Source organism: Apium graveolens, chromosome 9 (genome assembly GCF_009905375.1).
Source record: "Apium graveolens cultivar Ventura chromosome 9, ASM990537v1, whole genome shotgun sequence".
Taxonomy (NCBI): domain Eukaryota; kingdom Viridiplantae; phylum Streptophyta; class Magnoliopsida; order Apiales; family Apiaceae; genus Apium; species Apium graveolens.
In genome coordinates, this window is record NC_133655.1 from 62,879,740 (window position 1) to 62,951,828 (window position 72,089).

Sequence of the window (72,089 nt, forward strand, 5' to 3'; positions counted from 1 at the left end):
CAACTAAAATTTCTGCCTCATTTCAATCGCTGCTTATGTGAAAATGCTTTTCTTAAGTCCTGGTGAGAAAGAAAAAAAATTCACCATTTTTCCATAAGTCATTGCCTTAGTCTTTAGATGTGAACATTGTCACGACTGACTCTCGATCATACTTAGGATGTCTCTTATCTTGGGTCCTTCTTATTTTCACCAATCCCGACCCTCATTGGGTCGATCTATACTTTCTTATGGTTCAACACGTGCCCCACCTAGAATTATTATAATTACGTCATATTTGCTTCATCAAAAATTTCTATTCTTGAGAACTTTGAATATTACCTTTCTCCTTGTAAAACCTCTAAGGCTATCCTTAATCCTTCATCAGGTACACCCTAGGCACAGGTCATATCAAGATACCATTTACTAATACCAGAATCATTATCTATATACTTCTGAAAAATTTCTCCACTGATCCTTAAAGGTTGTTGTTACCTTAATCCTTTCCAATTCATACTGTCAAAACTCATACTCTCCCTATTAAGGGTGAAATTCCAACCTTTATGCATTCCCCTAGGATTCAGTTTAAGTTACCGAGGTTATATCCTTAATTCCACCTTTAAAAAGGTACATGCATCCTTCCCTGGATAAATCAAGTCATATATCCTTGATAGATTATCTTATTTAATCATTCCCATCTCGATAGTCTATACCAAATTTCACAATAACATCCTTATTCAAAATGAGGTCAATCAATATGGCCTCCAAAAGATAACAACGGTTATCCGCTTTTCTTGCCTGATTTAGTAATGATAACAGGGATGTTCTAGAAGATATTGGTCGTGTTCAACATGAACTTTTTAGTTCTAACTACTCATTTACCTCTTTATTTATCTCAACAGTCATCTTAATGTTGGGATATCTTTTATACCTGGCGTCTCCTTTTCTAGGTATCAAGTCACATGTCTTACATACACTTCACATTCTTGAAGGTCACTTCCTTCATCCAATTTCCTAATTTCTTGCTTTCATGTCTCCTCAGTCCATCTGTGTTTCCTTATTAATCCATCGATCTATCTCAAAGTTTCATCGAATACTCTCAACTTAAAGGGGGTACAAAATATATATCTCTTATGCCTTCAACCATCAAATTTAACTCATGGTGAATTACCCTCATCCTGATGATTACATACTTTTCTATTTTTATTGCTACGAGTCTTTAGGGTTTCCTCATACCCAACTCTCTTACCATACCTCAAACTCTATTGCCTTTATATTCCTTTCCACTTCAGTTTCTTTTTATTTTCCTTTCTCTTACAATCATTTCATGAACCAACTAAACATTTACTTCAAACATCAAGTCATTCTGGGATTCGTGTCCTCGGGATGAATCTTGCCAACTTTTATAATTTAGATTCATAACTCATCATACTCATCCACCTTTGTTCTGGCTCTAAAGCTTTTACACTATCTCTATAACCTTGGGAAGTACTTTCCTGAAAACAATTGACTGAACTTTAATCGGTTTATTATAACCTCTAGCCCCGTGTCTTTCTTCGCCTTTCACCAGCGGGTGGCCTCTCTCTTAGGAAGGTAAGTGACAAAAATAGTCTTTTGCGCTTCATCAATCATTTAGAATATAAAATCAGTCCTCTATTTCCTTTGACTAGGCTCTTGCCTCGGCTAGGTCAGCTTGTTCCTTGGAACTCTGAGAGCTTAGTGACTTAAAGGTCCTGAAAGAATTTCCCACCGCATTGTTTCCTCAGGGTGGTGTTTTGGAATAAAAGTATAATTTTTGTTTAGGCAGGTCCATGAATTGTCCCGTAGGAGTACCATCCCGGTTCTCCCTATCTTGCTCGACTTCTGTTTTCTCAGTATGAAATGTTTCATCCTTCTCCCGTAATCAGGGTTATCTTATACATTAAAATCCTTGTTTTCCATTATATTATGGGTTCTTTCTTTCTTGATGGTGACCTCCCTGACTATCACATTCAGGGTTTGCCCTAAATCTTATTCCTCGAACAATGGCTTTCATCTAAGATCTCGTCCTTAAGCTCTTGAATGTTTGGAACCAAAATTCTGTATGATTACCTCATTATTGCCTTATCATCTTTCTCGATATTAACCTCTTCTCCAGTCATTGGCTATCTGCCTTTATTCATCACTTTTTCTTGGTACAATATGTTCTAACCACCTCCTCTGGCGCATGTTGAGCTCTTTCTGCGTGAAAATGCACTAGAGCACTTATGGCTTGTGTAAATCTCGCACTTCTCTACATACAAGTTGTGCATCCAATCTTTAGGGCAAAAATATTGCCATGAGCCCAAGCTCATGGGTGGGGATATTGAATTTTATATTCCCTTAATTGTCTTGACGCATACGCAATTACCTTGCGGTGCTGTATAAGAAGCACCTTAATTCCTTATGCGAAGCGTCACTACAAATCACAAAATCTCCTTTTCCATCCGGCAATGCCAACATAGGGGCCGTCACCAACCTTTGCTTCAGTTCTTAAAAGCTGTTCTCGCATTTCTCTGTCCATTCGAACTTCTCAGTCTTACGAGTAAGCCACGTTAAAGGGGCTACTATCTTTACAAACTTGAACGAACCTCCGATAGTGACCGATCAATCCTACCTCCGGTAGTCGCTCTAACCATGGTTATCAATTCCTCAGTGGTCCTTTATTCATTCTTGTCAGGATCCTCCACGGGATCCTCCTCAGCAACAATCCCTTCTAGGAAAACATCCTCAACCGCTACATCCTCAATATGAACATCATCCAGTCCCTCGTTAGGATGCTCTATTGGATCCACAATCTGATCCCCAATATATAGAAAAACATCATCATATTATTGCTCTTGAACTTCAGGGTTCGGAGTCCCACTACCATATACGATAACGAACTACGCTTTTATCATGATATTTATAAGGGTTCCCATAAGGGTTTTAACTGTCAGTACTACGTTAGGTAGTCTAACTATGAACTTGGAAAGAGTTCTTATTATCTTAGTGAACTTCTTATCTTAACGTCGCATCATCTCTGAGGTTTATAACGCTTAGCTTTGATACCATTTTTGTAACACCCCCAAATCTGGGGTCGGGGATCCGGGTTATCACGAGTTCCATTTCCCTTAATAATACTTAATCTTAATAATCAACCAACTACTGCGTACTGTGACCCCACAATATACACACACACCACAAGTTATAGTCTCAGAGATGAATATCCAAAAATAACACAAGTCATTTTATTCCACAATTATAAACCATTACACCTTAAAAGGGTTTCTGAATCATTTAAATATTCCTTGAGATTACTACAATTCATATAGATACATAAGTCTGGTGCATCAAAAGTTGGAAGCCTAGCCTATTGGTGATTCCTACCTCAGCTACAGCGGCATCAACGCTTCCAGAAAACTGCGGAACGTTTCATATCCGCTCGCGAATTGGGAGCTTGGTCTTGTTCATCTTGTCTATCTGTTGTTGTGTGATGAAAGAAGAAAGCAAGGGTGAGCAACAAGCCCACGAAATAATATGTATAATAATTTAAAATATATGAGTATTCGCATAGTACTCATGAAAGTCTTGGTCAAGTAAAAATGAACCAAGTTTAATCTCTTAATGCGACCAAGTCGCAAAATATTTAGTATACATGTATATATACTTTTCAAAATCTTTGAAATCCTCTTCCATGTATAATATACACAGAGTTCCAGTTTATAACTGTATAAAAATATCGTTACAAGGTGATCTTATATATCTAACCTTGTCTCAACGTTTTTCTGAAAATCTTTATCATGCATAAGATAATCATTAACCAGATATAAGTTGAAAAGGTGAAGTTACGAGATACTCCAATATACTTATATCTTTTCTGAATACTACTTGAACTACCACCGTTCAAGGTATAATCAATTTCAAAATTTCATCACATAGATGAGACTACAAGATAAGATTTGAATAGATTCAATCTTTGAAATATCATTCAAAAGAAATGAAGTTACGAGATACTTCATTAAGTCCCGATATATATATATATACACCTATATATATCTCTCATACTTTCCTTGGAAACCTCTGTTATGAAAAGTATAAACAAAGTTATAATATCCAATGAATTTGGAAAGAAGAAAACTTTGGCATAAACCTGATATCTTGCTGATCAGGCAAAGATACCAATAAGTAATCTTTTCTACTAGTAGATGGACGAATTCCCCACTGGTCATCACCCTGGACGCATTAGGACCTATGCTGGACTACCACTCAGCCACTTATGCATTGATGGACTCCCACTGAGCCACTTACACTTTCATGGACGCCCATTGAGCCCATGTTGCTTATGCCGACTCAAATAGATGGACTTACTTCCCGAACTTGGGCAAGTAATCAAAATGTTTTCTCAAAACAGCAACCTCGTTGCAAATATAAAATACACCACAGAGCCGGATCCCTCAGGTTTTGAGCGAGTATTTAAATCCCCTTCGAAAGGAAGATCTTAAATCTAAAAATGAGTTTTGGGATCCGCTCTAACTTTTAAAAATCATTTTGAAGACTCGAAAACATTTTAAAGAATGTTTAGAGTAACGCTGATTTAATAAAATAAATCAGTCCCGATATGTTGGAGAAAATATCTGAATATTATTACTTAAATAATATTCCCATAAAGGATAATCTTTATAAAAATAATTGAAGTAGAAGTTTTACAACTCATACTTGAAATGAATAATAAATAACCAAATATATAGTTATCCGAAAGTACAATCTTTATTTGAATAATCGAAAATAAGTTTGACTATCGAAACATTATTCTTTATTAAAATAAAGAATATTATTTAATAAAATAAGCGGAGTCATAAGTCCTCGAATGAATATTCAAAATAATTTTCATTAAATAAAGTAAGCGGAGTCATAAGTCCTCGAATGAATATCCAATAAACCTTATTCGATTAATAGTTTTGAAAACTATATCAATATATATATATATATAAATATATATATTATACTCGAGAACATCGACTCTCGGTTTAGAAAATATTCACCTTTGGGTCCCCTATACTAAGGGTATACGCAACTACTGCTTATCTCTAGCATAGGTATTATGCAACTTATAAGCATTTGAATCAATAATTAGATATCAAGATTACGAAACAGACATGCATATATACCATATCAGCATGCTCCAATATATCACAAAATTTGCTAACAACAATCATCCACTTATCACAAGAAAATGTATATACATATATTTACATCACAACAACAGTATAACGGGTAGAAAACTTGCCTGAGTGTTCCCGGATAGAATTAAGCTTAGAGTGGGTCCGATAAACTATGAACAACAACATAAGTCGGAATGAAACCACGGTCGCTTAATAAACTAGACTTTAACCAATTGAACCCTAACATTCGCTTATGGTCACTCCTACGCTTAACGAATCACATAAGTCGTTCGAGTACCCTCGGCTCCACCATTTTTAATAAATTAACCATTAAGAATTTTAAGGCGATTCTTTCATGAGTACTCTATCAACTGCCTAATCCACTTTACATAATTGTTTCATACTCCAGTTAGTCATTTAAGGGCCTTAACCAAGGTTTTAAAGTAAGGCGAGGGGTAATGGTTCGTTCGCGAAACGCCGTTACTTAAAACGGTCGTTTCTCCTAAACCGTACATCGGATTCAAGCGAACCACATATCAAAACAAAGCTCGTAACATGAACTATCTAAATATGGCAATGGTCAGAATCTAGCAGTGAGTTCACGGGTCCTGAAGTTAAGAACAAAAACAGTCCAAGGTAAATCGGGCCTTACGACGGCTATGTTTATGCGATTACCAAATTTTAAACTACTCCAATCAATCCACAAATAAACCCAAAATTAACATTACAACCAAACTCCATCCAAACTTCACTACATCAGTCCCAACATCTCAAGATTTTCCAATTTATACTACCCCCAAACATGAACTAAAAGCTATACTTAAGTTCATTAACCAATAATCCAAGATTTACAACTCAAACTCATTACAAATCCAACCAAACTCTAAATATACAAGAATCAAGCTTCCCATGAACTATATCAATCATAAAAAGCTCTAAATATTCAATAATAAGGCTAGGGCAAGAGATTATACATTTCTTGGTGAGTAGAAGTAACTAAGGAGCTTGAAACAACCTTTGAAAATCCTTACAAAAGCTATATCTAAACAAAAACACAAAATCAAAAGTTTGAAGTTCTTGAAAACATTATTCACTCTCTTCTTCAATGATTTATTGAAAGAGATTGTGAAGGAAATGGAAGCTTATATTCCTAGGATAGTTATATCTAAGTATAAGGGACCTTAGATAATTACCTTGCAAATTATCAAAGCTTGGATCTTGGAAATTGATTTCTTGTTCTTGCTTGGAATGAAGAAGCCGAGAGCTTCTTGGTTATTTAGCAAAGTCAACCTTCAAAATGTGTTATGATTTTCCTTGGCTTGGTTGATATACTTTTGTTGTTAATTACTTTTTACCATGGTGAAAAATGTGTGGCTCACAATCAACCAACCAATCCTTCCCACTTTGTCATGCTTACATCACCCTACTTATGTCATCCATTTGCCACATGTCTTTTCCTTGTGGTGTGATGACATCATCATCCACTAACCTCTTTAATTAACCCCTAATTACTTGGCTAATGTGTAACGCCTCCAAATCCGGGGTCAGGAGATTTGGTCGTCACTATGAAACCTCAATCCAAATTAACCCATTTAATCAATAAACAAATGCCAGCAGAAGATATTTATTATTTATGACCCCAAACTAATCCAAGATCTTTTAAGGTTACAGTTCTAGAAATAAGATATCCAAATTCCACAAATAAATTTTCTCTTTCTTTTAAAACTCTTTTCAATAATTTCCAAACTCAAAGCTAAACCCCCTAGTATAACTTCGAAGAGAAGTATACTAGGCCCAAATATAAAATAACACAATTATAATATGATATAATATAAACAACTTTATACAACAGGACTTACACTAGCCCGCAAACCCTGGACCAACCACCTTTCAAAAGCTTCTTCTTTGCTTCCTCGAATTTCGCAGCTAAACAGCACAAGCTAATCCTCACTGGAGGTTAAATTTAAAAATAGGCAAGTATGAGCGGAAGAAATGCTCAGCAAGATCATCATAGTATATATAGGGTCGTTTTGATATAAAACCGACATCTGCAATAACGCAGAACATTTAAAATCAGAACTGCTGAATCATAAAATTTTAGTTGAGGAACCCCGGAATTGATTCCTTAATTGTATTCAAAACCAATCTGATATTTTTGAGCGAAATGCTTCAGCAATACTTTGAATCTTGATGAGAATAAAACTCGTAAAACTGTGTTTACGGAAATATCGTAAACAACAATATCATGAAACAATGATTATGGATTGAATCATAAACTTTACTCTAAACCGAACTCTTGAAATTAATACTTATTTTGCTATCATATCAAATTAGATATTAATATGAACTTTGATGCTCACAATACCCATACTGAAGTCAACATCAATCATCTATACTAATACCACCTTTGATATTTAACAACAACGTAAGTATAAGTATAAATCAGAATCTGAATCAAAACTGCTTTTTACCATTATTCCAAAACAGAAACAGTTGGTAAATCATTTATTCTATGATTATCAAAACAATAAAGAAATTTAGATATCAATTTAGATTGGAACCAATTATATTTCATGTTGTTCCCGATGATCAGTCGCGAAACAACATCGGTATCCCGCAGCCATATCGTAAGTATAGGTACTACCCGTATCCCGAAGACATACGGTACCTATAGGGCGCCAGAAAAAGCATAACTAGCCTTGAAAGATATTACAACTGGACCGATATCTCGATCACCTACGCTGTTACCAGTAACCAGTAACCATTCCAATCTTAAAACCCTTTTTATTGAAAAAGGAGCTGAATCAATCGACATCCTAAATAATTTTATTCCCCCATTCACTTGGGCAGGAATTCTCGTAACAAAATCATCTTTCTCAAAATCCAAAACATTTATAAATCCGATAATTGGATAACTAAAATCACTTGACTATTCTGAACATAGAATAGCAGATGAGTATTTGCATAAACAGAATTATTTAATTCAGCGATATGTAAAACGTTTATCTATTCCGAACTGAGAATAGGGAAAGCAATACTTGCATAATGAGATTTAAAATAAATATCACTTGAACAATAAGTGATCATAGGGATACTTGCATAATATGATTCGAAATAAACGTCACTTGAACGATAAGTCAAGTCAGGGGTACTTGCCTTTTAGATTTAGCAGTTAGTCACACTCGCAAAGACGCATCTATTTTGACATTCTGCCTCAAAATATCACCATCCTTCCTTTCAACACTTTACTGATGTGCTGCCCCTGCGATTGCTAGAAGCCAGCTACCCAATACCATTCCATCTTACTCTTTATCCAACGTCTTGTCACGATCAACTCGAGAGATCCGCATCTATAATTAAAATATAGAACTTTAATTGTCTAATCGATAATCACTCAACGAACTGCGCGTCAAAATCCTATTGTCTACCCATACGATAACCCGCACATAAAGAAGACAGTCAAACATAAGACATTTGACTCACATATGCACGTAATTCACATAACACGTTAACACATAACTCACGTATCACGTAATTCATATCACATATGACTCGGTTCGCCAAAACATTCGACTCGGTATGTTTAAAACTGAAATTGGATCAAAAATATGATTTTTCAGTCAATAACCGACTCAGAATGACTCGTAAATCAAATGACCCTTTTTGAAACAAAAGAGTTTGGGTCTCGAAAGTATTTTTAAAGAAAGCAAAATATTTTTCTGAGTCTATACGCGTTCGTTTCGTAATAAATGGATGAAAAGTTTATTTAATACGAATAAAATAAGAATAAATCATTTAGTAATACTTATCGAGCTTTAATAATACTTTAAAGCTCGAAACTATTTTTCGGAATTTTAAATCATAAGAAATAATTAACTCTAATTAAATAATCAATTAAAATTCATTAACTAAATAATTTGGATTTATTTTCGAATAATAATAATAAAAATAATAATCTTCAAAACTAAAAATAATATTTTCTTGGAAATCGGACAACACCTCCGCTATTTCTCGGACTACCAGTCGATATCATATCGACACAACCAACAACAATCAACACAATAATTTATATTTACTCGTATAAACACTCCGGAAATGAATAACACGGTCAAAAATGACTTCTACAACCACTTCTAAAAATTAGAAAATAAATATATAAACACTAACATGCTAAAATATATCCAAAATATAAAAGCAGAATCTCGGAATCCTTAACCAAAATAAATTCTGGTCACCCCGAGGAGAATATCTGATGTCCGTAAAATATCTCCAGAAAAATCTGAAATTAATAGCCATAGACATATACACGCTGAGATGCCATGTGGAGTAATCACCGCCTCCAAACTTTTTTTCTACGCCCCGAAAATAAATTAAAATGAAAAATATGCTCCCCAAATTTTCTTCTTAAAACCTCACAATATATATACCTATGCGTAGGTATCGAAGCGTTGATCGTTTATATATATAATAATTGAAATTTGGATATATGGTTTGTAAGATATGAATTTTTGAATATTTAGTGTATATAAATATACACGAATAAAGAAAGGAAAAAAAGGAAAGGGGGAACATGGAAAGCAGAGGGGAAAGGAGGAGGGGGAAACAGGAGAGACGAGAGGGTCGAGTGGAAGAGGGAACGGGGATGGCTCACGCGTGTATAATTGATTTTATGTTTTTTTTTCTTTTTTTTTTGTTTACAAAGCACAGCAACACAGCGCATCAGCAACACAACACATTATAATTAATTTCCTGGGGGATTGCCACATATTGAATTCTGGACACGTATCTCGCACAGCTCTGTTCCGTCCCGCAATTTGCATTTTAACGGATAAATTTATGGGTAAATAAAAATAGGAAAATTACCAAACTAATTTTAAAATTCTCAAAATAATTGAAAACTAGTAAAATGAAAATTTCATAATTCTTAAAATATTTTTGAGTTTAACATCAAACCCGCATTTTGCGATTTAGCGAACACAGGTGCGTGTAAATATAATCAAAAAAAAATTACTAAAATAATTCTAAAATTCTTCGAATAATTAAAAGTAATAAAAATAAAATTTTCATAATTTTAAAGTATTTTTTACTTGCGCGCTATAGCCGCATTTTACAATTAACGAGCCGAGCTACAATTGAAACAAAATCAGAAAATCACGAAAATATTCTTAAAATGTTACAAATATCCCGAAGTTTATATAAACATAAATTTTGTAATTTTAAAACACTTTTTGAAACGCAATTTATACCCGCTTTTAACAAATAAAAGATTGAACGCGCGGGTAAAATTAATCTCAAAAATTTCCAAAATAATTTTAAAATTCTCAGAATATTCCAAACTTAAATAAATATGAGTTTCGTAATTTTTGAAGAATTTGGGAATTGAATAAGGATTTTACAAATAAATGAAATCGAAAAATCATATAGGGCTAAATAATTGATGAAATATTGATTTCTAAATTTTATAAATCCCAAAAATAATTATTGTAATTATAAAGTCATAAAAATAATTTTAAAGATAATTTAAATATTTATGAAATTAGATTTTTAATAAAATCACTTTTAAAGAAAAAACAAAACGATACGACTCAGTAATTAATAATACAAATAATCCTCAATCACAATTGAGTCCCACATAATTAATATTACATACAACACATAGCAGACAGAATATCCATCCAATCCCTAATATTAATAAACGAACTCAATTTACCGATATCAATAAAATGATCGGTTTTCAAATAAACTTTTGAAAATAATACATTTAAGTAAATATTTTTAGAAATTAACAAGGATCGATATAACACTTAACAATTAGCACATTACCATTTAATAACACAAACTCGTCAAACAAGAATAAAATATCCACCATTGTATTCCCTCCTAATCAGAAAACCACTTAAACATATTCAAATAATAATAATAATAATAATAATAATTCTGATAAAAATATGGAATATCACAATCTACCCCCCTTATAAGGATTTCGTCCTCGGAATCAGCAGAAGAGGACACTAGGGGTTTTCTTTTCAACTTTTCAATCTTGCATATGTAACTTTTCTCAAAATTTCAAATAACACTGAAATTCCTTATACCACACAGTTATCACGTGAGCTCTACTCCGCACTATTGTTCCTTCCACATATCTTTTGACCAATTTCTGAATAGAATCACTTTTACTGATCGAGAGAAAAAAGAATAGAAAGAAAGATAGAGAGAAAGAGAAAGAAAAAGAAAAAGAAAGAGAGATAGAGATAAATAGAGAGAGAAATAAAGAGACAGACAGACTTCATTATATGCCACTAATATTTTAATCGCATTGCATTCCACTGTCGTCCTTCGTAATTCCATCACATCGCCTTACTTTGACTTGATCATGATAACTCAGCTTAACTTGATTGGCATACCTTCGAATATTTGGAATGATAAAATCATGGAATTTCAAAAAGAAAAGAATTTGATACCATAACGGAACCAAAATCTGAATTTGAGAAAGATATTGTTGAAATAAAAGAATAACTGAGAGATCAATATGACCAAACGAACTTGGTATTGCGTGTCCAAATTAAGACACTACTAAAGGTTGTTAACCTTCATGTATTCACAACACACACAAGTGATGGCGTCCCATCAAACTCCTATCACACAGACAGGTATACCTTGTGTCCCCTATAGTTAGGGTTGTTCATCTCAGGCAGAATAAAAGAATATTAAAGGAACCCAAATCAAATGAATAAAACTGGAAAGATTTCAAAGCTGATATTTCTGATGGAAATAAAGTCCAGAGAATAAAAATTCTGGCACAAAATGAATAAACTGGTGTTAGGGATTATGTCTTCTAACTGATATTTCCTTTTGAGAGAAGTCAAAAGAATTTATAGAAAAAGAAGGTATTTCCAAAGTCTTAATATTTATCTCCAATTTGAACTCTCCAATTGACTCGCCATTTGATTCTAGACGCTTCTTTATGTTCCAAAGATATCGATAATCTTCATCGTCGTCGAATCATAGTCTCGGAAGATTCCACAATAGAAGTTTGTAGCTTCCTGGAGTTCCATCCAGCTTAGCACAATCATCTCAAATGAATGCGCCTATCTTAACTTATTCGTTGGTACTATATCCGATAGTCCAACAAGAACTCGACATGAGCTCAAACGTCCTCACATAGCTATACACACTCCTACACACTCTCGTTTCTAGTTTACTATAACCTCGGCTCTGATACCAACCTGTAACGCCCCCAAATCCGGGGTCAGGAGATTTGGTCGTCACTATGAAACCTCAATCCAAATTAACCCGTTTAATCAATAAACAAATGCCAGCGGAAGATATTTATTATTTATGACCCCAAACTAATCCAAGATCTTTTAAGCTTATAGTTCTAGAAACAAGATATCCAAATTCCACAAATAAATTTTCTCTTTCTTTTAAAACTCTTTTCAAAAATTTCCAAACTCAAAGCTAAACCCCCTAGTATAACTTCGAAGAGAAGTATACTAGGCCCAACTATAAAATAACACAATTATAATATGATATAATATAAACAACTTTATATAACAGGACTTACACTAGCCCGCAAACCCTGGACCAACCACCTTTCAAAAGCTTCTTCTTTGCTTCCTCGAATTTCGCAGCTAAACAGCGCAAGCTAATCCTCACTGGAGGTTAAATTTAAAAACAGGCAAGTATGAGTGGAAGAAATGCTCAGCAAGATCATCATAGCATATATAGGGTCATTTTGATATAAAACCGACATCTGCAATAACGCATAACATTTAAAATCATAATTTCTGAATCATAAAATTTTAGTTGAGGAACCCCAGAATTGATTCCTTAATTGTATTCTAACCCAATTTGATATTTTTGAGCGAAATGCTTCAGCAATACTTTGAATCTTGACGAGAATAAAACTTGTAAAACTGTGTTTACGGAAATATCGTAACCAACAATATCATGAAACAATGATTATGGATTGAATCATAAACTTTACTCTAAACCGAACTCTTGAAATTAATACTTATTTTGCTGTCATATCAAATTAGATATCAATACAAACTTTGATACTCACAACACCCATACTGAAGTCAACATCAATCATCTATACTAATACCACCTTTGATATTTAACAACAACGTAAGTATCAGCATAAATCAGAATCTGAATCAAAACTGCATTTCACCATTATTCCAAAACAAAAACAGTTGGTAAATCATTTATTCTATGATTATCAAAACAATAAAGAAATTTAGATATCAATTTAGATTGGAACCAATTATATTTCATGATGTTCCCGATGATCAGTCGCGAAACAACACCGGTATCCCCCAGCCATACCGTAAGTATAGGTATTACCCGTATCCCGAAGACATACAGTACCTATAGGGCGCCAGAAAAGGCATAACTAGCCTTGAAAGATATTACAACTGGACCGATATCTCGATCACCAATGCTGTAACCAGTAACCATTCCAATCTTTAAACCTTTTTTTATTGAAAAAGGAGCTGAATCAATTGACATCCTAAATAATTTTATTCCCCCATTCACTTGGGCAGGAATTCTCGCAACAAAATCATCTTTCTCAAAATCCAAAACATTTATAAATCCGATAATTGGATAACTAAAATCACTTGACTATTCTGAACATAGAATAGCAGATGAGTATTTGCATAAACAAAATTATTTAATTCAGCGATATGTAAAACATTTATCTACTCCGAACTGAGAATAGGGAAAACAATACTTGCATAATGAGATTCAAAATAAATATCACTTGAACAATAAGTGATGATAGGGATACTTGCATAATATTATTCGAAATAAACGTCACTTGAATGATAAGTGAAGTCAGGGGTACTTGCCTTTAAGATTTAGCAGTTAGTCACACTCGCAAAGACGCATCTATTTTGACATTCTGCCTCAAAATATCACCATCCTTCCTTTCAACACTTTACTGCTGTGCTGCCCCTGTGATTGCTAGAAGCCAGCTACCCAATACCATTCCATCTTACTCTTTATCCAACGTCTTGTCCCGATCAACTCGAGAGATCCGCATCTATGATTAAAATATAGAACTTTAATTGTCTAATCGATAATGACTAGACGAACTGCGCGTCAAAATCCTATTGTCTACCCATACGATAACCCGCACATAAAGAAGACAGTCAAACATAAGACATTTGACTCACATATGCACGTAATTCACATAACACGTAAACACATAACTCACGTATCACGTAATTCATATCACATATGACTCGGTTCGCCAAAACATTCGACTCGATATGTTTAAAACTGAAATTGGATCAAAAATATGATTTTTCAGTCAATAACCGACTCAGAATGACTCGTAAATCAAATGACCCTTTTTGAAACAAAAGAGTTTGGGTCTCAAAAGTATTTTTAAAGAAAGCAAAATATTTTTCTGAGTCTATACGCGTTCGTTTCGTAATAAACGGATGAACAGTTTATTTAATACGAATAAAATAAGAATAAATCATTTAATAATACTTATCAAGCTTTAATAATATTTTAAAGCTCAAAACTATTTTTCGGAATTTTAAATCATAAGAAATAATTAACTCTAATTAAATAATCAATTAAAATTCATTAACTAAATAATTTGGATTTATTTACGAATAAAAATAATAAAAATAATAATCTTCAGAACTAAAAATAATATTTTCTTGGAAATCGGACAGCACCTCCTCTATTTCTCGGACTACCAGTCGATATCATATCGACACAACCAATAATAATCAACACAATAATTTATATTTACGCGTATAAACACTCGAGAAATGAATAACACGGTCAAAAATGACTTCTACAACCACATCTAAAAATTACGAAATAAATATATAAACACTAACATGCTATAATATATGCAAAATATAAAAGCAGAATCTCGGAATCCTTACCCAAAATAAATTCTGGTCACCCCGAGGAGAATATCTAATGTCCGGAAAATATCTCCAGAAAAATCTGAAATTAATAGCCATAGACATATACACGCTGAGATGCCATGTGGAGTAATCACCGCCTCCAAACTTTTTTTCTACGCCCCGAAAATAAATTAAAATGAAAAATATGCTCCCCAAATTTTCTTCTTAAAACCTCCCAATATATATACCTATGCGTAGGTATCGAAGCGTTGATCGTTTATATATATAATAATTGAAATTTGGATATATGGTTTGTAAGATATGAATTTTTGAATATTTAGTGTATATAAATATACACGAATAAAGAAAGGAAAAAAAGGAAAGGGGGAACATGGAAAGCAGAGGGGAAAGGAGGAGGGGGAAACAGGAGAGACGAGAGGGTCGAGTGGAAGAGGGAACGGGGATGGCTCACGCGTGTATAATTGATTTTATGTTTTTTTTCTTTTTTTTTTGTTTACAAAGCACAGCAACACAGCGCATCAGCAACACAACACATTATAATTAATTTCCTGGGGGATTGCCACATATTGAATTCTGGACACGTATCTCGCACAGCTCTGTTCCGTCCCGCAATTTGCATTTTAACGGATAAATTTATGGGTAAATAAAAATAGGAAAATTACCAAACTAATTTTAAAATTCTCAAAATAATTGAAAACTAGTAAAATGAAAATTTCATAATTCTTAAAATATTTTTGAGTTTAACATCAAACCCGCATTTTGCGATTTAGCGAACACAGGTGCGTGTAAATATAATCAAAAAAAAATTACTAAAATAATTCTAAAATTCTTCGAATAATTAAAAGTAATAAAAATAAAATTTTCATAATTTTAAAGTATTTTTTACTTGCGCGCTATAGCCGCATTTTACAATTAACGAGCCGAGCTACAATTGAAACAAAATCAGAAAATCACGAAAATATTCTTAAAATGTTACAAATATCCCGAAGTTTATATAAACATAAATTTTGTAATTTTAAAACACTTTTTGAAACGCAATTTATACCCGCTTTTAACAAATAAAAGATTGAACGCGCGGGTAAAATTAATCTCAAAAATTTCCAAAATAATTTTAAAATTCTCAGAATATTCCAAACTTAAATAAATATGAGTTTCGTAATTTTTGAAGAATTTGGGAATTGAATAAGGATTTTACAAATAAATGAAATCGAAAAATCATATAGGGCTAAATAATTGATGAAATATTGATTTCTAAATTTTATAAATCCCAAAAATAATTATTGTAATTATAAAGTCATAAAAATAATTTTAAAGATAATTTAAATATTTATGAAATTAGATTTTTAATAAAATCACTTTTAAAGAAAAAACAAAACGATACGACTCAGTAATTAATAATACAAATAATCCTCAATCACAATTGAGTCCCACATAATTAATATTACATACAACACATAGCAGACAGAATATCCATCCAATCCCTAATATTAATAAACGAACTCAATTTACCGATATCAATAAAATGATCGGTTTTCAAATAAACTTTTGAAAATAATACATTTAAGTAAATATTTTTAGAAATTAACAAGGATCGATATAACACTTAACAATTAGCACATTACCATTTAATAACACAAACTCGTCAAACAAGAATAAAATATCCACCATTGTATTCCCTCCTAATCAGAAAACCACTTAAACATATTCAAATAATAATAATAATAATAATAATAATTCTGATAAAAATATGGAATATCACAATCTACCCCCCTTATAAGGATTTCGTCCTCGGAATCAGCAGAAGAGGACACTAGGGGTTTTCTTTTCAACTTTCCAATCTTGCATATGTAACTTTTCTCAAAATTTCAAATAACACTGAAATTCCTTATACCACACAGTTATCACGTGAGCTCTACTCCGCACTATTGTTCCTTCCACATATCTTTTGACCAATTTCTGAATAGAATCACTTTTACTGATCGAGAGAAAAAAGAATAGAAAGAAAGATAGAGAGAAAGAGAAAGAAAAAGAAAAAGAAAGAGAGATAGAGATAAATAGAGAGAGAAATAAAGAGACAGACAGACTTCATTATATGCCACTAATATTTTAATCGCATTGCATTCCACTGTCGTCCTTCGTAATTCCATCACATCGCCTTACTTTGACTTGATCATGATAACTCAGCTTAACTTGATTGGCATACCTTCGAATATTTGGAATGATAAAATCATGGAATTTCAAAAAGAAAAGAATTTGATACCATAACGGAACCAAAATCTGAATTTGAGAAAGATATTGTTGAAATAAAAGAATAACTGAGAGATCAATATGACCAAACGAACTTGGTATTGCGTGTCCAAATTAAGACACTACTAAAGGTTGTTAACCTTCATGTATTCACAACACACACAAGTGATGGCGTCCCATCAAACTCCTATCACACAGACAGGTATACCTTGTGTCCCCTATAGTTAGGGTTGTTCATCTCAGGCAGAATAAAAGAATATTAAAGGAACCCAAATCAAATGAATAAAACTGGAAAGATTTCAAAGCTGATATTTCTGATGGAAATAAAGTCCAGAGAATAAAAATTCTGGCACAAAATGAATAAACTGGTGTTAGGGATTATGTCTTCTAACTGATATTTCCTTTTGAGAGAAGTCAAAAGAATTTATAGAAAAAGAAGGTATTTCCAAAGTCTTAATATTTATCTCCAATTTGAACTCTCCAATTGACTCGCCATTTGATTCTAGACGCTTCTTTATGTTCCAAAGATATCGATAATCTTCATCGTCGTCGAATCATAGTCTCGGAAGATTCCACAATAGAAGTTTGTAGCTTCCTGGAGTTCCATCCAGCTTAGCACAATCATCTCAAATGAATGCGCCTATCTTAACTTATTCGTTGGTACTATATCCGATAGTCCAACAAGAACTCGACATGAGCTCAAACGTCCTCACATAGCTATACACACTCCTACACACTCTCGTTTCTAGTTTACTATAACCTCGGCTCTGATACCAACCTGTAACGCCCCCAAATCCGGGGTCAGGAGATTTGGTCGTCACTATGAAACCTCAATCCAAATTAACCCGTTTAATCAATAAACAAATGCCAGCGGAAGATATTTATTATTTATGACCCCAAACTAATCCAAGATCTTTTAAGCTTATAGTTCTAGAAACAAGATATCCAAATTCCACAAATAAATTTTCTCTTTCTTTTAAAACTCTTTTCAAAAATTTCCAAACTCAAAGCTAAACCCCCTAGTATAACTTCGAAGAGAAGTATACTAGGCCCAACTATAAAATAACACAATTATAATATGATATAATATAAACAACTTTATATAACAGGACTTACACTAGCCCGCAAACCCTGGACCAACCACCTTTCAAAAGCTTCTTCTTTGCTTCCTCGAATTTCGCAGCTAAACAGCGCAAGCTAATCCTCACTGGAGGTTAAATTTAAAAACAGGCAAGTATGAGTGGAAGAAATGCTCAGCAAGATCATCATAGCATATATAGGGTCATTTTGATATAAAACCGACATCTGCAATAACGCATAACATTTAAAATCATAATTTCTGAATCATAAAATTTTAGTTGAGGAACCCCAGAATTGATTCCTTAATTGTATTCTAACCCAATTTGATATTTTTGAGCGAAATGCTTCAGCAATACTTTGAATCTTGACGAGAATAAAACTTGTAAAACTGTGTTTACGGAAATATCGTAACCAACAATATCATGAAACAATGATTATGGATTGAATCATAAACTTTACTCTAAACCGAACTCTTGAAATTAATACTTATTTTGCTGTCATATCAAATTAGATATCAATACAAACTTTGATACTCACAACACCCATACTGAAGTCAACATCAATCATCTATACTAATACCACCTTTGATATTTAACAACAACGTAAGTATCAGCATAAATCAGAATCTGAATCAAAACTGCATTTCACCATTATTCCAAAACAAAAACAGTTGGTAAATCATTTATTCTATGATTATCAAAACAATAAAGAAATTTAGATATCAATTTAGATTGGAACCAATTATATTTCATGATGTTCCCGATGATCAGTCGCGAAACAACACCGGTATCCCCCAGCCATACCGTAAGTATAGGTATTACCCGTATCCCGAAGACATACAGTACCTATAGGGCGCCAGAAAAGGCATAACTAGCCTTGAAAGATATTACAACTGGACCGATATCTCGATCACCAATGCTGTAACCAGTAACCATTCCAATCTTTAAACCTTTTTTTATTGAAAAAGGAGCTGAATCAATTGACATCCTAAATAATTTTATTCCCCCATTCACTTGGGCAGGAATTCTCGCAACAAAATCATCTTTCTCAAAATCCAAAACATTTATAAATCCGATAATTGGATAACTAAAATCACTTGACTATTCTGAACATAGAATAGCAGATGAGTATTTGCATAAACAAAATTATTTAATTCAGCGATATGTAAAACATTTATCTACTCCGAACTGAGAATAGGGAAAACAATACTTGCATAATGAGATTCAAAATAAATATCACTTGAACAATAAGTGATGATAGGGATACTTGCATAATATTATTCGAAATAAACGTCACTTGAATGATAAGTGAAGTCAGGGGTACTTGCCTTTAAGATTTAGCAGTTAGTCACACTCGCAAAGACGCATCTATTTTGACATTCTGCCTCAAAATATCACCATCCTTCCTTTCAACACTTTACTGCTGTGCTGCCCCTGTGATTGCTAGAAGCCAGCTACCCAATACCATTCCATCTTACTCTTTATCCAACGTCTTGTCCCGATCAACTCGAGAGATCCGCATCTATGATTAAAATATAGAACTTTAATTGTCTAATCGATAATGACTAGACGAACTGCGCGTCAAAATCCTATTGTCTACCCATACGATAACCCGCACATAAAGAAGACAGTCAAACATAAGACATTTGACTCACATATGCACGTAATTCACATAACACGTAAACACATAACTCACGTATCACGTAATTCATATCACATATGACTCGGTTCGCCAAAACATTCGACTCGATATGTTTAAAACTGAAATTGGATCAAAAATATGATTTTTCAGTCAATAACCGACTCAGAATGACTCGTAAATCAAATGACCCTTTTTGAAACAAAAGAGTTTGGGTCTCAAAAGTATTTTTAAAGAAAGCAAAATATTTTTCTGAGTCTATACGCGTTCGTTTCGTAATAAACGGATGAACAGTTTATTTAATACGAATAAAATAAGAATAAATCATTTAATAATACTTATCAAGCTTTAATAATATTTTAAAGCTCAAAACTATTTTTCGGAATTTTAAATCATAAGAAATAATTAACTCTAATTAAATAATCAATTAAAATTCATTAACTAAATAATTTGGATTTATTTACGAATAAAAATAATAAAAATAATAATCTTCAGAACTAAAAATAATATTTTCTTGGAAATCGGACAGCACCTCCTCTATTTCTCGGACTACCAGTCGATATCATATCGACACAACCAATAATAATCAACACAATAATTTATATTTACGCGTATAAACACTCTAGAAATGAATAACACGGTCAAAAATGACTTCTACAACCACATCTAAAAATTACGAAATAAATATATAAACACTAACATGCTATAATATATGCAAAATATAAAAGCAGAATCTCGGAATCCTTACCCAAAATAAATTCTGGTCACCCTGAGGAGAATATCTAATGTCCGGAAAATATCTCCAGAAAAATCCGAAATTAATAGCCATAGACATATACACGCTGAGATGCCATGTGGAGTAATCACCGCCTCCAAACTCTTTTTCTACGCCCCGAAAATAAATTAAAACGAAAAATATGCTCCCCAAATTTTCTTCTTAAAACCTCGCAATATATATACCTATGCGTAGGTATTGAAGCGCTGATCGTTTATATATATAATATAATTGAAATTTGGATATACGGTTTGTAAGATATGAATTTTTGAATATTTAGTGTATATAAATATACACGAATAAACAAAGGAAAAAAATAAAGGAAAGGGGGAACATGGAACGCAGAGGGGAAAGGAGGAGGGGGAACATGGGAGACGAGGGAGGAGAGACGAGAGGGTCGAGTGGAAGAGGGAACGGGGATGGCTCGCGCGTGTATAATTGATTTTATGTTTATTTTTCTTTTTTTGCTTACAAAGCACAGCAACACAGCGCATCAGCAACACAACACAATATAATTAATTTCCTGGGGGATTGCCACATATTGAATTCTGGACACGTATCTCGCACAGCTCGGTTCCGTCCCGCAATTTGCATTTTAACGGATAAATTTATGGGTAAATGAAAATAGGAAAATTACCAAACTAATTTTAAAATTCTCAAAATAATTGAAAACTAGTAAAATGAAATTTTCATAATTCTTAAAATATTTTTGAGTTTAACATCAAACCCGCATTTTGCGATTTAGCGAACACAGGTGCGGGTAAATATAATCCAAAAAAAAAATACTAAAATAATTCTAAAATTCTTGAAATAATTAAAAGTAATAAAAATAAAATTTTCTTAATTTTTAAAGTATTTTTTACTTGCGCGCTATAGCCGCATTTTACAATTAACGAAACGAGCTACAATTGAAACAAAATCAGAAAATCATGAAAATAATCTTAAAATGTTACAAATATCCCGAAGTTTATATAAACATAAATTTTGTAATTTTAAAACACTTTTTGAAACACAATTTATACCCGCTTTTAACAAATAAACGATTCAACGTGCGGGTAAAATTAATCCCAAAAATTCCCAAAATAATTTTAAAATTCTCAGAATATTCCAAACTTACATAAATATGAGTTTCGTAATTTTTGAAGAATTTTGGAATTAAATACTGATTTTACAAATAAATGAAATCAGAAAATCATATAGGGCTAAATAATTGATGATATATTGATTTCTAAATTTTATAAAATCCCAAAAATAATTATTGTAATTATAAAGTCATAAAAATAATTTTAAAGATAATTTAAATATTTATGAAATTAGATTTTTAATAAAATCACTTTTAAAGATAAAAACAAAACGATACGACTCAGTAATTAATAATACAAATAATCCTCAATCACAATTGAGTCTCACACAATTAATATTACATACAACACATAGCAGACAGAATATCCATCCAATCCCTAATATTACTAAACGAACTCAATTTACCGATATCAATAAAATGATCGGTTTTCAAATAAACTTGTGAAAATAATACATTAAATAAATGTTTTTAGAAATTAACAATGATCGATATAACACTTAACAATTAGCACATTACCATTTAATAACACAAACTCGTCAAACAAGAATAAAATATCCACCATTTTATTCCCTCATAATCAGAAAACCACCTAAACATATTCAAATAATAATAATAATAATAATAATTCTGAAAAAAAATATGGAATATCACATAATGACCGCTTATCTGTTATATGGTTCGCTTAACTTTCGTTCTCGTTTATCGTTTGAGGGATCATACCCGGGATCTTATTACTTGGGTTTCCCCTAAACCTTTCTCAATATTTTATATTCCTTTTTATGATCCTCTCTTAAAATCCTTGAATATAAATCATTTTTATCATGTTACTTTATACTCAATTCTTTCTGTATCTGGTGGGTTTTCGGGAAAAAAATCAAAGTGTTCGAATTTGGATTCTGACGATCTTTAAATACACTCATTTACTTTATGGAATACTAATAAGATCTTAAAATTTCCATAGCAGTACTCCTATATAGCGTGGTCTGATAATTTTCCTTAATCAGCATCATCAGCAAAAGTTACTATTCATCCGTGTTTCAAAAATTCCAAAAATTGGGGTTATTACACATAGGCTCTATCTTGGTATTTCTATGGACTCTAGTACCCTGGTTCAGCCTCCTCACACTCACTCACATTATCACACGTAAAAAACACATTACCAAATCTCTTCTTTTTCCCAGTTAAAAGACAAATTACTATAGCAATTTTATTTGTCATTTCACTTAAAAATTTACATACAGATTTACCATGTTATTTTATACTGTCTAAATTTGATTGTGAATGATGAGTGTTAAGTAAGCCGTCACTCTAAAATGTTAAAATGTCAGAGTAATGCTCAACATGATCTTATGTTATTCAACAATTAACATATTTATCATCCATTTATAAAAATATTATAAGTACCTCGGCATCAACCTCGTTCCCTCCAGCATCGTCATCTGTTTCACTTTCTAAATTTAGTTTCATCCTCAGATCTTCATCTGTTTAACTGTCCAAATTTAGTTTCCTCCTCGCTGCTCCTTTCTCCTGCACAGTGACATCCTGTCTATGCATAATCGGATTCGGCTCTGGTGAAATTTCCTTCCTTTGTTTCAGTATTTTTTGTTGCTTCTGGAGTTGTTGCGTGGTAATATACTTTCGCTTCACTGGTTTCTTAGCAGAATCTGTCACAATAACAATATAAATATATGTTAGAAGAATCGTAATTCGTTAACACTCTCACACGCATGCATATAAATATCACAGACTCTACCAGCTAATTGAACTTGATGTTTAAAAACACGCATGCTTACCGTGAATTATGTTTTTCCTTGGCCTTATAATAACATGTGATTGCATTTGTCTTAAAGGCTCAATTTCGACGTCAATAATGGTATCAATGAAGAATTCAATTTCTTCTCCATCATTGTAGCCCAATACATATTCATCAGTATCTTTGTCATCCAACAACATCTTCCATCCACCCCTATTTCCTTCCTTAATGTAGACTCCACCGATTTCAGAGTAATGGAGGTTATCTTTCACAGACTCCATGAGCACAGAAAATGAGAATTCATCATAATCTACATTTGGTACAAATAGAGATTTTCCACCCACATAGCTTTTTCGTTGAAACTGTCCAGCATAGTGCAATCTAATATTTAGCCTTTTATCCATCCTGTAAAAAACACAGATGATAAATACATTAGTTCATATGCATAAGACATCAAAAAGGGTATATATCATTTATAAACCCTTCTTTTAAATCAGACAGGCCAAATTCAATAAAAAAACATAAAACTACAAAGAAATTAAAAAAAAATATATGGCCAAATTCTATTGGGTATATTTCTTGAAATATTAGTGGAAAATTAATAAAAATTAATTGCATAATCTGAACATATACCATGATAATAGATTAATCATTTAATTGTGCAAGTGCTAATTGTGGGATCTATCTATATTATTTTAAATCATTAATTGTAGCAAAGAGAACTAGTTTACTTAACTGGCTGACATTTTATATGTGATGGAGATACTAACACATGCAATTTTTCTGGACATTAAATATATTAGTTTATAAGCAAGAATCGAGTAAAGTCATCTCGTTACACTAGAAATTAAATGCATCTCTGGTGTATTGCAACCAGAGCCGCTTTCTTTGACCTAAGGACACTACTAGAAATATGGGATCAGACATCGGTTCAGAACCGATGTTAAAAAAAATCTGAACCGATGTCTTCGCGTGTGATGTTAAATGTCATCAGCCTTTGACATCGGTTAACAGCCGATGTCTATTATAGTGCTATACATCGGTTTTAAGATTAAATGTGATGTCTTTGCAACAAATTTTAGCTTATATTACAGTATTTTTAGGTGAATATGAGTATATTATGATGTATTTATCCATTAAAACATGAAATCTACATGCTCTAAAAGCCATTTATTAAAATTCTTTTGAACAAACCGATGTGAAATGCTAGATCAGACATCGGTTACATTAGTTGGGATAGGAATTTCTTTTAGTGGGACATCATCCCTAATCCAACCCCCATCATTAAATTCTGGAATTGTTTCATTTCCATTACAAATATCTTGTAAATGAGTTGTGTCTTCTTCAGTGGCAGTCTGATTTTCAGTATCACACCAATCCCTTGAAATTTTTTTAATAACGTAATGGCAATTCTTTTCAAATGGATCTTCCACATAGAAAACTTGTTGCACTTGGGAAGCAAGGACATATGGATCTGATTTTTGTCATAATTTATTGAAATTTACGCGAGTTAGACCATACAAATCCTTTTCTTCTTGGTACTAGTAACACTTAAAAAGGACCACTCTAAAAGCTCCCCAGTAATCAAGTTCAAAACTCTCTTCGATTGATCCGTAGTAATTAACATTCCCAACTATTGGGTTCTGGTCTTTTGAACTTGCAAAGCTCGTGGTTTCAGCGGTCAAAGATACTCCGCTATTTTGTGTGGTACATCGAGAATCTCTAAATTTAGTATGGAATCTGAATCCATTTATTTCATATCCATTAAATTTCCTGGCTGCTCGATTAGGACCCGATGCAAAAACCTCTAATTCTCTTGAAATATTGTCCCTTTTCAGAACCACTTCTTTTAACCATTTCCAAAACTCTTCCGTGTGTTCTCATTCCCTTTTGTATCTTCTTGGATTTGCAAGACCGTCCACAAAAGCTCGATGCTCCCTAATATATACCAAGGTTAAATAATCTTAGAAATTTAATTGTAGTTGTTCAATTTTATATTACTCATTAAAATAAAATTAGGTCTTCAGAAATTACTCCATTAAAGTCACTATTTCTTGATTGCTGGAATTGAACAATACGTAGCGATGTGCTGCCTTCCAAACTATATCTTTTAATTTGAATATCTTCCCATCTTTATTCTTTTTGTCCCAATATGATATTCCTCATTACTTGGATATCTTCCAAAGTCAGTTACTGGATTTTTTGTTCCATCATCAACGCTTAAAAACCTTGAACAAAATGTCATACACTCTTCAGCCAAATAACCTTCTGCAATGGAACCCTCCGGTTTACTTCTATTTCGAACATAAGATTTCAACTTTCCTAGATAACGCTCAATTGGAAACATGCATCTGAGGTGTACAGGACCACCATATTCGACTTCTCCGCATAAATGAACGGGAAAGTGTACCATTATATCGAAGAAAGCCTGTGGAAAAATCATTTCAAATTCACAAAGTACCTCAACAATTTATGTTTGCAACCTATTTAGGTCATCTAAATCAATAACCTTGCTCTACAGACCTCTAAGGAATGCGCCAAATTTGATCATTGGTAAAGCAACCTGAGGTTTTAGTGTTTTCTGCACCGAAAATTATAACAAATAGTGAAGTATGAAATGAGCATCAAGGCTCCTATACCCCACAACCTTTCTTTCTTTCAAGTGCACGTACTAACTAACATTCGAGGCACAGCCGTAGGGAAGTCTGGCATTCTTCAATACAGAGCAAAATTGTTCTTTCTCCTTAATTGTCATGTCAAATATTGCTGCTCTTATTTGAAGATGCTTCCCATCGCCACAGTCAACAGGATGAAGGGGTTTTCTGATTCCCAACTCTTGCAAATCCTTTCAAGCATTTACGTGATCCTTTGTTTTTCCACCAATATTAAGTAAAGTATCTAATATTTTGTCGCATATGTTCTTCTCTATATGCATATGATCCAGATTATGACGAAGCGGATTATGACACCAATATGGCAAGTCAAAAAATATTAACTTCTTTTTAAAAGGGGAATCACTTTTACCCTTTTTATTGCTCTTAACCCCAAACTGGTCTTCAAACCCCGAAAATAATTCATCAATATCCGTGCCCGATAATATTTGTGGATTGGTCCCCATTTCAACTTCTCCGTTAAATCTCCGTTTATCTAGCCTCCACTTGTGCGTAGGATCAAGAAACTTTCGATGGTTCATATAACACACTTTTTTTGCTATATTTCAAGTAATTTGATGAAGTCTCATAGTTACATACAGGACATGCTTGTTTCCCCTTCATGCTCCAACCTAACAACATAGCATATCCTGAAAAGTCGCTGATTATCCATAACACACTTGCACGTAATTGAAAATTCTCATCAGTCAAGGCATCGTAGACTTCAACGCCGATATTCCATAATGATTTCAATTTCGCGATTAAGGGCTGCATATATACGTCGTTATTGTTCTTGGGAGATTCTGGACCGGATATTAATGTTGAATGAATGAGATTTTCTTGTTTCATACATAACCAGGGTTGAAGGTTGTAGTTTACCAACACTATTGGCCATGTACTATGACTTAAATTCATAGACTGAAATGGGTTAAATCCATCCGCTATGACACCTAACCTAACATTCCGAATTTCTGATGAAAAATCAGGATAACGAGCATCCATTGACTTCCATGCCTTAGCATCAGCCGGATGTCTTAGTTTTCCATCTTCTTTTCTTCCCACTGCATGCCATCTCATAATTTCAGAGATTTCCTTACACATAAACAACCTTTGTAACCTTGGTCGTAGTGGAAAGTACCTCATTATATTTGCTGGCACCTTGTAAATCAATTTTGGGGGATCATTATTATCAGGAATGCCTTTCTTCTCTTGTATAATCCACCTCGAAACACCGCAAGTGTCGCAAAAATCTTTAACTTTATTTTCTGCCCAATATAGCATGCAACTGTTTGGACAGGCATGTATTTTCTGGTAATCGAGACCTAAATCCCTAATAACACTTTTTGCAGCATTAAAGGATAAAGGCAGGTGGGCATTAGGAAAAGCATCTTTCATCAGGCTTAGTAATTCCCCAAATGCAGATTCGCTAATTCCATGAACACACTTTAAATGGTAAAGTTTGATCATGAAACTTAAACGAGAATATTTAGTGCATCCAGGATATAACGGTTATTTTCCTTCTTTAACATGCTGGAAGAATTTTTTAGCTTGTACATTAGGTTTTTCTTCTCCGTCTCCTAGATTTTGAAACTTCTTACCCGTACAATCGAACATCGCACCTAAATTATCTTGAAATTCCATTCCCATTTCACAATCCATAAAGTCATCGGTAACTTCTAATTTCATCTTTGAGACCTCATAAATCCATTCTTCATGCAACTCAAAAGGACCAGAGAAAATAAGATGATCATATATGGTCTTCTGACAATGCTAGTAATGTTCTGCACATTTTCTATAAGGGCACTTCATTTCTTCGCCTCTTTTATAAATAGGAAATGCATTGCTTAAGAAATTCTTTATCCCTTTTACGTACTCTGAACTGGATCTTGGAATGCTTATCCAAATGTAATAATCGCCATCCATTTCCATAATCTATCCGCAGCCTAGTAAGACTAATATCGGAACGACTACTAAACAAGCCCTATCCTGTAAGGTTTTAACATTTTAAATATATTAAATACACTAATTATAGCTTATACAGGTTATAATTACAAATCATATGTCATTATAAATCTTCAGTTGTCATTATAATTAATTAGTTATAGTTATAGGCTTAAACTATACAAAATTAGTCATTATAGGATTATATAGTTTAATTAGTTGTCAACAATACGAAGAATTTTATACATCAAAACCACATAACAGAGGCATACATTTAGAAAGTGTATACATTAAACAGTACGCTACTAGATTCAACACTACTGTAACACGTACACTTACATAAAGCCACATGTATTTAAACAAATATATAAAGTGCAACCATGAATTTGTGGACCTTATATAAATACAATATATCCAACTAAGAATTTCACCTTAGCACATAGAAATAAATTAAATACAAAAAACAGAGCGAAGCAACATGGTGCATAAAACAGACATCACATACCAGAGATAAACATTCGTAATAGAGCATCACGATTTAACTACACAAACATGCTTAAGCAAGGAGAATGGTTAAAGATTACATGCAAAGAATTTACTTTAGGAAAGAAGAAGCATGTTTACCTGTAAATGCTTAACGATCAATGTCAAAATCGAATGATCCTTTCTTAAGAGCAACCTTCAACCCCGCAGCCAACCTGTATGTCAAGTCCTTGCCTGTTAATTAAAAAAGTACCCCTTTGTCATTCATCCAGACTCATTATCTCTGGTCCTAATTTACAGAATAAATTCCTAACATACCAAGCAGTCAAGCACCAATTAAGATATAGACAGAGGCTGACCAACTATGACCAACTTGCAGTAGTTCAATCATGTAAAAACATTATCAAAATAACACAATCTACCTATCAGATCAACATTATCGAGCAATTACAACCGAATTACACTCTTTCAAATCAAGTATGTAAAAGCTTTATTATTCTCTGCTAACAAATTCAATCCAAGAAAACAAAGGGGTAAATAAAACCCTAAATCAACTTCACATAACAAATAAAACCTAAAATAATTACCCAAAATAAAACCGTAAAAAACCCAAAATCAAACAAATAAAACTTCAAAATAAAATCCTAAAAAAACATGTCCGAATTGAAATAAAACCCAAAATTAACTTCATATAACAAATAAAACCCCCTAACAAAACCCAAAATCAAATAAATAAAACTTCCAAATAAAACCCTAAATAAAACATGTTCGAATTGAAATAAAACCCAAAATCAACATCATATAACAAATAAAAACCCCCAATAAAACCCAAAATCGAAGATGTGTTCGTTTGGATCGAAGATACCCCAAACTCAAACCCCCATACTGAATCGAAGATGCTCCAAACTGAATCGAAGTTGTTCCAAACTGAATCGAAGATTAGCCAAATGGAATCGAAGATGAGAGTTTAGTGCAGCTTTTTGAGAGTATAATGGAAGATGAGAGTTTTGTTGCAGTTTTTTGAGAGTGAGAGTGAATGTCCGAGAGTGAGAGTGAATGTCCGAGAGTGAGAGTGAATGTCCGAGAGTGAATTTTGAGACTGTATTTTCGTTTAGGGGGGAAGAATAGCCGCCCAAATTTTCTCCTACTAACTTATAATTTGCATCTCTAAAATTTTGTTTTAATTTATTCAAAATTTCTTTTTTAATTTTAATTAATTTACGATTTGAAATATTAAGATATTATAAATATATAAAAAATATAAAAAATATTGAAACTTTAAATATGCTATGTATCGAAATTTAAAATGAAAATAAATAATATTTAAATGACATTTACATATATTTTGAATATTTAAATTTATGTTAATTTAAATTATAATTTTGAACTATTGAAAAATATAATAATAAAATTAAAATCAAAATTTGAAATATTAGTACATAGTAACTAGTAAATTTACGTTAAAACCATTAATAATTAAAATCTCAAAAGTTAGTAGATCGTAAAAAATATAATAAGAAAATTAAAATCAAATTTTGAACTATTAGTACATAGTAACTAGTAAATGCAACCCGACAAGATCAAATTCAACAGAAATCAGTCAAATGCAACGCCTTTTGGGCCACGTCAGCAGACACGTCATGTGGATCCCCATCCACGTCAGCTGCCACGTCAGCAACGGGGACCACATATGGGCCCAAATTCTGCCATGTCAGCTGCCACGTTAGCAGTGTGGGTCCATATGTGGGACCCCCCCCCCTTCTGCCACGTAAGCTGCCACATCAGCAATGTGGGACCCACATGGCGATAAATTATTGTGGCAGATGGCTAATTCAAAACCACGATCCCTAGTGTTGCAAGCTGTGCAACACCATTATTTATATGCAATGCCAGCTGAAATGTAATGCAACACTATTTTCTTATGGTTGCAGATAAGCCAAACTCTTATAGTTATTACAACGCTTTTCTTGCAACACTCAAAAAAAGCATTGCATATGAGCATATATGGCGTAGTGAATTGTTCCGATGGATGATGCACTTTGTATCTCGACGGATGAAGCTGATTGTCTATGACGGATGAAGCATTATGTAACTCGATGGATGTTAAATCATGTGCTTCATTAGTTGTATATTTTTTTGCATTGTCTTTAGCCACTATTTCTTGATCACTTTCATCATCACTGTCATCACTAACCATCTCAACATTATCGAATTTAAGGCTTTCATGGAAATCTCCATCTTGCAATCCTTCAATCTTTTTATCATCAAATACAACATGTACAGATTCCATAACAATGTTGGTTCTTAGATTGTAGACTCTATATGCTTTTCCCACAGCATATCCAACAAAAATTCCTTCATCTGCTTTGGCATCAAACTTTCCATGTTGATCAGTTTGATTCCTTAAGATATAGCATCTGCAGCCAAAGACATGTAAGAAATTTAGAGTTGGCTTCCTATTCTTGAACAATTGGTAGGGTGTCACACATTTTGCTTGATTAACCAAAGAAATATTTTGAGTGTAGCATGCAGTATTCACAGCTTTAGCCCAAAAATATGTTAGTAACTTTGATTCTTCTAGCATTGTTCTTGCAGCTTCAATATGAGATCTGTTTTTCCTTTCCACCACTCCATTTTGTTGTGGAGCTCTAGCTGCAGAAGACTCATGCATAATCCCATTCTCTTCACAAAATGATCTCATCACAGAATTCTTGAACTCAGTTCCATTGTCACTCCTGATTCTTCTTACTTTGAAGTCGGGATGATTGTTGACTTGCCTTATGTGATTGATGATGATTTCACTAGCTTCTTCTTTGGATTTTAGAAAATATATCCAAGAGAACTTTGAGAAATCATCTACAATTACTAGGAAATATCTTTTCCTTGAGATGGATAACACATTGACTGGTCCAAACAGATCCATGTGCAACAGTTGCAAAGGTTCTTCAATTGTTGAATCAAGCTTCTTTCTGAATGATGATTTAATCTGTTTTCCTTTGTGGCAGGCATCACACAATCTATCCTTAGTAAACTCCACTTGAGGAATACCTCTAACCAATTCTTTCTTGACTAACTCATTCATGGTCTTGAAGTTTAGATGGGACAGCTTCTTGTGCCATAGCCAACTTTCATCTTGAATTGCTTTACTGAGAAGACAAGTTACTGATTCTGCATTTGATGAGTTGAAATCAGCTAGGTACACATTTCCTTTTCTCACTCCATTGAGAACCACTTTGTTATTCTTCTTGTTGGTCACAACACAGGCTTCAGAATTGAAATTGACTGAGTTGCCCTTATCACAAAGTTGGCTGATACTCAATAAATTATGTTTGAGTCCATCCACTAGGGCAACCTCTTCAATGATGACATTATCCTTTGAAATCAAGCCATATCCCACAGTATAACCCTTGCTATCATCTCCAAAAGTGATACTTGGGCTAGCTCTTTCCTTGAACTCAGTGAGCAGGCTAGAATCTCCAGTCATGTGCCTTGAGCAACCACTGTCTAGATACCAAAGATTCTTTCTGTTTCCCTGCACACATCAAATCCAAATCAAGTTGATTTTGGTACCCAAGTTTCCTTGGGTCCTGCCTTGTTATCCTTTTTCTTTGGTTTCTTAGGCTTTACCTCATTTGATTTGGGGATCTAAGATTCATCCTTAGTCATTTGAGTTGGACCTTTGAAACCAGTCATTGAAACAGAATTATCATGCACATTTTGGTTTACATGAAAAGGCATGCTATTTACAAACATGTTATTCCAGTAAGGTATGCTAAATGGTATTTGAGGCATACTAAATACAGCATAATAAGGATTAGGTGCAAATGGCATATTAGCAAATTGAGCATTCATATTATGAGAAGGCATGGAAGTCAAGTTGGAAAAAGAAGAAGGTGTAGACATGGGAGTAGGCATAGCAAGTTTGCAATTAACAGACAAATGATTAACACTACCACACTTAACACAGATTTTTCTTGGAGCATATTTATCAGGTGTGTAGTTGTTGTGTTTGTTAATCCCTACTTTCCTATTTCTATTGTTTTTCCTTTTTGATTTTATCTTAACCTCAATCTTTTTTAATCTGTCATTCAATTGCTTGATAGAAAGATGCCCAACAGTAACTCTCTTTTCTATTCTCACTTGACTTGATTCTCCTGGAACAAAGTTTTTAGAAACTGATCCATACTTATCATTCAACTTAGATAGCTTAGCTTTGCTAACTGGCTTACTGACATTCGACGAATGTGGCTCATTGTCTTTCGACGGATAATCCTTTTGATTATTCGACGGATAATTTTCATCATCCATCGAGTCCACATCTGTTAAAAGTCCTTCAACCAAGTTGGAATCAAGCTTCTCTTTATTCTTTTTCCGGGCTGCATCACAAAAGGACTCTATTCCTTGAACTTTAGTGATTTGAGCATGGACATCTCTGGAAGATTTCCATGCCTTAATCACTTCTTGTTCTCGTTCAAGTTGCTTTCTTAAAATCGCATATTTCTTTAAGGATTCTGTAAGTTCATCCTTAGCAACCTCGCATTCTAATTTCAATTTTTCAAATTCAATAAATTGAGACTCTAGCACATTATTCCTCTCACTTAAAAACAAATTGTTTTCTTTAATTTTAGCATTTTCCTTAGTGAGGGACTTAAGTGTAACATGCAGGTGATATAATTCAGTAGACATGTCATTTATTGCATCATTACACTCAGCCTTAGATAGATGTGCTAGGTTAGTTGTGATTACCTGATTGCTTGATGAACTGGTCTCTGTTTCATCTGATTTGGCCACTAGGGCTAGGTTAACATGGCTTGTTTCTTCATCTTCATCCAATCCATCTGCAGCCCAGTCATTCTCCTGTGTAATGAAAACCCTTTCCTTTTCCTTGAGCAACTCAAAGTATTTCTGCTTATAATCAACAGGCTCAAACTTCTTTTTGCTGGAATCAGACTTTCAACACTCACTAGCAAAATGACCTGTCAAGCCACATTTGAAACACTTGAATTTTGACTTATCAACCATATTTCTATTTGGCTTGGCTGCTCCAAAATTCTTCTTGAATTTGAGCTTGGAAAATCTCCTGGATAAGAATACTAGATGCTCATCAATATCATCCATGTCATCTTGGCTCAACCGTTCTTCATTTTCAGCTACCAGCCCTTTACCCTTGCTTTCACAGACCTTTGATGTAGATTTAACAGCTTCCACCTTCGCCTCTTTCTCCTTCTCTAACTCAGCAACTAGTGCAATGGATCCTCCATTCTTCCTTCCTTTATCCATCCTTTCATCTTGCTCTATTTCAAGCTCATAGGTTTTCAGGATTCCATATAGTCTCTTCAAGGTGAACTGTAATAACCCCAAATTTTGGAATTTTTGAGACACTGATGAATAGTAACTTTTGCTGATTATGCTGATTAAGGAAATTTTTCATGCCACACTATGTAGGAGTTATTTTATTGATATTCTGAGATCTTATTAGTACTCCATAAAGTATATGAGTGTATGTAAAGATCGTCAGAATCCAAATACGAACACTTTGATTTTTCCCGAAAATCCACCAGATACTGAAAGGATTGAGTATAAGGTAACATGCTTAAAAGGATTTTAATTCATGGATTTTAAGCAAGGATCATTAAAGGACTAAAATATGAAGAGAGGGTTATGGAAGCCAAGTAATAAGATCCCGGATATGATCCCTCAAACGATCACCGAGAACGAGAGTTAAGTGAACCGTAAAACAAATAAGCGACCAAGGATCAAGCTTATACAAGTAACCAAAGGATTAACCAAATAATTAAGCATTAATCAAAGAGATTAGAGGAGGATGACATCATCCAACCATAAGGGAAGGACATGTGGCAAAAGAATGATGCAAGTAATGACATGAGAAAGTGATGTCATCACTTTATCAAGATATTTGATATATATATATAGTTTTCTATAACTACTAATCAGATAAGGTATATTCGATAGTTTTGAATAATAATCAAACTTATTTTCGATTATTCAAATAAAGATCGTACTTTCGTATAAGTATGTCTTTTGTTATTTGTTATTCATTTCAAGTATGAGTTTTAAAACTTCTACTTCAAATATTTTTCTAAAGATTATCCTTATGGGAATATTATTTAAATAATAATATTCAGATATTTTCCAACATATCGGGACTGATTTATTTTATTAAATCAGCATTACTCCAAACATTCTTAAAAATGTTTTCGAGTCTTCAAAATGATTTTACAAGTTAGAGCGGATCCCAAAACACGTTTTCAAATTTAAGATCTTCCTTTCGAAGGGGACTTGAATACTCGCTCAAAAATCCGAGGGATCCGGCTCTGTGGTGTATTTTATATTCGCAACGAGGTTGCTGTTTTGAGAAAATAATTTAATTACTTGCCCAATGTTCGGGAAGTAAGTCCATCTAATTGAATCGGCATAACGACAGGCCGGGGTACGGTTTGTGAAGGTGTAAGAGGCTGGGTGACAGTCCATCCACGCGTGAGTGGCCGGGTAAAGGTCTAGCGCGAGGTCCTAATATGGCCAGGGTGATGACCGACGAGGAATTCATCCATCTATAGTAAAAAAGGTTACTTATTGATATCTTTGCCTGATCAACAAGATATCAGGTTTATACCAAAATCCTCTCCTTTCCAAATTCATTGGATATTGCAACTCTGTTTATAATTTTCATAACAGAGGTTTTCAAGGAGTGTATGAAATATATATATATAGGTGTATATATATATCGGGACTTAATGAAGTATCTCATAACTTCATTCTTTATAATGATCTTTCAAAGATTGAATCTATTCAAGTCTTGTCTTGTAGTCTCATCGATGTGATGAACTTCTGAAACTGATTATACCTTGAACAGTGGTAGTTCAAGTAGTATTCGGAAAAGATATAAGTATATTGGAGTATCTTGTAACTTCATCTTTTCAACTTATATCTGGTTAATGATTATCTTATGCATGGCAAAGATTTTCTGAAAAACGCTGAGACAAGGTTAGATATATGAGATCACCTTGCAACGATATTTTTATACAGTTATAAACTGGAACTCTGTGTATATTATACATGGAAGAGGACTTCCAAGATTTTGAAAAGTATATATACATATATACTGAATATTTTGCGACTTGGTCACGTTAAGATTTCAAACTTGGTTCATTTTTACTTGACCAAGACTTTCAGGAGTACTATGCGAATACTCATATATTGTAAATTATTATACATATTATTTCGTGGGCTTGTTGCTCACCCTTTCTTTCTTTTTTTATCACACAACAACAGATAGACAAGATGAACAAGACCAAGCTCCCAATTTGCGAGTGGATAGGAAACGTTCAGCAGTTTCCAGTTGACGTTGATGCCGGTGTAGCTGAGGTAGGTACTACCAATAGGCTAGGCTTTCAACTTTTGATGTACTAGACTTATGTATATTTATGAATTGTAATAATGGCAAAGAATATGTAAATTTATTCAGAAACCCTTTTGAGGTATAATGACTTATAATTGTGGAATAAAATGACTTGTATAATTTTTGGATATTCATCTCTGAGACTATAACTTGTGGTGTGTGTATATATTATGGGGTCACAGTATGCAGTAGTTGGTTGATTATTAAGATTAAGTATTATTAAGGGAAATGGAACTCATGACAACTCGGATCCCTGACCCCAGATTTTGGGGTGTTACAGAAATGGTATCAGAGCTAAGCGTTATAAACCTTAGAGATGATGAGACGTTAAGATAAGAAGTTCACTAAGATAATAAGAACTCTTGCCAAGTTCATAGTCAGACTACCTAATGTAGTACTGACGTTAAAACCCTTATGGGAACCCTTATAAATATCGTGATAGAAGTGTAGTTCGTTATCATATATGGTAGTGGGACTCCGAACCCTGAAGTTCAAGAGCAATAATATGATGATGTTTTACTAAATATTGGGGATCAGATTATGGATCCAATTGAGCACCCTAATGAGGGATCAAATGATGTTCATATTAAGGATGTAGCGGTTGAGGATGTTATCCCAGAAGGGATTGTTGCTAAAGAGGATTTTGTGGAGGATCCTGACAAGAACGAAGAAAGGACCGATGAGGAATGGATGACCTTGGTCAGGACGACTACCAGAGGTAGGATTGGCCGATAACTATCGTAGGTTCATTCAAGTTTGTAAAGATAGTAGCCCCTTTAATGCAGCTTACTCGTAAGACTGAGAAGTTCGAATGGACAGAGAAATGCGAGAACATCTTTTAAGAACTGAAGCAAAGGTTGGTGACGGCCCCTATGTTGGTGTTGCTAGATGGAAAAGGAGATATTGTGATTTATAGTGACGCTTCGCATAGGGAATTAGAGTGCTTCTTATACAGCACAGCAAGGTAATCGCGTACGCGTCAGGACAATTAAGGGAATATAAAATTCGATATCCCCACCCATGAGCTTGGGCTCGTGGCAATAGTTTTACCCTAAAGATTGGAGGCACTACTTTATGGAGAGAAGTGCGAGATTTACACAAGCCATAAGTGCCCTAGTGCATTTTCACGCAGAAAGAGCTCAACATGCGCCAGAGGAGGTGGTTAGAGTTAATCAAGGATTACGATAATGAGATTCTTTATCATCCAAGAAAAGCCAATATGGTGGATGACGCTCTAATAGAAAGCAGAGACTCAAGATGATAATGTCTTTAAAAGAATTGGTAATAGATTACGAGAAAATGGAAATAGAAGTGAAGGTAACCGGAGCCGATACCGAAAAGCTGTTTGAGATTGTAATGCAGCCCAAATTATTGAAAAAGATCATATTGTGCCAAGAAAAATTGTTGAATGAAGGCAGAGAGCCAATGATTGGAGAAGAGATTAATATCGAGAAAGATGATAAGGGAATAATGAGGTGTTCCAACAGAATTTGGGTTCCAAATATTTAAGAGCTTAAAGATGAGATCTTAGATGAAAGCCCTAGTTTGAGGAATAAGATTTAGAGCAAACCCTGAACGTGATATTCAGGGAGGTCGCCATCAAGATAGAAGGAACCCATAACATAATGAAGTGGAAAATGAGGATTTAAAACATGTAGGATGGCCCCAATTATGGAGAGGAGGAGGGAATGTTCAGACTAAGGAAATAGAAGTCGGGTAAGGAAAGGAGACCCGAGATGGTACTCCTATACGATAATTCATGGACCTTTCTAAACAGAACTTAGACTATTATCCCCAACCACCACCCTGAGGAAACAATGTGGTGAGAAATTTTCCAGGACTTTTAAGTCGCTAAGCTCTCAGAGTTCCAAGGAACAAGCTGACCCAGTCGAGGCAAGAGTCTGGCTAAAGGAAATATAGGAATCATTTGAGATTCTAAATGATTGACGAATCATAAAAGACTGTTTTTGTCACTTACCCTCCTAAGAGAGAGGCCACCCACTGATGAAAGGCCAAGAAAGACACGGGGCCAGAGGTTATAATATACAGATTAAAGTTCAGTCAATTATTTTCAGGAAAGTACTTCCCAAGGTTATAGAGATAGTGTAAAAGCTTTAGATCCAGAACAAAGGCAAACGAGTATGATAAATTATGAACCTAAGTTGTAAAAGTTGTCAAGATTCGTTCTGAGGACAAGAATCCCAGAACGAAGTGATGTTTGAAGTCAATGATTAGTGGGTTCATGAAATGATTATAAGAGAAAGGAAAATAAAAAGAAACTGAAGCGGATGAAGGAAGTGACCTTCAAGAATGTGAAGTGTAAGTAACGCATGTGAATTGATACCCAAAAAGGGGGACGTCGGGTATAAAAGATATCCCAACATTAAGATGGCTGTTGAGATAAATAAAGAGGTAAATAAGTAGTTAGAACTAAAAAGTTCATGTTGAACACGACCAATATCTTCTAGAACATCCTTGTTATCATTACTAAATCAGGCAAGAAAAGCGGATAACCGTTGTTATCTTTTGGAGGCCATATTCATTGACCTCATTTTGAATAAGGATGCTATTGTGAAATTTGGTATAGACTATCGAGATGGGAATGATTAAATAAGATAATCTATCAAGGATATATGACTTGATTTATCCATGGAAGGATGCATGTACCTTTTTAAAGGTGGAATTAAGGATAGAACCTCGGTAACTTAAGATGAATCCTAGGGGAATGCATAAAGGTTGGCATTTCACCCTTAATAGGGACAGTATGAGTTTGACGGTATGAATTGGAAAGGATTAAGGTAACAACAACCTTTAAGGATCAGTGGTGAAACTTTCAGAAGTATATAGACAATGATTCTGGTATTAGTAAATGGTATCTTGATATGCCCTGTGCCTAGGGTGTACCTGATGAAGGATTCAAGGATAACCTTAGAGGTTTTACAAGGAGAAAGGTAGTATTCAAAGTTCTCAAGAATAGAAATTTTGATAAAGAAAATATGATGTAATTATAATAATGCCAGGTGGGGCACGTGTTGAACCATAAGAAAGTATAGATCGACCCAATGAGGGTCGAGATTGGTGAAAACAAGAAGGACCCAAAATAAGAGACGTCCTAAGTATGATCGAGAGTCAACCATGACAATGTTCACATCTAAAGACTAAGGCAATGATTTATGGAAAAATGGTGATTTTTTTCTCACCAGGACTTAAGAAAAGCATTTTCACATAAGCAGTGATTGAAATGAGGTAGAAAATTTAGTTGGAGGTGGTTAAAATGACATTGATTGTAAGGAAATTTTACTATCAGGAAAGGCCAAAGAGATGGCCGACACTTTAAGTGTAAGACGACAATTATAGGCACTCGTGCCAGAGGAATACAGTGATGATGGTTAAAGCCGTGAAGGTTGTATTTTGGTTTGGAAGATTGACATTCCTTCTGATGACTGTGCAATACCCAACCGTAATAGTAGTTTGGTAAAGGTTTAATTCGTGTAATCTCCATGAGCGGGCTATCTATCTTAGAAGGTACTATCTTGAGATAAGCCAGGACCATGTTACGAAATGACTAAATGAACCTTTGAGATGCATGTCTCTCAAGAAAGACATATGGTTAATAATGGTATTAACCTGCTATCATTACTTTTATTGAAACTCTTCTGCAATTTTATTTGTTTAATGTCATATGTATGTCAAGTTCGAGAATGTTCTTCATGAATAATGAATGGTGATTATGTTATCTCCTTAGAAGAATTCGATATGACAAGTATGGACTCTGTATTGTTAGCTATTAAGATTCCAAGGAAAATGAATAACTACAGTAGGTCAACGGTGGACCATAGTAATGCAGCGGTGATTCTGCGAGTAATGAGCCGATTACAACCGTAAGAGTTGGATTGGAATGGATGTTGAGATTCAGTACCACTAATCGGGTCGTGGTAATGTATAAGTTATTATTGATAGACCAACTAAGCCGAACATTTACCTATGATATAATTATTCTTTCTTATCGATAAAGAGTAGTATTACTATACGAGGAAGGTTGCATGCAAGCATAGAATTCTAGTAACGATGATGTCTAGAATGAAATCCTAGATTCGATTTTCGAAGTCGAGGGAGTTTCAAAGGTGATTGTTTATAAGCTCGCGCAAGAGCATGGGTCCATGGAATGATGGACGGAATAGTGAAAGATTCATGAACATGAATCGCGATACTATAATACTTGATGTTGAGATATATACATATATATATATATATATATTATTCTCCTATGATAAACCTCTATAGTTCAGAGGTAGATTCGAAGCCACGTATTTTGTGACCATATATTTTTATATATAATTCTCTTAAATTCGTTCTTTTCTCTTCTTTTCATTTTCGTGTAAACTGAGAAGAACAACCCTTCCAGAAGGGGAGGTATTACCGAATGACTATCTATCTGTGTGATAGAAGCCTAGTAGGATACCACATGTTGTTTAATTGCTTGTCAAGTACTAAAGGTTGGCCACCTTCTATACTAACTATGCAATAGAACAAGTGTTCATGATCATAGTGATCTCTTAACAAATTCTTTTACTTCTATATGATTGATCAAACTTTGGAAGATAGAAGCAGCTAGAAAAGGAGTAGTATAAATATGGTGGTATTCGGCATGGAAACACGTTCGTGATACTAAGGTTGATGCGTTTATTAAAAGGTTATAAAACTCTAGCGAGTAAAGGTATTTCCAGAATAGTATTTTGTACGGAAGATAGTAACGATTGCAAACTGGAAAAGAATAAGTATTGAGAAGCGAAAGATGTAGAGCTAGATGATATAATGAGAGTCTGTATGATAGACTTTAAAGAATTTGAAATAATCACTTAACGGGGATTGAGTATTCCTATGACAATAGATCGTATGTCAGTAGCGAGATGTCGCCTTATAAGCTCCTTGAGGGAAGACAATGTCGATCTCCCTTATGTTAGGATGAAGTTGTAGAGCGCAAGATGCTCGAACCAGCAATGGTCCAAAGAACCAAGGATATAATAGATCTAATCAGAGGATGGCTGGTAGTAGCCCAAGATGGACATAAGAAGTAAGCTGATTTGACAACGAAAGGACAAAGAGTATGAAGTAGGGAACCTATTATTGTTAAAGGTATTCCCTTGGAGAGGATTGATGAGGTTCGGAAAGGAAGGAAAGCTAAGTCCACGATTTGTTGGACCCTTGGCTATATTAAGATGTATTGGGAAGCTGTCAAATGAACTGGCCCTACCCCGGAACCTGCAGCAAGTCCATAACATGTTCCACATATCAATATTAAGGAAGGATAATCTGAATGTCAGACATATAAGGGAATACGAGCCCATAGGCATGCAACCAAACTTGACCTATATGGAGCAACCAGTAAGGGTTATGGATTGAAAGGAGCAAGTGCTTAGCAACAGGGTTATCAGACTAGATAGGGTTTTTTTTGGTAAAACCACAATATGGGAAGAATTGACTTGAGCTAGAAAGTGCAATGCTAGAAAAGTATCCCTATTCATTTTATATCTGATTCCGGGACGGAATCCTTTTAAGGAGGGGAGACTGTAAAAACCCCAAAATTTGGAATTTTTGAGACATTGATGAATAGTAACTTTTGATGATTATGCTGATTAAGGAAATTTTTGATGCCACACTATGTAGGAGTTCTTTTATTGATATTCTGAGATCTTATTAGTACTCCATAAAGTATATGAGTGTATGTAAAGATCGTCAGAATCCAAATACGAATACTTTGATTTTTCTCGAAAATCCACCAGATACCGAAAGGATTGAGTATAAGGTAATATGATTAAAAGGATTTTAATTCAAGAATTTTAAGCAAGTATCATTAAAGGACTATAAAATATGAAGAGAGGGTTATGGAAGCCAAGTAATAAGATCCCGGATATGATCCCTCAAACGATCACCGAGAACGAGAGTTAAGCGAACCGTAAAATAAATAAGCGACCAAGGATCAAGCTTATACAAGTAACCAAAGGATTAACCAAATAATTAAGCACTAATCAAAGAGATTAGAGGAGGATGATATCATCAAACCATAAGGGAAGGACATTTGGCAAAGGAATGATGCAAGCAATGATATGAGCAAGTGATGTCATCACTTTATCAAGATATTTGTTGAAAAACCTCCTCCACCAAGAATTTATTTCTCATTTCCCAAGGAAAACTAAGCAAGAAAAAGCTCTCCCCCATTTTCTTCTTCTTCCATTCGGCGTTTTCATAAAATGGTGAAATAGATTTTCAAAATTCAAGCTCTAGACCATGGAAAATTACAAGGTTTGTTTCTTTGGATCCTATATTTCATAACTTAGTTATGCTATAAGTTTGGATCCAAGAATCCAAGGTTTACTGTTAGATATATTTGATAATGTCATGTGTAATATGATTTGTGTTTAGTTTTTAGATCTTACTTAACAGGACAAATCAGTACTTAACTGGAAATCATCACTTATACTGAAGACAGAACTTAAGATATTAGAACTTAAGTTATCAGAACTTAAGTGATCAGAAGATATTTATCAGGAGATAATATCAGGACTTAAGATGACTTTCAGATAAGGCAGGCGGCTGATTGAAAGGAAAGAAGATCGAGACTAAGACAGAAAGATTTGTGCATGAAGAAGGAAATATATGAAGAATAGAATACTTGAAAGAAAAGATAACTAGTTGATATATTTTAGGAAGCAGAATTATATTCCATATCAATTAGAATTTATCTTGTAACTGTGTAGTATATAAACACAGGCATAGAGTTTACACTATAAGTGTTACGATTATCGAAGTTATTATTCTTTGTAACTCTAGCAGCTCTCGTGATAATTTGTTCATCACTGAGAGAGGACAGTTCCATATTGTAACATAATTTATTGTGTTGAATAAAATTTGTTTTCTGTTACTTGAGTTCTTATAATCAACTTGATTGTGCTAAACACTGTATTCAACCCCCTTCTACAGTGTGTGTGACCTAACAAGTGGTATCAGAGCAATCTGTTAACACACAAATAGTTTAAGATCCAAACACAATCATGTCTGAAGAAGAAACTCCAACCAAGCCCACCAAAACTGAAGAACCTCCAAAAACCATAACTCATAGTCGATATGAGACTATAAGAGTTCCCATGTTGAAACCTTCTGAGTATTCCATATGAAAAGTGAAGATGGCTATGTTTCTGGAAGCTACAGATCCAGAATATCTCGACAGGATTTATGAAGGACCACATATGCCAACCAAACTCTCTGTGGAAGTTGCAGGTCAGCCAGCAAAGTCTGTACCAAAGGAGAAAAGTGATTACACTGTTGAAGATATCTCATCGATTGCAAAGGATGCAAAGGTAAGACACTTGCTGCATAGTGTCATTGATAATGTCATGTCAAACAGGGTAATTCAATACAAGACTACAAAGGAGATATGGAATGCTTTGGAAATAAGGTGTCAAGGAACTGATGCAATCAAGAAGAACAGGAAGACAATACTCACTCAAGAGTATGGGCACTTTGACTCAAAGCCTGATGAGTCATTAACTGATTTATATGACAGATTTGTCAAACTTTTGAATGATTTGTCACTAGTTGACAAAGAGTATGATATTGAAGATTCAAATCTTAAGTTCCTGTTAGCACTTCCTGAAAGATGAGATTTGAAGGCCACAATAAGAAGAGACAACTATGCCCTTAAGGAAACAACTCTTGATGAAATTTATGGGATGCTCAAGACTCATGAACTTGAGATGGAACAAAGAAGCAAGAGGAATGGAAGAAAGTCAAGGACAGTTGCTTTTGTGGCTGAGGAGGAAATTCCCAAAGAAGCTGCCTCAAAGAAAGGCAAGGGCAAGGCTCTCATCACAAAGTCTGATACTGAGTCATCAAGTTCTGATAGTGATGATGACTCGGAAACTGAAAGTATACCTGAGATGGACCATGACGAGGAGATGATGAAGCTGTGTACTCTTATGGTGAAAGGGATCACAAAGATTGTATACAGAAAATTCAGGAGAGGAAAGAAGTTTTCCAGGAAAGGTGCAAGTTCTGAAAAGAAAGGTTTCATAAAATCTGAAGGCAAAGGAGGAAAGTCTGACAGAGGAGATTACTCAAATGTTAAATGCTACAACTGTGGTGAGAAAGGCCACATATCTCCAGATTGCAGAAAAGGGAAAAGTGACAAAGGCAAGGCTTGAAAGAGATATGTCCTAAGTCCAATCATGTATGAGGATTTAGGAATAACTTTTATATAATCTGTTTTGATTTCATTGATATTAATAAAAGACTTGTTTCGTTTTTATTGCGGGCTCTATCTATTTAAATGTTTAAATAAGATATATCACAGTTTAGAGTAAAGCTTTTTATGGATTGTGATGAGATCATAATAATGAGACCTAAAAGATGATAAATCTAAACTTAATTAGTTCCTGGTCGTAGGATTACTAACTGGTAATTAATAATCCGCAAAGATCGGTACATACTATGTTTGCTTCATTATGAAGGATGTCTGTTCTCATAGACATTTGTGTGGTGACACTATAGCTAGTATGTAGGTGCTTATTATAGAATAAGTTCACTGAACATGACTCACACAGCTGAACAACTGATGGAGTTCACTCACGTGTCAGCAGTTGTTCACATAGTGATAATTGTACAAGTATCCTTAGACTTGAGGTCATCATAGTCATCTTGTGTACACTGAACTATGCTTTGGTTTAGTTCTTAGTCTCAAGGGACAATTATAAGGGCTCTACTGGGTATAGGAATTTGTACACGAAGATAGTGTATGATCAATAAAGGATCTACCCCTTCCAGTGTAGGAAGAGAATGTTCAATGTTGATCCACTTTTGTTAGTTCAGGAATCTCTGGCCAGAGTGAATTAAATTAGAAAGGAGTTTCTAATTTACATTAATTAGAACTAAGCATAGTGAATGGGAAAGCAAGTGATTAAATAAGATAGGCTTGACACAAGTTCCATGCCTTGTATTTAATCGTGACATTGCAGGGTAGAAGGAATTAATTGTACGGTAACTACTCACTAAATAGGTTCTTGGTATTCTAAGCAGTGAATTCGTATTATCCGGATAGTCGCGATATGCTGAGAAGTATCCCTCACGATGTACAATAAATATGATTAATTAATTAATCATATTTAATGAATTAGAGAATTTATATAAATAATGATAAAATAGTTTTATTATTATTTATTTCTACTACCGGCTTAATATTGAACCTACAGGGTCACACCATAAAAGAGAATGATTTAATGGTGGAGGAATTAATTAATAATGGCTGATAATTATTTATTTATGAAATAAATAATTAATTGGCAAATTTAATAATTCATTAAATGAGATTTAATTGATTATAAATTAATTAAGAAAAGGTTCTTAATATTATTAATTAAGAATTTAATTTTTGGAAATTAAATCAAGTGAGAGAATTATTTCTAAAGAGTTTAGAAAAAGGATTAATAATTAAAAGGTGTTTTAATTATTAGTGAGAATAATAAAGGATTAATAATAATAATATTTTATGGGAAAATTTTCAGCTGAAAATTTTGCCTATAAATATACTATTATAGACCCTATTTTTGCCTCAACCAAAAAGATTTACAAAACCCTAATTCTCTCCATCTCCTCCTCCTTCATTACATCGTTTTCTTGGTGGATACCGGTGGAGTGCTTCACACTTGAAGAGCAGTTGCTAAGGATCTCCGTTCATCATTTTTGGATCACCATTAAAGACCTCCATCTTTCCATTAACGTAAAGCTTCTTAAGGTAAACATACTGAACTATGAATTAAATATTATTTTTCGCATGGATCCTGCGGAGGGTTTCGATTTTTTTAAGATTTAAATTTACGTTTTCGCTGCGTTTATGTGCTAAAAACCCTTCAAGGCTCTTGTCACAAAAAGAAAAGTTGGTCAGATGCTTTAGACTCTGAGGATGAGGAAAACTATGCCTTGATGGCAAATGCTGATAGCAGTTGTGAACTAGTCAAGAAAGATCTTGTGAGAGGACTTCCAAAATCAATATTTGCTCCTGATGGCCTTTGTGATTCCTGTCAAAAGGCAAAATAAAGAAAATCTTTATTCAAGAGCAAGACTGAATCTTCAATTCTTGAGCCTTATCACCTACTACATGTTGATCTATTTGGTCCAGTGAATGTCATGTCTATTGCAAAGAAGAAATATGCCATGGTCATAGTGGATAAGTTCACCAGATACACATGGGTGTATTTCTTGCACACAAAAGGTGAAACTGTATCGATCTTGATTGATCATGTCAAGCAACTGGATAAATTGGTCAAAGATTCCGTGAAGATCATAAAAAGTGATAATGGCACTGAGTTCAAGAATTTGATCATGGAAGAGTTCTGCAAAGACCATGAAATAAAGCAGGAATTTTCTGCTCCTGGAACTCCACAGCAAAATGGAGTTGTTGAAAGAAAGAATAGAACTCTTATTGAAGCTGCACGAACTATGCTTGATGAAGCAAAGTTGCCAACCTACTTTTGGGCTGAAGCTGTGCAGATTGTTTGTTTTACTCAGAATGCAACACTTATCAACAAGCATGGAAAAACACCATATGAGATGGTGAAGAAAAAGAAGCCAAATCTAAAGTATTTTCATGTATTTGGATGCAAGTGTTTTGTTCTTAAGACTCATCCCGAACAGCTATCCAAATTTGATCTAAAAGCTGATGAAGGAATTTTTGTTGGATATCCACTTTCTACAAAAGCCTTCAGAGTCTACAATTTAAGAACAAGGGTTGTCATGGAATCTATCAATGTCTCTTTTGATGATAAGAAGATTACTGGACTTGAAGATTTCAATGATCATGATCAGCTGAGATTCGAAAATGAAGTCTTTAATTCTGATTCTGTAAATCCTGACAATCTATATCCTAATAATGCAAACTCTGATGGATTAAACTCTGATGTCATTGAAACTGTGGTGACTACGCCTAAGGAAAATGCACCTGTACAGGGGAGCATACTGAAGATCCAACCACATCTCAAGAAACATCAGAACCTACAACAGGCTCTTCAAGTTCTGATGGGCCAAGTACTGATAATTCTGGAAACTCATGTTCTAACATTTTTAGAAACTCAAATAATGAAGGATCCAACTCAGAGAGCATAATTTTAGGGGGAGCATCAGAAAATGTTGATGGAGACAGCATGGATCATGGGGGAGCATCCAGTACTAGAGAAAACCTTCCATCTGCAAGGAAGTGGACTAAAGCACATACACCTGACTTAATTATTGGAAATCCTGATACAGGTGTCAGAACTAGAACAGCTACATCAAATGAATTTTTTTATCATTCTTTTATTTCTCAGACTGAACCAAAGAAAGTGAAAGAAGATCTTCAAGATGCTGATTGGGTGCAAGCAATGCAGGAAGAGTTAAATAAATTTGAAAGAAATAAAGTCTGGACCCTAGTGCCAAGACTAAGGAACAGATCAGTTGTTGGTACAAAATGGGTGTTCAAAAACAAAACTGACTGTGATGGCATAATCACAAGGAATAAAGCAAGGCTGGTTGCAAAAGGATACTCTCAACAGGAGAGAATTGATTATGATGAAACATTTGCGCCAGTTGCTAGATTGGAAGCCATAAGGATATTTTTGGCTTATGCTGCTCATAAGAAGTTTAAAGTCTTTCAAATGGATGTGAAAAGTGCTTTTCTCAATGGAGAATTGGAAGAAGAGGTATATGTTGAACAACCTACAGGCTTTGTAGATCCCAAATTTCCCAATCATGTCTACAGGCTTGATAAAGCACTTTATGGCCTTAAGCAAGCTCCAAGAGCATGGTATGAGACTTTAGCTCAGTTTCTTCTGGAAAGTGGATTTAACAGAGGAACTATTGACAAAACACTGTTCTACCTCAATCATGGAAAGGACTTACTTTTGGTACAAATATATGTTGATGATATCATTTTTGGTTCTACAAATGACAGACTTTGTAAGAAGTTTGCCAAGCTGATGCAGTCAAGATATCAAATGAGTATGATAGGAGAACTTAACTATTTTATGGGCCTTCAAGTCAAACAGAATGAAGAAGGAACTTTTATTTGCCAATCTAAGTACACCGGAAATTTGTTGAAGAAATTTGGAATGCAGGATTGTTCAAGTGCATCCACTCTTATGGCCACAGCAACAAAATTGGATAAAAATACTGGTAAATCAGTAGATATTACTAATTATAGAGGTATGATTGGCTCTCTACTCTATCTAACTGCAAGTAGACCTGATATCATGTATGCTACCTGTCTTTGTGCAAGATTTCAAGCAGATCCAAGAGAACCTCACTTAACAGCTGTAAAAAGAATTTTCAAGTACCTTAAGGGTATACCTGATCTGGGATTGTGGTATCCTAGATAATCAGACTTTAAGCTAATAGGTTACTCAGATGCAGATTTTGCAGGATGCGAAATTGACAGGAAAAGCACAAGTGGAAGCTGCCAATTTTTTCGAGGCAGATTGGTTCTTGGTTTAGCAAGAAACAGAAGTCAATTTTCACATCAACTGCAGAATCAGAATATATTGCTGCAGGAAGCTGTTGTGCACAGATTCTTTGGATGAAGAATCAGTTACTAGATTATGGGTTAGAATTTTCTAAAATCCCTATTTACTGTGATAATCAAAGTGCTATTGCTATGACAGGTAGTCCTGTTCAACATTCAATGACAAAGCACGTTAGCATAAGGTACCACTTCATAAGGGAACATGTGGATGAAGGTATAGTGGAATTGCATTTTGTTCCCACAGATCAACAACTAGCAGATATCTTCACAAAACCACTGTGTGAAGCTACTTTTACAAGATTGGTAAATGAACTTTGAATGGTTTCAGGTTCTTTCTCTAAATCTGCTTAGTTTATGTTCTGATACATCAGACTTTATGATCAGTGTTTATAGATATTATATCTTTGTGTATTTTGTGCTTAATTTGAAATTTGCTTAAGTGCTGATTGTTGTTTGATATGAATTTCTAAACTCTGATAGTGATATGAATATTGCTGTGACTATTCAATCCAATGAGGATAATTGTGCTAGATGCTGAACTAATAGTCTTTAATATACTAAAGATCCCATGTTTGAAGTAATTGTTTATGTGGAAATCTTTTAACACAAGCAAATTCTGATATTGAGCTTAGTTAAGTTTACTTTGTTTATCTTACTACTAAGTCAAAAACTAGAATAGTGCTTCTTATCTATTAAGTTCTGATGTTAGTAAATCTGGTGGATGAACTAAGTGCTGATAAGCCTCACTTATCAAAAGAAAAAGAAAAGAAAATAAATAAAAATCAGGTACTCCTTTGAGATCTAGAGTAAAAATGTGGAATGGAAGACCCAAGTCCATTGCTAATATTAAGTAATATGCATTAGAAAAGCAAAATAAAATTTTCTTGGTGACTTTTCACACTCTATGAATACTGGAGAAATACTCTGATAACAGCATAAATTCTGATAAGCAGTCGTGACTCACTTACACTGAGAAGCCACTATAAAATAGAATTTCAAAAGATGCATAAAATGAGCACAAAACAGTTGCGGTGGACTCATGCATGAACTCATTCTAAAGTAGAATTTAGAATCATGACAGATTTTGAGGAAAGTTCTTAGTTATGCCTTATTTCTAAGATGTACTGAAGTGAATCAGACTTTATTCTTTTTCTGATATTTAGCTTAATGCACACACTTACACTCCATATGAATGATGAAAATTACTGTGATGATCAATGTTATTTTAGATGAACAATCTATGTGTCATATTGCATAAATTCTGAGGACAAGTTCTAATGGAAGTTCTGATGATTAAGTTCTGATGAAACCATATCAGTATTTGTGTGAAGAATTACAGGAATACACATTCACTTTTCGAGTTAAGGAGCCTTATTCTGATGACTTTTAAATCCTGATAATAATCAAGTTTTGATGCTGATGTGACAGTATTTATTTACTTGGTTTATTTTTTGTCATTACTTGAACGATAATATTTTTACAGAATATTGGTTAATGTGAGATAAAATAGTCATAATCATTATGGGTTAGTGGTTAGCGTGTATGTCTTGAAAACCTGCATGCGCACAGTAATTATTATCATATCCCATGCCCATTAACTCTGGCTTTAGATCTTTTTACTGACTGTTATTATTACACGTCAGTCTATGGAGTCGAGGGGTCATTATTCTTACTTGTAATTTTTAACCAGTCCTCGCGTCCCTTGGTATTCTATTGGCTATTTAAACCAACCACTCACTCCAGCCAATACATCTTTCATTTTCTCACAAACTCATTCTCTTTTTATTCATACCAACAAAAATGGTATGTTTCAACATGTTCCTGAACTATGAAACCTTTAACATCGAGTTGAGTTGTGATGAATGGCACCAGGAGTGGCATGTCACCGCCATTCCTGACGAGCTATGGAACTCAGTTCCACAAGAGGTTCACACAGAACTCTTGTTCTTATCAATGGAGTATCATCTCCATCTTGATAGGTTGGAAGAGGAAAGGATAGAAGCTCTCCGTCAGCAAGAACGGATCATCCGTCTTGCAGTGCTCTTCGTCAGCAGCAGAAGGAGTTAGTCGTTAGGTCTTCTTAGCTTAGGACTAAGGCAGTTGATGTTATGAATCGTCGAATAGGACTATCTTGTAATTTTTGCATGTAATTGATAAATTTCATCGAATGTAATCATCTGATATATTAATGAATTTTTTTTAATTGCAAGATTTGTTCTTTGTTTCTCAAATTATGTGACTGTGCATGTTTAATTGCAATTTATTAATCTTTACTTCATCGACTTTTAATTTTATTCTGTGATGAATGTTTTGATTAAATTCTGTTGATTTGAGAAAACAACTGAGGAACAGGTTCCAATATCAGAACCTGTTATTGTAGAAGCTGAGAAGGTTTCTTCTTAGAAAGATACTGTAATTGGGAGTTCTAGGCCCCTCAAAAGGCTTAGAAAGTTTAATTCTGATGATAAAGCTCCTACAGTGTCTCGACCTTTGAGGAAATTAAAGAAACAGAGAGCTCATAGGGACATAGTTGAGTCATATTCAGATGTAGTTGAAGCAGCTAAGGAAGGGGATCAGGAATCTCTGATCTCAACAGAACCTATTGTTATTAAATCACTTCCTTTTGCACAACATAAAACTGCTCAAGCTAAAATACCTACACCTCCTATGTCACCTATAGTTAATCCAGTACATACTGAAGAACTAGGTACAAGTGTTGAAATTGATATTCATAACTTGACTGTACCTGAGGTTTTGTACTTGGAAGCTCTACCAATTCAACTCACTCCACCAATAACATCAATTTTGGATGTTGATCAGAACCTGGCTGCAGATCAGAATTTAGAGGATAATGTTGAAGCCTCTATAGCCTCACATACTGCTATTTTATCAGAGGATGCTGATACTGCAGGATCTACAAGTTCTGATGCTGCCAATGAAGAAATTACTGGTGAAGCTGCTACCAATTTAGATGCTGATGCAGCTGGTCCATCAGGACATGCACCTCAACAAACTGTTCATAAAGCTGATTTAGTCAAGAAGTTTGTTACAGGGGAAGCACCAGTACCTTGGAGTGAAACTCCTAGAGGAAAGGAGAGGACTAAGGAATGGAATACAATTAGTTTTGCTTCTGAAAAGATTCTTTCTGAAAATCTTGCAAAAGCTGATGAAATGCTGATAAATGATGATTTCAAGGCACAGCTGAGAGTTACTGCATTGAGTACAAGGCACCTTCAAGGTCAACACTCAATAACTCATGACAAGGTGAACAAAATTCAGGAAGCTCTGATCCAGCAAGATATGAATGTGAAACTTGAAAAGAACATATTTTTCAAGCCAGCCTTTGACAGAATTGTCTACATTGAGAAAACTCAGGAGAAGCAATAAACTCAAATTGAAGAAATTCTGCAGCATCAAGCTTCTCACCAAAATCAACTCAATGAGATCCAATCCTCAGTGGAATTTCTTGTCTCTCTTCTTTTACCTGCTGATGCCAAAAAGGGGGAGAAAGTGATTAAGTCCAAATGCAAATCTATTCAGACACTGAAAGGAAAGGATGATGGAAATGATGACCAGGGAAACTCTGATAAGGGTAGAGGTCAAGGTCAAGGCAAAGGATTTTCATCAAGTAAAGCTAGAATTACAAGTCAAGGAACAAGTTCTGATACTGGGAGAAGAATAAGTTCTGATACTGGTTAAAGGATAAGTTCTGGTAAACATCTGGAACCTGATGAAGAAATTTCAAAACAGTTATTTTTTAAAGAAAATCCAGGAATGGACTTTGAGAGTCTAAAGGAAGAAGAAGCTAGACTCAAAGTAGGAGATGTCAAGACAAAATCTAAAGCTTCTGTTGTTGAAAAGAAATTTCCGAAGCCTAAGGGTATTGTGATAAAGGAAAGAACAAGTTCTGAGGAAACCAAGGCCAAATCACAAATGGAAATTGATCCAAGGTCCAAGGGAAAAAAAGTTGATAAACCTGTAAAGGTTTATATGCCAGTCATGGATGAAGAAGTAACTGATGAAGAAGAAGATGTTAATCTTACTCTGATGCATAAGAAGATTTTTCAAACAACCTCTGACATGGCTCATGTTGTTCAGAGTCAAGATTTAGTAAGTTCTGATATGACAGTGAAGCAAGCAACCTCTGACATAGCTCAAGTTGGCTTGATATCTGAAGATAAGGAAAAGGAAACCTCTGACATTGCTCATGTTAAACCTTCAAAGATACTCCTATCAGGATTCACCAATGCTAAACGGGCTCAACCTTTGAAGACTGCAGCAAGTAGTTTTGAAGCAAGAGTTGTTACAGGAAAGGAAGCAAGAGATAAATCTGGGTTGGGTAGTTCTGATGAAAGAAGAGTACATATCACTACCAATGATCCAACTTCCTTAAGTGAACCAGGTGTTGGAGCAACTCCTGAAAGATTGAATCGACTTGAATCTGTACAAATGGTTTACCATACCTTCTTGAAAGAACATATCTTGTTATATTTTATGACAGATGGAAGGGTATACCAGATTAAGCAGAATGCTATACCACTGAAGTATTTTGAGGAACTGGAACATGTTCTATTCCTACTTCAAGTGAAAGACAGATTAACAGATAGTGATGTAGGGTATTTAAAGTCTCAAATTCAAAGACAGAAGAAGCTTTATTCTATAAAGTCTGACAGCACATATTGTCCCAAGTACAGAGATCACAAGGGTGATATTGTCAAAATGAAGCCTAATTCTGCTAGGATTATAACTACTTTTCTGGGTTATAAGGCTGTGGAATTCAATCTAGAGTCTGACAAGGCATATCTGATAAGACTAGATCAGGAGATAAGAAAAGCTAAGATAAATGATCTCAGAGCAGCTATTTTTCAAACTGGAGAAGATACAGTTGAATTGATAAATACTAAAAGGAGGATGGTCAATGAGCTTGAATATGCAGAGAGATGTTTGTTAAAGAACTATCTCAGGACAACTCCTGATATCAAAGAGATCAGAAATTGAAATTGAAGCCAAGTCAAAGATCTACAACTGCTTAAATTCAGAAGTTTATACAGACTGAAGCTGTTATCAGATGTATAAGATGGTAAAGCTGAAAGGACTGTAAGTTGTAGTTATCTAGTCAAATTCTCATGCATTTGCACTTAATGTTTTTGACATCATCAAATATCTGTTGAACTTGTGTATTATGCTAATTTACAAGTTGGGGGAGATTGTTAGATATATTTGATAATGACATGTGTAATATGATTTGTGTTTAGTTTTCGGATCTTACTTAACAGGATAAATCAATACTTAACTGAAAATCAGCACTTATACTGAAGACAAAACTTAAGATATCAGAACTTAAGTTATCAGAACTTAAGTGATCAGAAGATATTTATCAGGAGATAATATCAGGACTTAAGATGACTTTCAGATAAGGTAGGCGGCTGATTGAAAGGAAAGAAGATCGAGACTAAGACAGAAAGATTTGTGCATGAAGAAGGAATTCTATGAAGAATAGAATACTTGGAAGAAAAGATAACTGGTTGATATATTTTAGGAAGCAGAATTATATTCCATATCAATTAGAATTTATCTTGTAACTGTGTAGTATATAAACACATGCATAGGATTTACACTATAAGTGTTACGATTATCGAAGTTATTATTCTTTGTAACTCTAGCAGCTCTCGTGATAATTTGTTCATCACTGAGAGAGGACAGTTCCATATTGTAACAGAATTTATTGTGTTGAATAAAATCTGTTTTCTGTTACTTGAGTTCTTATAATCAATTTGATTATGCTAAACACTGTATTCAACCCCCTTCTACAGTGTGTGTGACCTAACATTTACCTAGTTAAACAATTCCTAAAAGTTTAGGGTGAATAGTAACTTTCAAGAACAAATTTTTGATTCTTAATTTTATTTGTAAGGTCAAGGTAGCTTAAGCATAGATTAAGGCTTCCATGGGCATTCCAAGGATCTTTCATGGATTAAAAGCTTCAAGGAAGGTATAACTCTTCATGATCTTAGTCTTATGTTTTGTTGGTTTGGATTTCATAACGTTTAGATGATGGGTTAGTGTAATGGGTGTGTAAATATGTTTAGAGCTTTGTTTAGTAAGTGGTTTTGTTAATTTTGGAGTTAGGAGTTATACTTGTTAGATTTGAAGTTCTTGGTCACATTTTGACTTGGTTTAGATGAATATATTGAGATCTTAAGTTATGGTAGAATGATCTTGTAATGTGGTTAAATGATGGTGGAATAGTGTTGATTGGTGGTGGTTTGATATTGAATTGAATTGGTAAAATTTGGGAATCGCTAAGTTATAGCCGTCGTAATGCCCAATTTTCCTTAGACTGTTTTGTGCATGACTTTTGCACCCGAACACTCACTGCTATGAAATGAACATTACAATTCTTAGATATTTTATGATTCAAGCTTCGTTTTGATATGTCATTCTCATAGATCCGATTTACAGTTTGGGAGAAACGACCATTTTAAGTAATGGCGTTTCGCGAGAAACCCCAAAACCTCGAGTAACCTTGAGACCATAATTGAGACCCGTAAATGATTAATCGAAACACGAAACAATTATGTAAAGTGGATTAGGCAGTTGGTAAAGTAATCGCGAAAGAGTCGCCTTAAAATTTATAACGGGTAATTTATTAAAATTGGTGGAGCCGAGGGTACGCAATCGATTAACGCAAATCGTAAAGCGTATAAGCGACCGTTAGGGTATGAGTGAGTTTTAAATAGTTTCTTAAGCGACCTTGGTCTAATTCCGGATTATGTTATTGTTCACATGTTACCGGACCCACTCTAAGCTTAAGTATATCCCGGAACACTCAGACAAGTTTTCTACCCGTATAACTGTTGTTGTGATGTATATGTGTATAAGCATTATCTTGTGATAAGTGCATGATTGTTATTAGCAAATTTTGCTATATATTGGAGCATGTTGATATGATATATATGCATGCCTGTTTCATAATCTTGATATTCTATTGTCAATTCAAATGCTTATAAACTGCATAATACCTATGCTAGAGATAAGCAGTAGTTGCGTATACCCTTAGTATAAGGGACCCAAAGGTGAACATTTTTCTAAACCAGGAGTCGATGTTCCCGAGTGTATATATATATATTTTTCTATAACTACTAATCGGATAAGGTATATTCGATAGTTTTGAATAATAATCAAACTTATTTTCGATTATTCAAATAAAGATCGTACTTTCGTATAAGTATATCTTTTGTTATTTATTATTCATTTCAAGTATGAGTTTTAGAACTTCTACTTCAAATATTTTTATAAAGATTATCCTTATGGGGATATTATTTAAATAATAATATTCAGATATTTTCCAACATATCGGCACTGATTTATTTCATTAAATCAGCATTACCCCAAATATTCTTAAAAATGTTTTCGAGTCTTCAAAATGATTTTACAAGTTAGAGCGGATCCAAAAACTCGTTTTCAAATTTAAGATCTTCCTTTCGAAGGGGACTTGAATACTCGCTCAAAAATCCGAGGGATCCGGCTCTGTGGTGTATTTTATATTCGCAACGAGGTTGCTATTTTGAGAAAACAATTTAATTACTTGGCCAATGTTCGGGAAGTAAGTCCATCTAATTGAGTCGGCATAAGCGACAGGCCGGGGTACGGTCTGTGAAGGTCTAAGAGGTTGGGTGACAGTCCATCCACGCGTGAGTGGCCGGGTAACTGTAACACCCCCAAATCCGGGGTCGGGGATCCGGGTTGTCACGAGTTCCATTTCCCTTAATAACACCCAATCTTAATAAACAATTAACTACTCTGTACTGTGACCCCACAATAAACACACACACCACAAGTTATAGTCTCAGAGATGAATACTAAAAAAAACACAAGTTCTTATATTCCACAATTATAAACCGTTACACCTTAAAAGGGTTCTGAATAAATTTACATATTCCTTGCCATTATTACAATTCATATTATACATAAGTCTGGTTCATCAATAGTTGAAAACCTAGCCTATTGGTAGCTCCTACCTCAGCTACAGCGACATCAACGCCTATAGGAAACTGCGGAACGTTTCCTATCCGCTCGTGAATTGGGAGCTTGGTCCTGTTCATCTTTTCTATCTATTGTTGTGTGATGAAAGAAGAAAGCAAGGGTGAGCAGCAAGCCCACCAAAATAATATGTATAATGATTAACAATATATGAGCCTTCTCATAGTACTCATGATAGTCTTGGTCAAAAGAAATGGACCAAGTTTGATATCTTAATGCGATGAAGTCGCAAAATATTCAGTATATATATACATATATACTTTTCAAAATCTTGGAAGTCCTCTTCCATGCATAATATACACAGAGTTCCAGTTTATAACTGTATAAAACTATCATTGCAAGGTGATCTCATATATATAACCTTGTCTCAACGTTTTTCTGAAATCTTTGACATGCACAAGATAATCATTTGCTAGATATAAGTTTAAAAAATGAAGTTACAAGATACTCCTATATACTTATATCTTTTCCAAATACTACTTGAACTACCACCGTTCAAGTTATAATTAGTTTTAAAAGTTCATCACATAGATGAGACTACAAGACAAGATTTGAATAGATTCAATCTTTGAACATCATTATAAATAATGAAGTTACGAGATACTTCATTAAGTCCCGATATATATATACACCTATAGATATATACATTTCATACACTCCTTGAAAACCTCTGTTATGAAAATTATAAACAGAGTTGCAATATCCAATGAATTTTGGAAAGGAGAAAACCTTGGCATAAACCTGATATCTTGCTGATCAGGCAAAGATACCAATAAGTAACCTTTTCTACTAGTAGATGGATGAATCCCCCATCGATCATCACCCTGGCCACATAAGGACCTTGTGCTGGACCGCCACCCGGCCTCTTACGCGTTGATGGACTGCCACCCAGCCACTTACACTTTAATATACCGTACCCCGGCATGTCGCTTATGCCGACTCAATTAGAGGGACTTACTTCCCGAATGTTGGGCAAGTAATCAAATTGTTTTCTCAAAACAGCAACCACGTTGCGAATGTAAAATACACCACAGAGCCGGATCCCCGGGTTTTGAGCGATTATTTAAATCCCCTTTGAAAGGAAGATCTTAAATATAAAAATGAGTTTTGGGGTCCACTCTAACTTTAAAAATCATTTTGAAGACTCGGAAACATTTTTAAGAATGTTTGGAGTACTACTGATTTATTAAAATAAATCAGTCCCGATATATTAGAAATATCTGAATATTATTATTTAAATAATAGTCTCATAAAGATAATCCTTATAAAAATATTCGAAGTAGAAGTTTTAAAACTCATACTTGAAATGGATATTAAATAACCAAAAATATACTTATATGAAAGTACTATCTTCATTTGAATAATCGAAAATAAGTTTGATTATCGAAACATTATTCTTTAATAAAATAAAGAATATTATTAAATAATAAGCGGAGTCATAATACCTCGAATGAATATTATAAATAATATTCATTAAATAAAATAAACGGAGTCATACATCCTCAAATGAATATTCAAATAATAATCATTAAATAGAATAAACAGAGTCATAAGTCCTCGAATGAATATTCAAATAATATTCATTAAATAAAATAAAGTTATCGAATAAACCTTATTCGATCAATAGTTTTGAAAACTATATCCATATATATATATAATTATATATATATATATAATATACTCAAAAACATCGACTCCCGGTTTAGAAATATGTTCACCTTTGGGTCCCCTATACTAAGGGTATACGCAACTACTGCTTATCTCTAGCATAGGTATTATGCAACTATAAGCATTGAAATCAACAGATAGATAACCAGATTACGAAATAGACATGCATATATACCATATCAGCATGCTCCAATATATCGCAAAATTTGCTAATAACAATCATGCACTTATCACAAGATAATGCATATACATATATTTACATCACAACAACAGTATAACGGGTAGAAAACTTGCCTGAGTGCTCCCGGATGGACTTAAACTTAGAGTGGGTCCGATAACCTATGAACAACAACATAAGTCGGAATTAAACCCCGGTCGCTTAAGAAACTAGACTTTAACCATTTAGAGTCCTAACGTTCGCTTTCGCGCTTAACGATTCACTTAAGTCGCTCGAGTACTCTCGGCTCCACCATTTTTAATAAATTAACCATTAAGGGTTTTAAGGCGATTCTTTCGCGAGTACCTTACCAACTGCCTATCCACTTAACATAATTTTTTCGTACTCCAATTAGCCCTTTTTGGTCTTTAACCTATGTTTCAAAGTAAGGCGAGGGGTAATGATTCGTTCGCGAAACGTCGTTACTTAAAACGGCCGTTTCTCCTAAACCGTACATCGGATTCAAGCGTACCACATATCAAAACGAAGCTCGTAACATGAACTATCTAAAAATGGCAATGGTCAAAACCTAACAGTGAGTTCAAGGGTTCTGATGTTAAGAACAAAAACAGTCTACGGTAAATCGGGCATTACGACGGTTATATTTACGCGATTTCCCAAAATTTTAACAAACCAATTTAACACCAAACCATCACCAATCAATCCCAATACAACCATATGACAATATCACCCATCAACCACTTTAAACCATTTAAACCAAGCCCAAATCATAGCATGAATCATCAAGAACAACTAGTGCCAATCTTAACTCCCAAAATCAACAAAAACACTTAACAACTAAGATCTCAACATGACAAAACAACTACTACACTTAACCTATCATTCCATCATCATAATCATTTATACCAAACAACTTAATGCTAAGATAATTTAGAGTTATACCTTCCTTGAAGCTTTTAATCAATGAAATATCCTTGGAATGCCCATGGAAGCCTTGATCTATGCTTAAGCTACCTTGAACTTTCATAAAAAATCAAGAAAACCAAAGTTATTTCTTGAAGGTTACTATTTACCATCTTCTTCCTTGATTTATTGGAAGAGATTGTGAAGGAATTAGAAGCTTAAACTTATAGGATATCCATATCTATGTACAAGGAACCTTAGATAATTACCTTGTGATTTAACAATACTTGGAACTAGGATTTTGATTTTTATTCCTTTGGAAAAGAAGAAAAGCCGAGAGCAAGATGAAGAAAATGAAATGATCTTTGTTTTTTGGTGAAATGATTGTTGGTTGGTTGTCTTTTGATTAGATTTTGGTTAATTACCTTATTAACCTTGAACTTTGTGTGGTTATCATTCATCCACACCTCCTTCCCCCATATGTCATGCTTATGTCACCTTGTGATGTCATCATCCCTTACTTGCCCTCTTCTTATTGGTTGGATGACCTCATCATCCCTAACCTTCTTGATTAACTTTCTAATTATTTGCCTATTGACCGCTGATCTGTTATACGGTTCGCTTAACATTCGTTCTCGTTTCTCGTTTGAGGGATCATACCCGGGATCTTATTACTTAGGTTTCCTTAACCTTTCTCAATACATTATATTCCTTTTATGATCCTCTCTTATAATCCTTTAATTTAAATCCTTCTTATCCTGTTACCTTATACTCAATTCTTTCTGTATCTAGTGGATTTTCGGGAAAAATCAAAGTGTTCGGATTTGGATTCTGACGATCTTTACATACACTTATATATCACATAGAGTACCAATAAAATCTCAGAATATCCATAAAAGAACCCCTACATAGTGTGGCATGAAAAGTTTTCTCATTCAGCATAATCTGCAAAATCACTATTCATAAGGGTTTCAAAAATTTCCAAAAATTGGGGTTATTACAGTAACGGTCTAACGCGAGGTCCTAATGCGGCCAGGGTGATGACCGGCGAGGAATTCATCCATCTACAGTAGAAAAGGTTACTTATTGGTATCTTTGCCTGATCAGCAAGATATCAGGTTTATACCAAAATCCTCTCCTTTCCAAATTCATTGGATATTGCAATTCTGTTTATAATTTTCATAACAGAGGTTTTCAAGGAGTGTATGAAATATATATATATATAGGTGTATATATATATCGGGACCTAATAAAGTATCTCATAACTGCATTCTTTATAATGATATTTCAAAGATTGAATATATTCAAGTCTTATCTTGTAGTCTCATCTATGTGATGAACATTTGAAACTGATTATACCTTGAACGGTGGTAGTTCAAGTAGTATTCAGAAAAGATATAAGTATATTGGAGTATCTTGTAACTTCATCTTTTCAACTTATATCTGGTTAATGATTATCTTATGCATGATAAAGATTTTCACAAAAACGTTGAGACAAGGTTAGATATATGAGATCACCTTGCAACGATATTTTTATACAGTTATAAACTGGAACTCTGTGTATATTATGCATGGAAGAGGACTTCCAAGATTTTGAAAATTATATATACATATATACTGAATATTTTGCGACTTGGTCGCGTTAAGATATCAAACTTGGTTCATTTTTACTTGACCAAGACTTTCATGAGTACTATGAGAATACTCATATATTGTAAATTATTATACATATTATTTTGTGGGCTTGTTGCTCACCCTTGCTTTCTTCTTTCATCACACAACAACAGATAGACAAGATGAACAAGACCAAGCTCCCAATTCGCGAGCGAATAGGAAACGTTCCGCAGTTTCCAGTAGACGTTGATGTCGGTGTAGCTGAGTTAGGAACTACCAATAGGCTAGGCTTTCAACTTTTGATGTACTAGACTTATGTATATTTATGAATTGTAATAATGGTAAAGAATATGTAAATTTATTCAGAAACCCTTTTGAGGTGTAATGACTTATAATTGTGGAATAAAATGACTTGTGTTATTTTTTGATATTCATCTCTGAGACTATAACTTGTGGTGTGTGTGTATATTGTGGGGTCACAGTACGCAGTAGTTGGTTGATTATTAAGATTAAGTATTATTAATGGAAATGGAACTCATGACAACCCGAATCCCCGACCCCGGATTTGGGGGTGTTACATGAACTCCTTAAAATATTGTGAATTTCTCAATGAGACTGTCATTGGCTTCCACTCCTTTGGGAGAGATCTAAGGAACTTGAGGTTAGAGTCTTTTGTTTGATAGACCCTTCCATGCAGTTTTAGAGCATTCAGCAGTTTTTGAAACCTACTGAAAATATCAGTGAATGACTCACTTTCTTCACAGTGAAAGTGCTCATATTGTTGAATCAAGAGTTGCATCTTGTTCTTCCTTACTTGCTCAGTACCATCACAGATAATCTGTATTGTGTCCCAAACCTTTTGGGCTGTTTTACAGTTAATAGTGTTGTCAAACATATCACCATCAACAACATTAAATAGTATATTCATGGCCTTTTTATCTTTCCTGACTTGCTCGATGTCTGGATCAGACCATTCATGCCTAGGCTTTGGAACTGATGGTTCATTCCCTGTAGCAACTCTCATAGGGACATGAGGACCTCTTTCAATGCAGTCCACATAAGCTTCATCTTGAGAGAGAAGATGTAGGTGTATCTTCACCTTCCAGTGGTGATAGTTGTCTTTGTCCAGAAATGGAATCTTTACTCCAACATCCTTCTTGTTCATCTTGTTGATTTGTTGTGATCTTTACACTCTTTGTGCTTCAAGAGCTTGCTCTGATACCAATTGTCATTCCCGAACAATGCAACAAGAATTACAGAAGGGGGGTTGAATGTAATTCTAGCTACTTTTTGAGATTTTAAAAATGTTCTAACTTAATATATATAGCAGTGTTTGATTTGCAGTAATGCGGAATGGAAGAATAATAGAAATCAAAACACTAAGTAATAAAATACAAAGCTTTAAAACTTTCTGGTGGATTTGAATGTATCCACCAGATATATATATATATATATATCAGATTGAGAACTCTGTGATGCTTTGAATAGCACATAGCTGCTTTACAAGTGAATAAACAAACTACGGAGAAATTCTTAACAAGTACAGCTTTATCTATCTCTCTAAAAAATGTGATTTCTTAGTTATTAGTTCTACTTGCTACTCTTGGTTTATATATCACCAAGTTACATGATAATAAGACAAGACAATAAAACAAAATGAATCTAGTCTAATATCATGCTGTAACATTACTCTATCCAGCATCTTTGAATATCTTCACATTTGCATGGAAATGGTAATGCTTCTTTGTTCTCAAAATCCTGCTTAACAGGTTGCCACATTCCTTTTGCAAACACCCGACGCATGTGACTGTGTTGTCACTATCAACATCTATTTTGAATATGATCATCCGTCGGGATTATGTTGAACATCCGTCGGGATTATGTTGATCATCCGTCGGGAGCCTTGTAGATCATCCGTGGGGAGCTATCTGTCACTTGACTCCATCTCACTTATACAGAATTACAAGACATCTCATATTTACAATTATCCAACCTATTATGTATATCAATCTAGTAGTCAACATGACTTAGAGAATCCTACAGAATCTACTAGACTAAAACTTTATTGTTTGCAGAAATGTGCAACAATGCTTATTGTTACATAAGCTACACTCTCGATGGATGTTTAGTTGTCATCTGTCGGGACTGTAAAGTTCATTCGTCGGGACTATAATAAAACATCCGTCAAAAGCTACAAAATTCACTAAGTTAAATCTACGAAGGTGTTTTGTTTAACATATCATCAAGTTCACAACATATTCCTAACAAAAGCTTTCAGGAACTCTAGAAAAACTAGTGTCAGCTCCAGTAATAGCATTTCTAGATGAGACAAGAAACTTTGTGATTTATAACAACACTTTTTTGAAAGGTTTAGGTTGTATATTAATGTAACACGATAAAGTCATTTCCTATGCCTCCAGACAATTAAAGCTTCATGAGCAGAAGTACCCATTCCATGATCTTGAGTTGGAAGTATAGTTTTTGCTTTGAAACTGTAAAGATATTACCTGTATGGAGAAAAGTGTGATATTTACACGGATCATAAGAGCTTGAAGTATTTATTCACTCAGAAGGACTTGAACATGAGACAAAGAAGATGGTTGGAGTTAATTATGGACTATAATTGTTCCATTAACTATCACCCAGGTAAGGCCAATATGGTGGCTGATGCCTTGAGCAGATAAGAGAGACTGAATATGGTTCTAGTAGAAGAGCTAGCACGAGACTTGGAGAATAAGGAAATTGAAGTTCAGGTAGCAAGAAAAGGTAAGGAGCAACTGTACGAGATTACCTTTCAACCAGCATTGATGGATAAGATTAAAAGATGCCAAGAGGGAATTATGGAGAAAGAATTGGATAATATGACATGAGAAGAACTGTGCACCCAAAAGGATAACCAAGGTATGCTTAGATTCTCTTCTAGAATTTGGATCCCCAGTGTGACGAAACTGAAGAACAAAATTTTACACGAAGGGCATATTTCTCGGTTTTCTATCCACCTTGGGAGCACTAAGATGTATCAAGATTTGAAGAAAAACTTCTGGTGGACAGGAATGAAGAAAGATATTGCCAATTAGGTTAGCAAATATCACGTATGCCAGACGGGGAAAGTAGAACATCAAAGACCAAGAGGATTGTTACAACCCTTAGAGATTCCTCAATAGAAATGGGAAGAAATTGCAATGGATTTCGTAGTAGGATTACCAAAGACAAGAGCCGATCATGATGCTATTTGGGTAATCATCGACGGATTGACAAAGTCAGTACATTTCCTTCCGATCAATGAAAGATATTTTTTGGAGAGGTTGGTTAAATTGTATTTGGGTGAAATAGTGACCAAACATGGAGTTCCTGTGTCCATTGTATCAGATCGAGACCTGAGATTCAATTCAAGGTTTTGGACCAAGTTTCAAGAATGTATAGAAACTAAGCTGAATATGAGTACTGCCTATCATTCTCAGACAGACGGTCAGAGTGAGAGAACCATCCAGTTAATAGAAGATATGTTAAGAGTTTACGCTTTGGATTTTAAGGGAATTTGGGATGAACACTTACCTTTAATTGAATTCTTGTACAACAACGGTTATCATGCCAGCATTGGAATGCCGCCTTACGAAGCTTTGTATGGACGCAAGTGTAGATCACCATTATATTGGGATGAAGGAGGAGAGAAGAAAGTGTTAGGTCCTGATCTAGTTCAGCAGACTAAAGACACAGTGGCATCGATTCGGAAAAGATTAGAAGCAGCCCAAGATAAACAGAGGAAGAATGTTGATTTACATCGAAAAGATAAGAACTTCGAAATGGGATCACTGGTATTATTGAAAGTATCACCCTGGAAAGGATTAGTTCAATTTGGTCAGAAAGGTAAGCTCATCCCCAGATATATGGGACCATTTAAAGTTTTAAAGAAAATAGGGAAAGTCGCTTGCGAGATCGCGTTGTCGTCGTAGTTGCAGCATATTCGTAATGTGTTCCATGTATCCATGTTGAAGCCATATATTCTTGATTCGAATCAAGTTATAGAGTATGAACAAATCGAGCTTCAGCCAGATTTGTCATATATGGAACATCCAATCCAGATTTTAGATCATAAAGAGCAAGTCCTTAGAAATAAATCAATCCCTATAGTGAAAGTACTTTGGAGAAACCCTCGAGTTGAAGAGTCTACTTGGGAATTAGAGTCAGACATGCTTGATAAATATCCTCATGTGTTTAATTAAAGTCAGTTTCTGGGGACATAATCTTTTTAAGGGGGGAAGGATATAACGACTCGTATATTTTTTTATTATTAAATATATAGTTGCTAAATAATTAATTATAAAAAATACGTGTATTGGTTTTGATAGTTGTGTGTTGTTTGTTATTATGTATGTGTGAATTATTGGTGTTAGGGGTTTATTTGCCTAATTAATTATTGAATTATATTGATTTATTTTCACTTTTAAAAGTGGTTTTATTGCAGTTTTATTTTCATAATATTTGGATTGTCTCTAAAATTGTTTTTAGGATTGTATAATTTCAATAATTATTTTTGGGATTTTATAAAAAATTTAGAGATAAATAATTCATTAATTATTTATCCTTAAATGATTTTCTGATTGCATTTATTTGTAAAATCCGTATTAAATTCCAGAATTCTTCAAAAAATATAAAATTCATATTTTACTAAGTTTATAATATTCTGAGAATTTTAAAATTATTTTGAAAATTTTTGGAGTTAAATTCACCCGCGCATTTGTCCGTTAAATCGTAAATTGCAGGTATAATGTGTGATTCAAAAATGAGTTAAAAATTATGAAAATTTTATTTTAATAATTTTGAATTATTTGTGATATTTTAAGACTATTTTGGAATTTTTCAGATTAATTTTTGCGCATAGCTTTATGTCTATAATTGCATTTTTTATCGGAATTTGGTTTATAAAACAAGAAAGCAGCCACGTGGCAGATGCATACAGAGTGTGGCATTGCAGTTGGTATGTGTTGGTTTGTACAAAAATTACAACTCAACTCTTTTTTACTCTCTCCCTGCATCTCTCTCAAATCTCTCTCATTCTCTTTCTCTCCTCTCTCATCTCTCACATCTCCCCTCTGTTTCTCTATCTCCTCCCCTCGCTCCTCTTTCTCTCCTTCATATTCGCCGTCCGTTTCTTCCTGTTTCTTCCCGGTGCCGCCGCGGGTTCCGTTTTCTGGTGAGCTCTATTCTCCAGTTGTGGTAACTCTGTTGGTTAATTCGGGTTTAAATATATATATATACATGTGTACCGTGTGTGTGTGTATTGGTTTGGTATGGTTGAATTTATGTGCTGCCCTGTTCTTTCGGTTTGCTGTGTGTTTTTCCGGCCGCCTGCTTTAGTTCTGGTGGTCGCGCATGTGTCCTGTGCGCGTGTCCTGTAGTTGCGTGTTTTGATTTCAATTTTATGTTGAAACTTAATTGATATTTCGAAAATGAAATGAATTTTATTGCATGCAGGGATTATAAAATAATCAGTGAAATATTTGTGTTAGATACCGAATAAGCGGGTGCCCCGAAAGTTTTACTACCATCCGCGATGAATTTCGATGAGCGAACGGTGGACGGTGATGATACTTTCTGAGTCCTAAATAAATAAAATGATTTATATAAATTATTTTTGAGTCATAAATAAGTATTGGTATTACTAGTCGTATCGAGTTATGAATTGTGGAATTGTGATTTGTTGGGAATCGACGTCGATAATGTTTCGACGGGTAGGCTTATAAATAGAGGAGTCGCTGTCAAAATTTTTCTAAAAATTATTTTTAAATACGAGAAACGTACTATCTGATATAAAACGTTTAACCCTTATTTTGAAAATTGATTACATGATTATGTGCATATAGTAATATGGATACGAGTCGGGTTATTGGTTTGGGTTATGTAGGTTTAAGTTTATCAAGCATGTCGGTATAACTATTTAGGTTATTCTGTTACTGTAGATCCCAGTCGAGTCTGGCAAGGACCGAAGTCAGCGTAAAAGCTACCTGAGTGAGGACTTTGACTCAGACTGCTCTGGAGCGAGCTAGGTCTATTGACCCTTTTATTAGCTCTGAGTTTAGGGCCATTCAATACCAGGACTTGGTTAATTGGTTGGTGTTCGATTTAGGCTCGATTGGTGGCAGTGGCAGTGGCAGTGGTTAGAACAGAGTTGCAGCAGTGTTAGACAGAGCTCAGAATTGGTTCTTCAGGAGTTCTTTAATTATTTTCTTTACATATGTACATTATGTTGTTGTAGTTTGTAGTAGCTGGAGACTGTTATATCATCCAATTTTGTTATGTACTCGGATGGTATATGAGTTGTGGAATTGTGATTTGTTGGTAAGTGACGTCGATTATGTTTCGACGGGTAGGCTTATAAATATAGGAGTCACTGTCAAAATTTTTCTAAAAATTATTTTTAAATACGAGAAACGTACTATCCCATATAAAATGTTTTATCCTTATTATGAAAATTGATTACATGATTATGTGCATATAGTATTATGGATATGAGTTAGGTTATCGGTTTGGGTTATGTAGGTTTGAAGATATCAAGCATGTCGGTGTAACTAATTAGGTTATTCTGTTACTGTAGATCCCAATCGAGTCTCGCAAGGACCGAAGTCAGCATAAAAGCTGCCTAGGGTTTCTGTAAAGCGTTGCAAGGCAAGTACCCCTAACCATTCTTTTATGGTTCGTTACATATGAATAAACTGTTATTTTATTCTCGTACAGGAACAAAAACGTTTTAAGTTACGTATCCCCTATAGTTATAAATAATTGTTTTAAATCTATTTTAGGGAAAATTAACTTCGAAAGGTACCTATCTCGAATGAAAAGGAATTGTGAACCAGTTTTACGTGTGCTTTTAAACGAACGGTTTTAAAATGAGATAGGTACAAGTATTTTGGAAACTGGATAAAACGATCAAATATGGGATACATATGGGCTAGAGTGTCCTAGTGAGGTTGCGTAAGAGGCTAATTTAGTTGCGCGCATTTCAAAACCGATTAGTCCAGCATGTCAGAGACCTAGCTAGTCTCTGAGTTCCGAAACAGGTGTATGGGATGGCAGTTGGAGTCGTCTGGTGTTGATAGCCTGATCAGCTGTCTTGACATATCCAATACGTATCTGATTTGGCTTTATGATTCCCGTAAGGAAATAAGTGATTTATATAGTTGAATAGCAAATGTGAATAGCATGCTAAATTTGGACTCTGGTATTTACACAACACACAATTACATTTGTTTCATAAAGAGCATGCTAGTCAGTGATATCCAGTTTCTTTATCAGTTATTACTTACTGTTGTTTGAAATGATTTACAGGTTACTGATTTCATACTAATTTACAGTTTTGTTCCTATAACTATTTACTTTACTGTTTTTATTTTGATACTCATATGTTGGTACTGCTGAGCAATTATATGCTCACCCTTGTAACCTGTTATATATATATATCGAGATGTTTAGAAGACCCATCAGACCTTGGCAGAACCGAGTCTCAGCCCCTTCTGGACCTGGCTCCTCTGAGTTAGTTTGTATCAAACCATGTTCGGTCTGATGAGTTGCTGAATAAGTTTAGTGTGTCAGACTTTTTAATAAATGGTTTGTAATAATGAGTAACTCAAATCATACTTGAACCTAGATCAGATCTTGGTTTTGGGGTTGTATTGATATAATAATAATAACCTTATAGTTTATATTTTATGGTTTATTATATTTGGTGATGTCAACTCCTGACCTCGGGGTTGAGGCCGTCACATAACCACTATTGATTTAAATTCTAGTCAATATAAGGAGACTGTGGAAAAGATGAGTATGGAGATGTTTCATATACACACTAGCTTAGTAGCAGATACTGAGGAAGTCAGTAGGCTAATAAAAGCTACTGTGAAGCTTGAGAGTGAGAAGCAAAAGATGGATCTACTGCTTGTGGAGCTTGAGTCAGTCAAGCAAGAAAATGAATATCTGGAAAACAAGCTGAAGTGTTGAAGTGAGATTGAAGTTGTGTTAAGAGAAAAGATTGAGAAGAATGAGATGAAACTGAAATCGTTCAGGAATGCATCTGAGTTGGTTGGTCAGTACCATGAGAAGAACAAGCCGTATGCTAACATAGCTATTGGTCTTGATTATGATGTTTTAAATAACAACAAGAAAGATGTAGGTGATAAAGGAAAAATAACAGAAAATGAAGATGTCCCAGCTATGCTGAGAAAAGTTGGTTCACCTATGTTTAAAGCATGTGAAGTAGATTTCAGTGAAGAAGAGTTGATCATAAAGCAAGAAATAGTTGATGAAGACATTGAGAAAAAAAATGTAGAAACAACTCGAACTTCCAAAGCTGAAAAGAAGGCCATGGTCAACCAAGATTTTAAGACACCTGTCAAGGAAATAAAAACTGAAGATACAAGAAAGAAAAAGAAGAATAGAAATGGAAAGATTGGGATAAACAAGAGCAACAATTTTGCTTATGTTGCAGATGCTCCAAGAAAACAATGTCAAAAATGTGGCTCTATTAATCATCTAACTCACCTTTGCAAAAAGGTTGTTAGTAAGCCAGGAGTGGGAGCATGTAAGTACAATGAAACAAAAGCTGAAGATCCCTACTCATTCTGTGACAAGTTTGATTGTATACCTTGCAACATGAAAGTAATGACAAGTTGCCACAAGCTGAGAATTGATCTTAAGGAAATTAATATTGAGTCTACAGCTAAAAGGACAATGCACATCATTTAATGAATTCTATTCTTTTTGAATCATCAAACTCTACCTCTATCAAATCTGTTAACAAGATAATAGTGCCCAACACTTCTTGGGTGGTTAAACACACTTAAACTCATTATGTGCAGGGCAAAGGAAAGAAAGTCATATGAATTATAGACAGTGGATGCTCAAGGCATATGACAGGTGATATGGCCCTGCTATCACAGTTTGAGGAGAAGGCTGGCCCATTAGTGACTTTTAGAGACAACAACGAAGGTTTCATAATGGGATATGACAAATTGATTTCTGTAAATGTTATCATTGAAGATGTAGCACTGGTAGTTGATCTTGAAGTGAATCTTCTCAGTGGCAGCCAATTTGTAGACAAGGGTTTTAAGGTTTTATTTACCAAAGAAGAATGCACTTTTAAAGAAGGGTTTTAAGAGCATTGTTCAAGAGTTCTCGGCTGCTAGAACACCTTAACAAAATGGAGTACTTGCGAGAAAGAACAGAACACTAGTAGAAGCTGCTAAAACAATGCTGCAAGATGTAAAACTGCCAACCAGTTTTTGGGAAGAAGCTGTGAACACTGCATGCTATACTCAAAACAGATATCTCATTAACAAGAATCTTGGAAAGTCACCCTACTCAATTTTGTCTAAAAGAAAGCCTATTTTGAAGCATCTTCATGTGTTTGGAAGCAAGTTTTATGTTTTGAAGGACAATTCTGAATATGTGGGAAAATTTGACTATAAACTTTTTGAGGCAATTTTTTTGGGATGTTCATTGGAGAGAACTGCATACAAAGTCTATGTGATTGAACATAATAAAATTATGGAAAGTACAAATGTTACTTTTGATGATGACAAGTGCCCAGGCTTGGAATGTCTTGATGAAAATGAAGTTGAAGCCCTAAAGTTTGAAAATATCAACATTAATAGTGATTCTGATGATGCAGCTGAAATTAACACAAATCACAAAATAGATGTAGAGTCTACTGAACAAGTGAATCATGAGAATGGAAGCTCATCTCTAACACCTGAATTTGATAGCACAAATTCAAGGGGAGAAAGAGGAGAAAATTCTGAAAGTCATGCTAATAATGAAGAAGAAGCAGAAAACACAAGTCAAAAAACTCACATAAGGAAATGGGACAGGAGTCGGAATACAGATGCAATTATTAGTGATCCCAGTGTTGGAGTGAGGACTAGAAGTGCAACTGCAAATGAATGTCTTCATGCATGTTTTATGTCTCAAGTTGAGCCTAAGAAAACTGAGGAAGCCCTTCTTGATCCTGATTGGATATCTGCAATGCAGGAAGAGCTAAATTAGTTTGAAAAAAAAAACAAAGTTTGGAAATTGGTTCCTGCACCAATGAACAGAAGTATTATTGGAACAAAGTGGGTGTTCAGGAACAAGATGGATGAAAATGGAATTGTCACCAAAAACAAAACAAGGTTGGTTGCAAAAGGCTACTCACGGGAGGAAGGAATTGATTATGATGAAACTTTTGCTCCTGTTGCAAGACTTGAAGCAATAAGGTTCTTTCTTGCATTTTCTGCACATTCAAACTTCAAGGTATATCAAATGGATGTGAAGAGTGCATTCCTTAATGGTGAATTGGAAGAAGAGGTTTATGTGCAACAACCACCTGGCTTTGAAGATCCAGAATTTCTAAATTTTGTATACAAGCTACTCAAGCCTCTCTATGGACTAAAACAACCACCTCGAGCTTGGTATGACACGCTGTCAAATTTTTTTATTAAGCATGGATTCACTAGAGGTACTATTGACAAGACTCTCTTCTACAAGAAGCATGGTGATGATATGATCCTAGTTCAAATCTATATGGATGATATTATCTTTGATTCTATAATGAAAAGCTTTTCCAAAAATTCTCTAAGCTTATGCAGAGTGAATATGAAATGAGTATGATGGGGAAATTAAGTTACTTTTTTGGACTTCAAGTCAATCAAAGAGTGATGGAATCTTCATCAGTCAACCTAAGTATGTTAAAAATTTATTAAAAAAGTTTGGTATGGTTGATTGTTCACCTGTATCTACACATATGTCTACAACTACAAAGTTGGATGAAGATCATACCTTCTCAAGTCAAGATCACTTCAAAATTTCAACATTTTGCTGACCAAATGGCAATATTTGATCTGACTTAGGTGGAAAAAGATGTCAAAAATCTCAGACAGTCTTTCATTGCTCTGCATGAGGTGGTTCAACAACAAATAACAAACTCAAATGATACAAAGCTCAAATTGAATCAACTCCATCAAAGCAGATATGAGCCTTCAGCACTTCTCATGGAGGGTATC

General features: G+C 34.4%; 1 protein-coding gene across 1 annotated transcript; it reads right to left on the reverse strand.

Moving 5' to 3' along the window:
* Positions 1-23,346: 23,346 nt before the first annotated feature.
* On the reverse strand, positions 23,347-27,951 carry LOC141685284 (uncharacterized). Its single transcript, XM_074490396.1, has 6 exons — positions 27,820-27,951; positions 26,866-27,708; positions 26,475-26,792; positions 25,843-26,042; positions 23,655-24,019; positions 23,347-23,525 (listed from the first exon to the last, which is right to left on the reverse strand). The coding sequence occupies exons 1-6, from the start codon at positions 27,949-27,951 to the stop codon at positions 23,347-23,349; spliced, it is 2,037 nt and encodes a 678-aa protein (XP_074346497.1).
* Positions 27,952-72,089: the final 44,138 nt, after the last annotated feature.

Coding starts and splice junctions, on each gene's coding strand:
- LOC141685284 (XM_074490396.1), bottom strand. CDS start 27,951: ATGAAATTAGAAGTTACCGATGACTTTATGGATTGTGAAATGGGAATG. Junction 27,709..27,819: donor ACGGAGAAGAAAAACCTAAT/GTACAAGCTAAA, acceptor TACCATTTAAAG/TGTGTTCATGGAATTAGCGA. Junction 26,043..26,474: donor GTGGAAAAACAAAGGATCAC/GTAAATGCTTGA, acceptor ATTTTTCCACAG/GCTTTCTTCGATATAATGGT.